The sequence below is a fragment of the Neoarius graeffei genome, chromosome 3 (genome assembly GCF_027579695.1).
Source record: "Neoarius graeffei isolate fNeoGra1 chromosome 3, fNeoGra1.pri, whole genome shotgun sequence".
In the NCBI taxonomy this organism is placed as follows: Eukaryota; Metazoa; Chordata; class Actinopteri; order Siluriformes; family Ariidae; genus Neoarius; species Neoarius graeffei.
The window spans coordinates 96134390-96206478 of record NC_083571.1 but is presented as its reverse complement, the minus strand read 5'-3'; positions in this window follow the sequence as shown (position 1 = coordinate 96206478).

Sequence of the window (72089 nt, the reverse complement as noted above, 5' to 3'; positions counted from 1 at the left end):
AGGAGGAAGCGCTGAGCCGCACTGAGGTTTATTTACACATTTCAACTTATTTACCACCTTCAGGCGCTTATACTCAGTGAGAACATGAACATCACAGCCAGGTGTGTTTATCTGCTGGAGAAGGTGTTCGCTTGCCATCCTTCCACTTGCAAGTGGTGAGTGACTTGCGCATGCCCGATATGCACTGGGATCATGTGACGTGCCGTCTAATTAGTCATGTGATTAGCATATCCGTGTATTGGCGTTGCTGTGTGCACGCGAATCGTGTATTGGCGTTGCTGTGTGCACGCGAATCGTTTTAAAAACGTTAATCTGATGATCCACTGATACGGTCTAATGTAAACACCACCTGAAAAACACCATCGAATCAATTAGTTTTGATAATCCAACAGCTCTATGGTATAAAAACGAACAATATGTGTAGATAGCACTCCTAACGTGGGGTATCTTTTAGCCAGAGACAATGAAGTATCACATATAAACAAAGAGTAATTATTTTACATATTCAGATAATTTCTTATCATTAATTCAGTAACAGGTTTTTTTAAAGCAATAAAATAGTGGATGAGGTAAATTCAAGCATGGACGCCAGTACTGGACATACAGGAACAGAGAAGAACAGGAAGTGTGGGATATCAGGAAATACCATAAGGTTATATGGTAGTACGAGTTCACACGCTTACTGTATGTCTGGTAAAAGCAGGATTATGTATTATAATACTGCCTTTTTAACTGAATTGAAATATTTGCTCTTATTCTGCCTGTCAGCATAAAAATTCTCACTCATACTCAGCAGTGTAACCAACCATTTTAAAATGGAATTGATTTTAAATTGCTTTCATGACAGCTCATCAGCTAAAATAATATGGAAAGTATAACAGTGGTGGTGATATGCAGAACACTCTACAATGATGGACCATTCGGATGAGGTGATATGACGATGAGTCCATATCTTGTGACTGTGAGTTGGCCTAGCGGTTAGTGTGTCCGACTCTTGACCGGCAGATTGTGAGTTCTGGTCATGTCATACCAAAGACCATCATAAAAATGGTACCTACTGCCATCTGGCAAGGCACGCTGCAATACAGATGCAAGTAGGGAAGTCAAATGGGCCTTTTCCACTACCCTTTTTCAGCTCACTTCAGCCCAACACAGCTCGCGTTTCAACTACCTCAGAGCAGCACGACTGAGCTCACTTCAGCCTTACTCAGCACCCAAAACTCGCACGGTTTTGCAGTGGGGCTGAAGTGAGCTTAACCTAGCCGAGTGGGGCTAGGGGCGTGAGGAGACACTCCCCTGTGCACTGATTGGTGAGGAGGAGTGTCCTCACATGCCCACACATGCCCCGCGAGCATGCTGGGATCTGTAAACACCGTAAACCCGGAAGAAGAAGAATTACGACAAAGAAGAAGAAGAAGATCAGAAAACTAGAAAATGGAAGACCAACCCAAGCGAGGAAAGGCCAACCAGTTTATTGTTTACTATCCGGGTCGTGAGACTACTGCTTAAAAGGTCACTGATGTCACTGTTTGTGCCGCCTAACGACATCACGTGACGTCCACCCACTTTCGCTAACTCCACCCAATGTGTCCACCCACTTCCAGCCAGCACGGTTCAGCGTGGTTGTAGTCGAAATGCAACCCCAACAGCCCCACTCAGCTCGACTCAGCCCAACTCAGCACCGCATGGCTCAGCCCAACTCAGCCGTGTTGGTAGTGGAAAAGCCCCAAAACTCTCGTGGTTACCAGAGGACTAGCCCCCCACCGTAACCCTAGCTTTATAGGTGAGAGGCTGAGGGCTCTCGAAACGGAGATTGGCGCTGCACCCATGCACCCCAAATAGCTGGTTAGTACTGGGACAGGAGACTGCCTAGGAAGACCAGATCCTGATGTGACTTTTTGACCATCTCTTGTGGTTTTCATGACTGGAAATCAAAATTTTCTGAGGTCATGAGATGTGACGCAGTGTTGACATCTCTAAATGGGAGAACACATAGGAACACTTGACAAAAGGAACATGACTGATGCTATATGTAGTCTTAGTAGGTGGTGTTTCCTTAGTGATTTACCAACAAATCAAGGGGAAAGTGTTGTTCTTCCCGGTGGTTTGGTATTGCTGGGGGAAAGAAATAAAAATAAAAAAAATAAAACATCTAAATGCCAGCTGGTCTCAGTCATTTGCTAGCTTTCATGCACTGCCTGTAGGCCAAGGTGCCTAGCAACAGTCCACTTAAATAAAATCTCATCTCATCTCATTATCTCTAGCCGCTTTATCCTGTTCTACAGGGTCGCAGGCAAGCTGGAGCCTATCCCAGCTGACTACGGGCGAAAGGCGGGATACACCCTGGACAAGTCGCCAGGTCATCACAGGGCTGACACATAGACACAGACAACCATTCACACCCACATTCACACCTACGGTCAATTTAGAGTCACCAGTTAACCTAACCTGCATGTCTTTGGACTGTGGGGGAAACCGGAGCACCCGGAGGAAACCCACACGGACACGGGGAGAACATGCAAACTCCACATAGAAAGGCCCTCGCCGGCCCCGGGGCTCGAACCCAGGACCTTCTTGCTGTGAGGCGACAGCGCTAACCACTACACCACCGTGCCGCCCTTAAATAAAATAAATTAAAATAATAATAATGTTCATCTTCCCATGTCAAAACCACAAATGCAGGTTTCCACAGTTTTACTACCTTGTCCTGAACTCACAATGCTCACTTAAGCAACATACAGTAAGCTAATAGAACTGTCAGTTCTCCTGATATCACTTACCCCAGACCAGCTGCCCGCTTTCACAGTAGTGCTCCTGTTATCCAATACAAATTAAACTGCACTGTTTCTTTTGAAGACAGTGAGGCTGGTCAAGAGAAGATAGCACTGTAGCACGAGTTGATTAATCTCTAAAGCAAGGCTTCACCACTAATGGAGATTTTTTTTATCTCTTTAGCTTCAAAGACTGAACAAAAAAGCCTGGAGTATGCTTCCTGATTAATGTGTCTGTCATGTAACCACAGTGACACAGAAAGCTCTGCAGGCATTTGTTGTAAAAAAAAAAAAGTTGAGATGAGGCTCACACTGTCATTAGTCACTAATCAAAAAGGCATATGGTTTAATATCATTGTAATCTGTAGGAAATAATGAACATCTCATAGATAGAATAAGTCCTGTTAAGGCCCTGGTCACACTACAGCTCGCGATGGGTTTGCAAATACTTGGCAATGGAAAAATTGTTAGCATCGCCACCAGTCGTGCGATGCACAGTGAATGTTCTCCAAGCTTCATGAGTTGTTTTATTGGTGTGTCTCCACCTTGTGAGTGGCCAAAAACATTGCGAAAAATTTTAATGCATGCACTGAAATTTGGTGGCGATGTTTTTGTCGGCAAACTAAGCTGTGAATACTCACAGATGGGTTTGGGAATACTTCCTGAAGCTCGGGGAACCTTCGCCAAGCATCTTGAGATGTATTTATCTCAAATCCATATCCCCGATGCTTGTGGGGGCCTTGGCGACACAGTGGCGAGGCACAGCCTAACCTTCACCAAGACTTGAAAAGTGCATTTACATTCGGCAATCCTTCGCTGAGATTCGTAATTGGTTGGGTGAAGAGTTCATGAATATTCGCCAAATGTTTGGCAACAGTTAAGTGACACATTTGTGATTATCGGGCGGCACGGTGGTGTAGTGGTTAGCACTGTCGCCTCACAATAAGATGGTCCGGGTTCGAGCCCCATGGCCGGCGAGGGCCTTTCTGTGCAGAGTTTGCATGTTCTCCCCGTGTCTGCATGGGTTTCCTCCGGGTGCTCCGGTTTCCCCCACAGTCCAAAGACATGCAGGTTAGGTTAACTGGTGACTCTAAATTGACCGTAGGTGTGAATGTGAGTGTGAATGGTTGTCTGTGTCTATGTGTCAGCCCTGTGATGACCTGGCGACTTGTCCAGGGTGTACCCCGCCTTTCGCCCGTAGTCAGCTGGGATAGGCTCCAGCTTGCCTGCAACCTTGTAGAAGGATAAAGCGGCTAGAGATAATGAGATGAGATGAGATTTGTGATTATCGCTGATTGGTTGGTGCTGATATTACACATTGTTCAAATCTATTGAGCAAGGCATTGGCGATCATTGTCCTGCCAGGCACCGATACGTACAAAACCCTCAAGCATGCCTCCTAGGAAAAATGCCAGGTTTCCTCAAAAGAAAAGGGCAAGCTAAAGTTTGCCTGCTGTGTGGCCACAACTTTTATCTCGCCTGTACAAAGTACACATCGCCATGCATCGCCACGAAAACCCATCGCAAAGCACTGTGACTGTAGCCTTAAATAACTTCTGACCCTTGATCCACATGTAATGTTACAGATTCTTTTCAAGGTGACTGCATTGCCTATTGCGTGCCCTAATTGCTTATCAAGTATTGGGTAAACTCTGACTAATTAGAGAGTCAGCAGTCCCATTCAATAATCTTTCTCTTCATTAACCTTGTGCTCACCTCTATGACTGCTGTTAGCTTGGCTGATAGATGGTAATATGGAGACTGCATTTTCCCTGCTTGCTGAGGTCTGCTTGATGTGACAGCTTTGACAAATGGTGCAATGTGGCTTGATCCACAGAGAATGTGGTACAGCACTGCAAAGCTCAAACAAGTTTACTGCAAGCACAATATTGTGCTAGTGCACACCATTAAATTGCAAATTTCTCAAAGGGTAGCACAAGACAAACATGACAACAACTTCTTGCTTACATTACATGTAGCATTCACACATTTACTCATGTTCTCAAATTGTGCTAGAGATGAGGTGAGTCTGAGCTAAGATACTATTTGTTATTCAAGCTTATTAGTTGAATATTAACCTGACACCTTTGAATATTTTTTTTTTATATATATTAAAGGCTTAAAAAATTGCTTTCACATAAGCATATTGTTGTGACAATCCGGGTTGAGGAAATTGGTTATATAATGCGGCACGGTGGTGTAAGTGGTTAGCACGGTCACATCACAGCAAGAAGGTTCTGGGTTCGCGGCCAGCGGGGGCCTTTCTGTGTGGAGTTTGCATGTTCTCCCTGTGTCTGTGTGGGTTTCCTCCGGGTGCTCCGGTTTCCCCCACAGTCCAAAGACATGTGGTTAGGTTAATATGGGACGGCCTTGGGCTGAGGTGCCCTTGAGCGAGGCACCTAACTCCCAACTGCTCCCCGGGCGCTGTTAGCATGGCTGCCCACTGCTCTAGGTATGTGTGTGTATTGCTCATGTGTGTGTTCACTGTTTCAGATGGGTTAAATGCAGAAAGGAATTTCACAAGTGTGTGATGAATAAAGTTGTGCTTTCTTTCTTTCTTATATTCATATGGTCAGAGGTGGACAGTAACAAAGTACATTTACTCAAGTACTGTACTTAAGTACACTTTTTGAGCATCTGTACTTTACTTGAGTATTTTTTTTAAACTTATGACTTTAACTTCACTACATTTGAAAGACAAATATCGTACTTTTCACTCCACTACATTTCTATCAAGGTCCTCATTACTCATTAATATGAAGCAGCTTTGAAAGTGAATGTTTTTTTCTTTTCTTTTCGAAAACATGATTGTTTTTTTTCGCAGGTGACACTGAGACAGCCGATCAGTAATCACTAGGGTGATGTCACGTCCATAGACTGGATAAAATCAAGTTCAGTGATTTCTCAGCAGCATTATTTAAACACGATCAGTTGATGGTAGAATGGAAGGAGGCGGTTCTTCCGGGGAATGCACACACCTATGGCCCATATATCCACATATCTACTTTTTAAGTTCATGCTATAGTGCATACAATTTTAGAGATATAGCCTACATGAGCATATGCATTCTTCTTGGTGTTCTCACAAACAGGTGAAATAAATCAGTTTAAATTTGGCCTATGGACATAGCCTGGCCTATTCTCAGCCATTACAAAATCTGTTGTCTGACCATAATTTAAGTGATCTGTATACCACTATGCTACTAGATAACAAAATACCTGTTTGTTTTATTTCATGTGAGATGTTGATAAATGTGAGCTTCAACAAAATGATAAGAGCACCTCTCTGAGTGTCACGTTTACGTAAAAAAAAAGGTGTGCAAGCACGAGCATGGTCGCGCGCAAAAGTGTCCCGGTTTCAGACTCGGGAAATCTGGTCACCCTAACTAACATGAATAACATTAACTTATCTGAAGTCTTTTCAGAAACATGTTTTAGCATAGTCTTGCAAAATAATATGATTTTGAGTTTGAAAAGAGTTTGCTAGCATGTCAGGTGGAGCTTCACTGACTAGCTTAACGTTAAACCACCATGATGGCACAGCATGTGTTCATTTTGTGAATTCACATTTCTGTCTTTGGTAACAGCATTAGACTGTAGATAAAATGTCCAGTTCAGATGTGGAGGAGCTGAGACTTTGTACTGTTTTTCTCAGAGTCTCAACATCACTAAATGTTGACATTGTATTACGACCCCCTCTCTCGTTATCCAATGGTTCCAGATTTTGAAGTGTTTGCACCTGTGTGGCTATATTCATACGTATTTTATCAATCTTTCCTTTGAAAAAAGATGCAAAGTCGTTGCATGTATTAACTGAGAGAAATTCAGAAGGCATTTGTTTTGATGGGTTTGTTAGCTTTTCAACTGTAGAAAATAGCACACGGGCATTGTTGATATTCCTATTAATAATGTCAGCAAAAAAAAAGACTGTCTTGCTTTAGAAATTTCTAAGTTGTATTTACATAACATCCCTTTGTAGATTTGATAATGAATCTGGAGTTTAGATTTACGCCATTTTCTTTCAGACTTTCTACATTCCCTCTTTAACATTTTAACTGTTGGATTTAGTTTCCAGGGTGCTTTTCCTTTGTCTATGACTCTTTTGGTTTTAAAAGGAGCAATAGCATCCATAATATGATTCATTCTTGAATTAAAAATTTCCATTAGATCATCTGTACAATCTGAAGATTGACATGGGAGTTCTGAGAGTGCCTACTCAAAAAGAGCTGCTGTGCCATTGGTAATTACCCTCTTTTTTACAGTCACAGACTTGTTTTGAAAGTGAGGGGAAATGGAAACATCAAAGAAAACACAGAAATGATCAGATATACCCAGGTCCATGACACTAGTAGATACATTAAGACCCTTAGTGATGACAAGGTCGAGGGTGTGGCCATGGGAGTGTGTTGGCCCTTGTACATGTTGTGTAAGGTTGAAGGCATCAATCAGTGTAAGAAATTCATTTGCATACGTGTTATCTGGATTATCAACATGGAAATTAAAATCCCCAGAAATAATAAGATTGTCAAACTCTAAACAAATATTTGACAACAGTTCCCCAAACTCCTCTAGGAACAGTGGTGCAGAAAGTCTTGGTGGTCTGTAAATAGTCAACACTAATATGTTAGAAGAACATTTTAGGATTGCACTTAGGTATTCAAAAGATGTAAAATCACTAAGAGTTGTCTGTTTGTACTGAAAACATGCCTTGTATATATTTGCTATTCCTCCTCCCCGTTTATTGGCTCTTCCAACACTCATGAAATCAAAGACTGGGGGAGTTGCTTCAATAAGAGTAATAGAGCTACTTGATCGTTCAAGCCAAGTTTCAGTAAGAAGCATAAAATCCAGTTTGTATGTACCGATGAAGTCATTAATTAAAAAAGGCTTATTAAGTGATCTTACATTCTGAAGAGCTAGTTTTACAGTGAATGTGGGGATAATTTCCACAGAAGCGTTCTGTGGTTGTTTTGGAACTGGAAGGAGATTTGACGAGTTTACCCCATTGATAGGATGAATAAGAACACCTCTCCTTCTTGTTAGCACAGGAATAGAAAAGTACGTCGTGGGTCCCAGCTTATTTTCAAAACTACCATCTGGACCCAGATTATATCAGTTCGTTCCAACATGAAGGTCTTCACTGCTGCTGGTGAACTGTAGCTGTGCACATGGTCCTTGAGTCTTATCTGTAGTCACAGGGGGAGGTGGTGCCCTCTGTTTCTTGGGTGCTGTGGCAGTTGGATATATCATTAGAGATTTTGGGGTACACAAGGCCTGACCATGAGACAGCTCTGTGTATGGTACTTGATTTGAGTGTCCTCTTGGGCTTGCCAAAGACACTCGGCTTAAAGATAGTCTCTCCATTTTCTCAGGAAAACGCAGTCTGGGGGGTGAAGGAGATACAGAGGGGCTTGGGGTTACATCCACTGCTGTTGTTGGTGATTGCCTATTGCCAGTCTCAGGAGGTTGTGGTGATGCTTGTTTATCTGATTGTCTTTCTAAAAAAGCAAGTACTTCAGTACTTTAACTTCAGTAAAAATTTGATTGGACCACTTTCACTTGTATCGGAGTAACATTTGACCAGTGGGATCTGTACTTTGACTTAAGTAATGAAGTTGGGTACTTTGTCCATCTCTGCATATGGTAGACAACTCTGAGAAAACATCCAGGGTACGCAAATAAATATAGTTGCTTGTTCTTCGCTCCCTCAGATTATTTCCCTTCAACGACATGAATTTCTTTTTAAAGATTTTTTTTGGGCTTTTTGCACCTTTATTGGATAGGACAGTGTAGAGACAGGAAATGAGCAGGAGAGAGATCGGGAAATGATCTCGGGCTGGAACCGAACCCAGGTCCCCGGATTTATGGTATGGCACCTGAGCCACGACGCCCCCCCATGACATGGAGCTCAAAAAGTAGCTTATATTGACATGAATTATTTTCAACAATAAACTATAAATGTATCATTTGATAAAACTCAGTAAATGTAATACACGTTTTATACTATATTTTGTCGTCGATATTATTTACTCTGAGGCGGCACGGTGGTGTAGTGGTTAGCGCTGTCGCCTCACAGCAAGAAGGTCCTGGGTTCGAGCCCAGTGGCCGGCGAGGGCCTTTCTGTGTGGAGTTTGCATGTTCTCCCCATGTCTGCGTGGGTTTCCTCCGGGTGCTCCGGTTTCCCCCACAGTCCAAAGACATGCAGGTTAGGTTAATTGGTGGCTCTAAATTGACGGTAGATGTGAGTGTGAATGGTTGTTTGTCTCTGTGTCAGCCCTGCGATAACCTGGCGACTTGTCCAGGGTGTACCCCACCTCTCGCCCATAGTCAGTTGTGATAGGCTCCAGCTTGCCCATGACCCTGTAGAACAGGTTAAGTGGCTACAGATAATGGATAGATGGATGGATGGATTATTTACTCTGTTCACTGTATTTGTTTGTTCCAGTACTTTATATTCAGTATTGTATTACAGTGGAGGTTTGATATTATAGGTGGCATATGAAAAGCTCCCATGAAGCATTGAGGGATTTGAGGAGAGAAGAATGTGTCTGAAAATCTGCAAAAGAAACTGAAATGCTTTATTTTGGGTAATTTCCCTCATTTTCTCGCCAACAAACCAGCTCTCTCAATCACATGCCAGCTACCAACAAAGGTGAAAGCTAACATGTGCTTAATCTGAGACAAGCGAAGCCAGACAATCACATCTTTTGTGAACTGTTGCCCATGTTGCACCACAGGGAAGTGTAACACACTCAGAGGAAATCACTATCTGCCCTCTTCCATATACATGGAAGTGTAGGCTAATACCTGATTCCTCTGAGACATGTGAATCCAGCCAACTAAACCTATTTAAACTGCTGCTCTTGTAGCTTACATGATGAATATTGCAACAAGTAGGCTCATATTCGAGGATGTATTGGTTAATTAATATTTCCTTTTCATTAAAAAAATGATGTTGCTGTTGAGGCGGCACGGTGGTGTAGTGGTTAGCGCTGTCGCCTCACAGCAAGAAGGTCCTGGGTTCGAGCCCCGGGGCCGGCGAGGGCCTTTCTGTGCGGAGTTTGCATGTTCTCCCCGTGTCCGCGTGGGTTTCCTCCGGGTGCTCCGGTTTCCCCCACAGTCCAAAGACATGCAGGTTAGGTTAACTGGTGACTCTAAATTGACCGTAGGTGTGAATGTGAGTGTGAATGGTTGTCTGTGTCTATGTGTCAGCCCTGTGATGACCTGGCGACTTGTCCAGGGTGTACCCCGCCTTTCGCCCGTAGTCAGCTGGGATAGGCTCCAGCTTGCCTGCGACCCTGTAGAAGGATAAAGCGGCTAGAGATAATGAGATGAGATGAGATGTTGCTGTTGAAAAATATTAAAACATTTGCTACATTTGTGCTTGTATTTTATTGCATTAATATTTAATATTTATAATGATCCATTTTATACAGGGATATTCAATGGGTCACAGGCCTTTTGCTAAATAAAAAGACAAAAGATCGCCTTGCTTGGAGTGTGCATTTTCCACTGAAAATTCTCTAATGGTACTAATTTATATGAATAGCTTTCCTGTTATTACTCAGCCTGATTAACTCCACACACTACCCCATCATCTCCAACCCACCTGCCTCCAGCTTCGCCTCCTGCCCCCATGCAGACCCTCCATCTGCAGGTGTGTTTCTGCTCACAGCTGTCAGCGCCCATGACTAAAGATGAATAGGGCTGCTCTCTCTCTCTGTTATTGCAGTAAAAGATATAAGGGAAGCCTTCCTGTCTTGTTCCCTCTCTCTCGCTCTTTGTCTCGCGCTTGGTGTGACAGCCACCCACACACAAGGCTACTGTGTCACTATGCACACATGACTCACAGAGCACCCCTTCATCTGTCAGTGCAGTACACTTATCATAAAAGACATTCCACACTAAAAAAAATCGAGGCAAATAGAAACTCCACAGGTTACAGCAGGACACCGCATATTTTTCAACTTGATTCTTGTTTGGGGTTGGGACATCTCTTTATAGGCTTGACTAAAACAGAAACATGCTCTACCATTATATACTATATACACTCATCGTACACTTTAATAGGAACACCTGTACATCTGCTCATTTATGCAGTTATATGGTCAGCCTATTATGTGGCAACAGCGCAAAGCATAAACTCATGCAGATACAGGTCATGAGCTTCAGTTAATGTTCACAAACATCAGGACAGGGGAAAAAATGTGATCTCTGTATGACATTAATCGTGCCATGGTTGTTGGTGCCAGATGGGCTGGTTTGAGAAACTACTGATCTCCTAGGATTTTCACACACAACAGCCTTTATCCATCCAGAGTGTATTCCTGCCTCATGGCCAGTGTTCCAGTCATAGGCTGACCAGGATAAAGCAATTACTGAGGATGAATGAATTCCTTACAAATTTTCATGTATATACGGTACAACCCCGATTCCAAAAAAGTTGGGACAAAGTACAAATTGTAAATAAAAATGGAATGCAATAATTTACAAATCTCAAAAACTGATATTGTATTCACAATAGAACATAGACAACATATCAAATGTCGAAAGTGAGACATTTTGAAATTTCATGACAGCAACACATCTCAAAAAAGTTGGGACAGGGGCAATAAGAGGCTGGAAAAGTTAAAGGTACAAAAAAGGAACAGCTGGAGGACCAAATTGCAACTCATTAGGTCAATTGGCAATAGGTCATTAACATGACTGGGTATAAAAAGAGCATCTTGGAGTGGCAGCGGCTCTCAGAAGTAAAGATGGGAAGAGGATCACCAATCCCCCTAATTCTGCGCCGACAAATAGTGGAGCAATATCAGAAAGGAGTTCGACAGTGTAAAATTGCAAAGAGTTTGAACATATCATCATCTGCAGTGCATAATATCATCAAAAGATTCAGAGAATCTGGAAGAATCTCTGTGCGTAAGGGTCAAGGTCGGAAAACCATACTGGGTGCCCGTGATCTTCGGGCCCTTAGATGGCACTGCATCACATACAGGCATGCTTCTGTATTGGAAATCACAAAATGGGCTCAGGAATATTTCAAGAGAACATTATCTGTGAACACAATTTACCGTGCCATCCGCCGTTACCAGCTAAAACTCTATAGTTCAAAGAAGAAGCCGTATCTAAACATGATCCAGAAGCGCAGACGTCTTCTCTGGGCCAAGGCTCATTTAAAATGGACTGTGGCAAAATGGAAAACTGTCCTGTGGTCAGACGAATCAAAATTTGAAGTTCTTTATGGAAATCAGGGACGCCGTGTCATTCGGACTAAAGAGGAGAAGGACGACCCAAGTTGTTATCAGCGCTCAGTTCAGAAGCCTGCATCTCTGATGGTATGGGGTTGCATTAGTGTGTGTGGCATGGGCAGCTTACACATCTGGAAAGACACCATCAATGCTGAAAGGTATATCCAGGTTCTAGAGCAACATATGCTCCCATCCAGACGACGTCTCTTTCAGGGAAGACCTTGCATTTTCCAACATGACAATGCCAAACCACATACTGCATCAATTACAGCATCATGGCTGCGTAGAAGAAGGGTCTGGGTACTGAACTGGCCAGCCTGCAGTCCAGATCTTTCACCCATAGAAAACATTTGGCGCATCATAAAACGGAAGATACGACAAAAAAGACCCAAGACAGTTGAGCAACTAGAATCCTACATTAGACAAGAATGGGTTAACATTCCTATCCCTAAACTTGAGCAACTTGTCTCCTCAGTCCCCAGACATTTACAGACTGTTGTAAAGAGAAAAGGGGATGTCTCACAGTGGGAAACATGGCCTTGTCCCAACTTTTTTGAGATGTGTTGTTGTCATGAAATTTAAAATCACCTAATTTTTCTCTTTAAATGATACATTTTCTCAGTTTAAACATTTGATATGTCATCTATGTTCTATTCTGAATAAAATATGGAATTTTGAAACTTCCACATCATTGCATTCCGTTTTAATTTATAATTTGTACTTTGTCCCAACTTTTTTGGAATCGGGGTTGTGTGTATATATATATATAAAAACAGTTCATCTCATCATCTCTAGCCACTTTATCCTTCTACAGGGTCGCAGGCAAGCTGGAGCCTATCCCAGCTGACTACGGGCGAAAGGCGGGGTACACCCTAGACAAGTCGCCAGGTCATCACAGGGCTGACACATAGACACAGACAACCATTCACACTCACACCTACAGTCAATTTAGAGTCACCAGTTAACCTAGCCTGCATGTCTTTGGACTGTGGGGGAAACCGGAGCACCCAGAGGAAACCCACGCGGACACGGGGAGAACATGCAAACTCCACACAGAAAGGCCCTCGCTGGCCCCGGGGCTCGAACCCAGGACCTTCTTGCTGTGAGGCAACAGCACTAACCACTACACCACCGTGCCGCCCTATATAACAGTTATTCCACGAAATCAAGTTGTACATGAGCCGAAAGCCATGTACGATGAGATTGAGTGGAATAACTCTTTTATTCTATCCACATTCACTGGATTTTGAGAAACAGAACATTTTTATTTTTATTTTTTGCAAATTCGATAAATAAAAACTTTTTATACAAAACATCCGACAAAATCATTTCCGCTTAGAATGTAAACAAACCAGCGAAATGACAGTCACAATTTGTGAAAAATGCAATAATAAGCAGAATTCTTGAAAAATAAAAAAAGATATGTTCTTACCATCAAATACTTGTATTCCATATTTTGTATTTTTGGGGGGTTTGTTTTCGAGTAGAGTTTTTATTTCGTCCTCAGCTGGTTCAGCAACACACTTCGCCACTTTGTTTTTCTCTACTCATGGTATATGAGCTGATAGCCGAGTAATAGAGTAGCCAATCAGAGCATGCAATTACTCATATCCAGTGACTGTGGATAGAGTATACAAGAGTATGTATATTGGCATTTCTGTTTAAAAGTCATCACATTATTCAAGAACCTCCACAAATAATACACACAATGTTTACACACACACTCACTGAGATTCATGCTATCCTTTTGAATGCAGTCTATATATAACACACAAAAGCAGGCCACAGGAGGAGGTTCATGCATGATTGTGGTTGTCATTCCCATTCATCTCTCTAACGGAGGGGAGTCTACATGACAGCCAGCAGATCCTCCACTTAGTGACAGCTCTGACCTTCTTCGATTAGACATCTATATTTCCTCTCACTCTCGTAGGGCAGTCCCTGGGTATAATGCCAGTGTTGACAGTGAAGTATGACAGTTGAGAGTGTTCGACCTTGGGCAACCATTTACAGCCAGATTCGTACACACTTGGAGCTGCTGACGTGCAGATGACCTTGCTATCAGATTTCAGACCTCCAGCATTTTCAATCTGAATTGGAGAGGAGATCTCTTTTCCCAGGCCAGGAACTCTGTTTTAGTGTCCTGCTCTGCCATTTTTAAGCTCTGCACCATCACAAAACTAATTCATGTTTTTTATATTATGTCCAAAACATCTATTGGTCTGCTCACTGGTATCTAAAGGCTGTTTCCTAAGACTCAGGTAAAGAAGAGTGCTTTTCGCCGGGCACTGCTTTCAAGCTAAGGGGGAAGCAATATCACACCTACTACTGTGGGGCCTGAGCAACTGCATGGTTAGGTCAAGGAGGCTCACATTCCTGACGATTCTGTCAAAGGAATGTGAGTGATTTTGCAAAGCCACTGTTCTACTGTTGCACACACCAACACTATTGTATGTACAGTAACGAGGTAAGGAGATTTGGTGTGGCTAATCATCCTTTCTTGCAGCTGAATTACGAAAGACACAGCTCAAAATGGCTGAATCAAAGGCATATAAAGGCACCGGTGGCAGCCACCATATGACTCGTGTCTGACCATGGAACACAGCTCAGATATTCACAACTATGGCAATTTTAGAGTAGCCAGTTAAACTAACTGCATGTCTTTGAACTGTGGGAGAAACCAGGCCACCTGGAGGAAACCCATGGAGACATGGGGAGAACATGCAAACTCCACACAGAAAGGCCCCCGTCGGCCACTGGGCTCGAACCCAGAACCTTTTTGCTGTGAGGTGATAGTGCACACTGCACCAAATTTATATTTACAGTACATTTATGGCATTTGGCAGATGCCCTTATATGGAGTGACTTACTTAAGTGCGTTGAGGTCTCTATTAATAAATATGTCCTGTACTGGCTCACTACATCATGGACTAAGAATACCACCAGTCTAAAAGCCTCTGTTGGGGAGTTAATATAGTAAGAAAAGCATGAAGACAACACAAGGATTGATTGATTGATTGATTGATTGATTGGTTTTTAAATGAAATTGTTAATTTAAGTACTTCAGGAAGAGGTAGGTCTTTAGACGTCATTCAAAGACTGCCAGTGACTCAGTTGTTTGGACATCTAGAGGAAGTTCATTCCACCACCTCATTGCCAAAACAGAGAAGAGTCTTGATGCATGCCTTCCTTGTACCTTGAGAGATGGTGGGACCAGTCGAGCAGTGCTAAAAGATCAGAGGGAGTGTAGTGCAGTCCGAAGTATGATAAGTGCTTTGAGGTAAGTGGGTGCTGGTCCATTTTTGGCTTTGTAGGCAAGCATCAGTGTTTTAAATCTGATGTGGGCAGCTACAGGAACTCAGTGGAGGAAGTGTAGCAATGGAGTAGTGTGGATGAACTTGTAGTACATCACATATTAATGTTTTACAGTTAATATTAGCACTGTCTATGAGTCTTTTATCTATCGGGTTAACAGATTTACCCTCCAACTTCACCTGCTTTATAATAAGTCACTCGTTTACAGTCCTATTAGGATCTGAAAGTATTTTAAAAGCTCCACAAAGATTTAAGTTTCCTTATTTAATTGCTATTTTCTATCATTTTGTTTTTAAACTATAAGAAACTCCAGGTATTCAAAAACTCGTCTGGCAGTGTCTATGGAAAATCTTATTAGCTGCAGCACTTGGAGACATTTTAACTTCATTTTAGTGACAGTTCATGACAAGAAGTTGTAATTTTTATATTCAGTACAAATACTATACTGGTATAATAACATAGCTTGGATAACACAACAAAAGTAATGATCAGGCACACAAATCATACATTGTTAAATGTATTGAGCCTAATGTTTGTATGATTATTCTGAATATTCATAACCTTTGGCTCTTAAAACTCAAATCGACAAAATAAAAACCTTCGTTGAAAGGAATGAATCTGCAACAGCATGGCAAACAATCAATGCAATCCATGGTAGAAAACGTCCAGGTAAGTCAAAACTAAAAGCAGACAGTGAGGAGGAAAGACTCTGGATGTGGAAAGGTCATTTTAAGAACGTCTTAGGGAAGCCTCCAGAGATTGTAGACATTCCAATCCAACGAATTCTTGAACATCAACTCAATATTAAACTTGAGAATTTCGGTGAAGAAGAACTAGATCCAGTTCTTAGATCCCTAAAAAACAGAAAAGCTGCTGGTCTGGATGAAATACCCCCAGGAGTTTGGAAAACGAGAAAATTTGATGACATCCTCCTTAAGCTCTGCAACAAAATTTACCATCAGAATCGCATCGAAAGATGGACAAAAGGATGCATTCTCCCTTTCCCCAAGAAAGGTGACCTTGGTACAACAAAAAATTATCGAGGAATAACACTAACAGCAGGGCGGCACGGTGGTGTAGTGGTTAGCGCTGTCACCTCACAGCAAGAAGGTCCTGGGTTCGAGCCCCGGGGCCGGCGAGGGCCTTTCTGTGTGGAGTTTGCATGTTCTCCCCGTGTCCGCGTGGGTTTCCTCCGGGTGCTCCGGTTTCCCCCACAGTCCAAAGACATGCAGGTTAGGTTAACTGGTGACTCTAAATTGACCATGAGTGTGAATGGTTGTCTGTGTCTATGTGTCAGCCCTGTGATGACCTGGCGACTTGTCCAGGGTGTACCCCGCCTCTCGCCTGTAGTCAGCTGGGATAGGCTCCAGCTTGCCTGCGACCCTGTAGAAGGATAAAGCGGCTAGAGATGATGAGATGAGAACACTAACAGCAATAGCAGCCAAGGTATATAACGCAATGCTCCTGAACCACATTAGACCTGAGGTGGAGAAGATACGTAGACGAAATCAAAACGGTTTTTGTAAAAACAGATCTACAACATCTCAAATTCTGACTGTCCATCGAATACTTAAAGGGGTGAGAGCTAGAAATCTAAAAGCAGTTCTGCCATTTGCTGATTTCTCCAAAGTATTCGACTCAATACACGGAGGCAAGACGGAACAGATCCTACTGGCGTATGACTTACCAAATGAAACATCTATCCATCCACCCATCTGTTATCTGTAACTGCTTATCCTGTACAGGGTTGCAGGCAAGCTGGAGCCTATTCCAGCTGACTATGGGCGAGAGGCAGGGTACACCCTGGACAAGTCGCCAGGTCATCGCAGGGCTGACACATAGAGACAAACAACCATTCACACCTATGGTCAATTTAGAGCCACCAATTAGCCCAACCTGCATTACTTTGGACTGTGGGGGAAATGGGAGCACCCAGAGGAAACCCACGCAGACACGGGGAGAACATGCAAACTCCACACAGAAAGGCCCTCATCGGCCACTGGGCTCGAACCCAGAACCTTCTTGCTGTGAGGCGACAGTGCTAACCACAACACCACCATGCCACCCCCAAATGAAACAGTGAATGCTATTATGATGCTCTACAAAGATACTCAAGCAATGGCCAGATCTCTAGATGGAGATACTGAATTTTTTGATATCATAGCTGGAGTTTTACAAGGAGACACTCTTCCACCTCACATCTTTATTGTCTGCTTAGATTATGTTCTCCACACGCCAATAGATATCATAAAAGAAAATGGACTGACGCTGACATCAGCAAGAAGTAAGTGATATCCTGCTGAGAAAATCACTGATGCTGATTATGCCAACAACCTAGTGTTGCTTGCAGATATCAAATCTCAAGCTGAATTGCTTCTCCACAGCCTCGAACATGCAGCAAGAGGTATTGGTCTTCATGTCAACTCAGATAAGACTGAATTCATGTGCTTCAATCAAAGTGGAACGATAAAATCAGCTTCAGGTTACCCTCTAAAACGTGTTGAAGAATTCACCTATTTGGGAAGTAAAATCTCCAGCACTGAGAGTGATGTAGTTACACGCATTGGTAAAGCATGGGGTGCAATTGACTATTTGTCAATAGTCTGGAAGTCAAATTTTCCTGCTGATATGAAGAGAAATTTCTCTCAAGCAATTGTAATATCTGTTCTGCTTTATGGCTGTACCGCATGGACTCTGACATCGAAACTTGAAAAGAAACTAGATGGAACATATACCAGGATACTAAGATCTGCACTGGATATATCCTGGAGGCAACATCTAACCAATAAACAACTCTATGGGCGCCTACCACCCATCTCTGATGTCATTCATGAAAGAAGAACGTGCTTTGCAGGCCGCTGCTGGAGGGCTAAGAATTAAATCATTAGTGATGTCCTACTGTGGGATCCTAAACATGGCCGAGCAAACACTGGAAGACCTCCCAAAATGTATGTTCAGCAGCTATGCGATGACCTTGGATGCTATCCTTCAGAATGCCTGGGATGATAAACGACCGGAACGGATGGAGAGATCGAGTTATGGAAATCCGTGCAACTAGCTCGACCCGATGATGTTTGGCTCCTATATTGAGACACCCTTCCTCATTTTTGAGGACATAGTCTTTGTAAAATATGTAGTGGTAGTCAAAATCACTTGAGACCGGACATCTGACATCTCTAGAGAGATATTCTGGTTCAAATAACTGGTGTCACATTTGGGATCCTTCAACTATATACTATTGGTGCAGAATGGTAAATACCTGATTACCTGCAGAGCACAAATTTTTCTCTTTGGACTCTGCGTGGTCTCTCTTTTTCCCCCAAAGTGAGATGAAGAATGTATGAGTATGCATATGTGTATGTGTGTGTTAGCAAAGATGAAATGTGAAGAGTGACATAAAATAAACGTTTGAGTTTTGCACTCAGAGGGGGGACATTTATCTCGCTCAAATGCTCTCTGGGACAGTAGATCGAAGTCAGCCAAGCTTCTGTGAAACTTATTTGGCCTTTTTCCCTTTTTTTCTCCATTTTTACCTCCTGCCTCTTTGCATTGAGTTGCACTTACTGCTTGTGCTCTCCCAGAGAGGTGACAGCTATGATGCAGAGACTCTAATTACAGAGTCCTCTCACTCTCTACTTGAACCACATGTGGTCCTCTCACAGGGGCCTGTCAGTACAATAAGACTAGACTGAGATAATGGTGGATGCTCTGAATGACAGCCAAGACAAACCACTGCAGAGAAGGCCATTCTCCAGGCAAACCTATTCAATTTAGCTCATTATGATTGGACTCTAGGCTCAGGGAAAGTTCAAGAGTATGCCTTCATTTACCAACCTAGTGAAAATAAGCAAAGAAATAAATATTGACTTGGTAAATCATCACTGGTGTAGTCATGATAACATAATAGTGGGGTGTTGTTACATTAGTTTTTGGCTCTGTGTCAATAGTCAGAGCGTATCGATTTAATGAGTGCAGTGCTAAGTGCAATGCAGTAAACAGTACAAGCAAGTTTCTCTCGAGATAATCAACATGGCACACGAAACCACATACTCAAAGATTCATATTAGGAAAAACAATGCTCTTCGAGAGAGAATGAAGCTGTTTATCAGATCTAAAGCACAGCAGCAGACAAGAGAAACCTGGCCTCAGGTAAATAGAAAACCACCATGATCTCCACAGACCTAATCAATTCAGCACCACTCCTCTCCCCTCTCCTCTCGTCCCCATTAAACTGTAGCTGGCTCACACACTCAATTAAGGAGATTATCATCAGGTAAGAGTGGAGGTTGTGGGGTTGATGCTCAACTCACCAGCCAACTCCCCAACAGATCATCTGCAAAGGGAGAGCCAACAGCCTCTGTTACCATGTGGCATTTTGAAAACAATACGACCAGCCTTTCTCACAAATATGCAGGACTGGTTCTGGGTAACACCACAGCGGCAAAAATATAAATAAATAAATAAATAACAAGCTTCTTCCAGAATACACAGCAGGGCAAAAATAAAGATGTCAGACAAGATACATGGCCACTCTGAAGGCATTTTAAGAAAGGCTGTTCCACAACTAAGTCAAACTACTGAAAAGTGACCTCACTGGGAAAGATGGATGCCATGAGGGAAATCTCTGCCAAACACAAGATATATATGCTCTATATTTTACACTTGCCATAATACTAGGTGGGCTCAGCATCCAGTTTATTAAAAGGCTAGAGCGTCTCTGAAGTGTGGCACACAAATCAACTGTCAGGCAGGACAAAAATGACCTATGTAAACTGCACTGTTTATATCCACAACAAATCCCAAGACTTCGACTGAAGCCTCAGGAGCCACTCCTTCACTTCACTGCCCTAGCACTGATTTAGTCTAAGGTCTAAAAACACACACACAAAATATATATTTTTCTCCCAGGTATTCAGAGCTGCCCACCTCAAACTGCCCTTTAAATTGACAAATCAGTCTGTAACCCATTTAAATTAGATTTATTTATTTTGCATCAGCATGGAAACCACAGCCTATTCTATAAAGTGCACTAGTTTGAGAGTTGAAATTTTATAAAATCCCACCATGCATTGCGACATAGCCCGACAATGCACTCTGTACTGTGTTTGGAATTACCATTTCAGACTCAGGGCAAGAACTTACTCTCTAATAGCTTGGCTAAAAACAACCCAATTTGGGTTAATTTGAAAAATTAATTGGGGTTACATATTCTCCCGGTGCCTGTGTGGGTTTCCTCTGGACATGCAGATTAGGTCAACTGGCTACACTGTCAGAAACAGGGGTACAGCAGGAGTCCATTTCTGTGCCCCAAGGTACAATCTACACTAATGTACCCCCTAGGGCTCATTATTGGACCTCAAGGCAACTGTGCATACCTTTTTAGGGCCAAAAAGGTACATACCGTATATGGTCCCAAGTAATATATTGGTTCAGGTTCTGTTTGCATCTCGCAGGTTGGAGACCGCTTGCTGCCAGCTGTCTCTGTTTCTGCTTCTTCTCACAAGCCCTTCAATATTGGTATCAAGCCATTCTTTTATGTCATCAAACCAAACTCTCCTCTGTCTACCTCTTGCTCTCTTTCCTGACACTTTTTTCGCCATCAGCACATCTGCCAGTAGGCCTTCAGCCCTTATCAAATGCCCGCAGTACCGGCTTTTCCTTTTCATGACTTTTTGTTCTGGAGAGGTTTTTGCTTGATTACAACCCCGACAGCCTCACCATGATGACCCCTGCCATTGCTGGACATGACCCCGCGAGCATTAATGCTTACGGACCCGTTTATGTTGTTCTGTTGCATCACTATCTCTGTCTGGCATTATAGCGGTTTTCTTGGAGCATAAGTTGCATGGTAGGGGCTCCACTCCCTTTCCATGGGGAATGCCGATGGGTGTTGTACACTTCATATACCTGAAGGACTTCCCTGCCCTCGCGGTTCCTCACTTGAGGCAAGTGGTCCCTGTTGTTCTTCTGGTTGCACCTGAGTTCCACCAGGCACCTGGAGTACATCGCCGAAAGAGTTACTATGTATTGCCCAGTACCCTGACTGCTCCATCCACTGTACCGCTGCCCACAGCTTCCCATGCCATGAAAGCATGGTATGGATGCAGTTTAATGTCTTATCCAGGACGGAAGTAGTATATAAATGGTACAAGTAAGTACCTTAGAAGGTACTGCCCCAGTGACAGGCCAATGTACCCCTAAAGGTACAATACTGTACTTCATTTCCTGAGAGTGTACTCTGTATTGCCCATAGGTGTGAATATGAGTGTGAATGGTTGTTTGTCTCTGTGTTAGCCCAGTGACTGACTGACAGCCTGACCAGGGCGTACCCCACCTCTCACCCAAAGTCAGCTGGGATTGGCTCCAGTTCACCCATGATCACGGATAGGTAATGGATGAATGAATGGATGAATTTTGATGAAACAGACCTGTTCATTTTCAGCATTCTGGGTTGCCCATGATCAACTCAATTTGAGTCACATCAGCTCAGCTCCTTGATCCAACTAGCTAAACTTAGCAACTGATCAAAAACATCAGTTGCTTCTTTGACCTGGGGGGAGGGGGATCATGCATACTCCTTCACCTACCAGCTGCAGGATTGAGCCCTGAGCACTTAAGCCTTGGCTCACACAGTGATCCAATCATTCACAGACAGTCTGAAGCACTATAATACAGCATTTTACACAATGATAGGAAAGATTTCAATGCAAAACACAAGCTCTAAATGAGGTAGGGGATAGGCAGAGGAGGGAGAAACAGAGCTTAAAGGAGATACGCAGAACCATGGCCTCGCTTTTTGTTTATAAATGCCCTGAGACCTCAAGAATGGTATAGGAATAGTTTTAAGCGTTAACAATAAATCTAATATAGTAATTTTTATAATTAAAAAATGGTTCATATAGGTAGTGGTCTGAGTGAATGACCTTGGCATCTGTGACGTCACAGCAGGAAGGCTATTGGTCTCATCGACATTTTCACTATACTAAAACACAGAGCTAACTGCAACTTCGATCCTCCGTTTTGAGCTAATTTATCGCCATGCCACGTAGATGTGTAGCTGGTGGGTGCAGCAACACAACAGAAGGTGGATTTATGTTGCATTCATGGCCCAAGAATGTTCAAACTGCAAAGATTTGGACGCGTTTTGCAAGAAATTCACAGGCACATTTTACTGATGACTTGTACGAAACCTCTGATCTGTTGAGGAGCATTGGCGATAAGCCCGTATTGAAAGAGGGTGCAGTACCAACAATTAAAGGAAAAGAAAACTACAAGAAAAGGAAAGTAAGTTCAGTTGCACCAGTTCTCCCGGAGTGTGAGCTGAGTAGTAATGGCGGAGTACTCAGTATGGAGCAAATGGAGAATGAGTGGACCAGTCATTAGATTTCTCCACTGGATATGCCTTTTTTTTCTGCTGGATATGCTTGCCTCAGCAGCAATATCTCGCCCTTACATGGAAGAAGTGAATGAATGAAGAACTGAATGAAGAACTGAAAGTCAGATTGTTTCAAAACAATCGGCCACAAGATCGGCTTTCAAGAAGCGAGAACACAGATGGGTAAGATGCGACTCTCATTTGGTTACAACAACACTCATTGTTTACCTGCATTTAGATGAATACATGTAACTTGTATTGTGTATTTAAGTTACCAGTATAAGATTATTTAATTTGCGTCAGAATGTGATTGTCTCAGTTCATCTAATTATTTAATTAGCTTTTTATGTTTTATCAATGAAAATGCATGCATGTTGCATAAGTTATAACGCCTATCCTGTTTTAATGAGAGTCACATGAGACTGTTGGTTCAATTCCATCCAATTCTCTAGACGGCTTTGTTCTCTGGCTTTATTTCGTAAGGTGGGGACCTCCGTGGCCGACATGTTACTATTGGATTCACTTTCCGATGGTTCGAACTGATACGGTTCTATGTGTATAGCAGTAGCATGTACACACACTCCAATTTCAGGACTATTACAGTCAGATGTATTACTATCTGAGGAATCTGAAGAATCTCCAATAAATCCGAATGAAGAGGCCATTGCAACCACTCTGGCCTGCTGAGTCTGGCTTTGGTCTATAGCACCGGTTCCTGCTGTGACGTCACGCACTCAGGGCTGGCTGGCTGGCTCAGTGAGGCAGCTCGAATGCCAACTTTGCGGTTGATTTTAACTCTCAAAAAAAAAATTTTATTCCCATTTATGCAGCATACAAGAGTCAGGGATGGAGATACTATCCACTCAGAAATGTATTTAAAAATAAAGGTTCTGCGTATCTCCTTTAAGGTGTTACATCATGTATTTATCTGAACATTACAGCTTAAAATAAAACAGTGACATTCCAATTTCCTTTAGCATTAGTCATCTGCTGTTGAAAACCAGTGGTGGTCTTATAGGTTAAACCTCATATCATTTGGTTCACTTTACCTTCACTTGTGTTATCCAGTATAGAAATGATGTATTTGTTCAGAGAAGCAGAGGGAAAGGTAGAACATACAGACTGTATCCTCAGTCTTGCACACTGATTCTTATCACTCATTTACATGCACAGTCCATTCCATAACATTTTAGCTACAATACTATTTGAATCAGAAGTGATGGGGAATATTTCTAGTGCTGCCTTCATGTGCATTTGGAAATATGGTCAATATAAATCTATGACCTCATCATTGCACATAAACATCACTTTGTCACTACAAGTGGGAGCTTCAGAAATCATTTTGATACCCGACATTCCAACTTGCCCTTTATCTTCTCATCATGGTGGAAGAAATGATGTTTTTACTCATAAAAGATAGAAAATTCTTCATTCCTCTACATAGATCAGTGGTCATCGACCTGTTGATCATTATTGAAAAATCCATGTACTGACAATGAGTGCCATTCAAATCTAGCCAACAAATTTGATTGGCTAGATTTGAATGCTATTACATATTTAATCAGTGGTGTGCAACTTATGGGCGAGGAGTAACCCAAGAAAAACATGACTTCTGGTTAATTACAATTATGAAATTAGGTCACCTTTACAGATCAGAACTGTTTCTGGCTGCATCACATCCACTTCAACCTGCTATGAAGCTGTGAATGTTAACCCCATGTGTGCATAATCAATAAGCAAACTCTGTTCTAGAAACTACTGCCAAGCAATAAAAAAGGCAAAAATAGATCATTTCGATGCCTAATGGGAAAACCAATTTTCTTTTACAGTGGTGAAAGAAAAGACTATGTGCTTGATATGTCAGCAAGGCTTCAGCATTGTCAAAAAGGGGCAATCAGGATTGCCACTTACACATCCAAAATTCACAGACTCATTCCCATACAACAGTTAAAAATGGCTTTAAAAGCACAGCAGTCACTTTTCACAAAACCCACTAGCTAAAGCTGCTACCGAGGCTTCCTTCAGTGTTAATTATCTCCTGACTAAGCACAAAAGCCCCTTCACTGATGGTGAATTTTTAAAAGAAGTGATGACTGTCATTGCTGATGCATTATTCATAGACTTTAAAAACAAAGAAGACACAAAAACAGCAATTAACAGTGTGCTACTTGGTCCTGCAATGCTAATTAAAAGAGTGGAGTTGTTATCTGAAGACATGTCTGATCAGATTCTCAAAGATTTACAAATTTTTTCCAAGTGGCACACATGTCTGACACCTGAACAACTGCATTACTGTATGTCGGTCCTGGGATCGAGATGCTGACCTCTTCTGCTCTTCGGACCTGCCTGATCCATCCTGGTGTCCTGTGTCTGGTTGGAGTCTCATCGCATCGCTCCTGTGGAGGGCGGCCCCATGTGGACAGTTGGGGGTCGCACCTGGAGGACGCTCTGGACTCTTGCAGTGGTGCTTTTGTGGCTGGGGACTGCAGTTGACTTGCTGACTTTGGGACTGCGGTTGTCATGAATGGTTTTGCGCTCGGGTTTCCGTCGGGACTGCGGTTGTCGTGAATGGTTTTGAGCTCGGGTTTCCATCGGTGGGGGGGTTTATAGCATCAACGAAGCTGACTTTATGTTAGGACTGTTAATGTTATAGTCATGTTGTCTGTTGTTGCCCAGATGAGGATGGGTTCCCTTTTGAATCTGGTTCCTCTTGAGGTTTCTTCCTCATGTCATCTGAGGGAGTTTTTCCTTGCCACCATCACCACAGGCTTGCTCATTGGGGATAGATTAGGGATAAAATTAGCTCATATTTTAAGTCGTTCGAATTCTGTAAAGCTGCTTTGCGACAATGTTTATTGTTAAAAGCGCTATACAAATAAACTTGACTTGACTTGACATTCGGCTAACAGTCTCAACCTGTACTTCAAATTACTAGGCACTGACTGAGAGAGTTCAGGCACAGCCATCACACTGACTAAATGAGTCAAAATGTTAACACTGTGGCCTTTATAATTTGAACTGTACACTTGAACTGCACGTCATATTAACATGTTTCTATTCCGATTGCTGCCTACAGTATGATATTTGAACTGTATTACTGTGTCACTGTGATTATTGAATCCTGTACTGGTAGAGGAACTGCTTTACTGTTAGTAAAATAAAAAGCCATTACTTTGGGTGGGTTTTTTGTTTCTTTTGGCAACATTAGCGTGGTCGATCTAGGTTCAAATGTTAACTCGAAAAGGTTAAAAAACATTGCTCTAAATTAACCTTGTTTTCAGTAGTCACCTGTTAGGTCATAGACACTTGCAGCTCTAATCATTTTTACAACAGGGGAAAATGTAGGAAAGCCCAGATAGCTCAGGCAAATGCTAAGTTGCATGCATTTATTTACCTGAGTGGCAGGACCAACCAATATTATAGTCGGGATTACAGTTGTGGTGTGATTGCTCCAGACTGGAACTAAATTCAGGCATAGGTATAGTCATAGATGTAGTTATAGGTATAGGTAGGGGAGAGCGGGGTAAGATGAGCCAGGGGGTAAGATGAGCCACCCCCTGTTTCTAAGAAACAGTAAACAAATGTGACCATGTGACCACATTCAAAGGGGGCCGGGACCATTTACTTACACTTGTGGAGAGGAGCACCACATGTCAAATTAGGTGAGGGAGATATTTATAAAAATGTGTTTTTGTGCTTTCTAAGTCAATTCCATGTTTGTCCACAGTGAAGATGATTTAGAGAAGACAAAAGTAGAATAATATTTAGACACATTAGGGTTAAGTTAGTGGCTTTCTAAGCTATGATATGAATGCTAATAAAAATAATTTTGATTAGCCTAATCCCCTTTATTAGCATTTTTCTACAAAATGGTGGCCATGGGGTAAGATGAGCCATTAGATGTGGGGCAAGTTGAGCCACTGGCTCAACTTACCCCATTGGTGGCTGAGCTTACCCAATATGGATGACACTTAAGTTTTCACATTTACTGGTCATATATGACAACAACATATATATATATATATATATATATATATATATATATATATATATATATATATATATATATATGACATCAGATGAGGAAGACCAGTTGTTAGATGTGGGGGATTATGTTGTGGCAAAATACACGGGGAAGAAGAAAGTGCATTTCTTCATTGGCCAGATAATCAAATTGGATGTCTTCGAAATAGAGGCAAGATTTCTCAAAAGAAGCCGGTCATGCCATGGCTCTGCAAGAAAGCCAACCTTTGTCTTCAAAGAGAAAGATGAGGCTGTCCTGTCAAGACAGGATATTGTGAAAAAATTGCCCCGCCCCTTTACTGTTGGGGGGACAGCACGGAGGGAGAGGCAAATGGTGTTCCCTTGCCATTTGAACGCTTGGAACATTGAATAATGATGAAATGATTGAATGATTGATGGAATGATTGCTGCATGTTTTAGCAATGTTTTAACCTACTGAAAGAAATAAGGTTTTTTTGGCACTGTTCTACTGTTTTAGTAATTTCTATAATATAGTATATCTCTCATTCCCTCTCTAACCATCCCTCTTTCTATCTATCTACGCATATCTCTCTCTCTATCCATCTATCTATCCCTCCCTATCTATCCCTATCTATCCCTCGTTCTATCACCTCTCTCTTCATCTCCCCTTCTCTATGCAACGGCCCTATCCCCCACTTGATTGACTTGACTTGATTCACTGATTGCATTTCTAATAATAAAAGTTGTTTACTTTGTTAACCTAACATGTTTTGTGTTGGCTCAATTTACCCCACACAGTGGCTCATCTTACCCCATGCATGGGGTAAGTTGAGCCACTTGACATTTTTTTTCAAGAGGTAATATCACTCTAACCATAAGAGCTTATCAATTATGTTTTGCTCAGATAGTAACAGTACACTTTGAAATTTGGTATGGTGTGTAGACTGGAAGCAAAAATGGCTTTAACATGTAGTTATGATGAAAAATGTAAAAAGTGGCTCATCTTACCCCACTCTCCCCTATAGTTATAGTTATCGGTGTTTAGGGCCCGGTCCTACAATACCGATAAGTATAACTACAACTATAACAATAACTATAAATAAATCTGTCCCCTGCAGTTTATGTGGTTGGTGGTCACACCAGACCGATAACGATACCAGGCCTGGGTTTATCGGTATCGCTGAGATTGCTTCTGGAGTGATTTTTCCAGGCCTGGACCTGATCCGATAAAACATCTGACCAATCAGGTAATTGTTTACCGGTACATGTGACATTGTCTAAGCATGGGCTATTTTTCCTGGCCATCTTTGTACATCCTTGTTACATCATGAAGTCACAGAATACGGATTCATGAAAAATAAAAAATATATAATACAAAACATCCATTATCTGTAGTCGCTTATCCTGTGCAGGGTCACAGGCAAGCTGGAGACCATCCACTATGAATTGAGATAAAAGTTGCTCATTCATGCTTCTGTGTGAGAAGGTGAACATGTCTCATCTCATTATCTCGAGCTGCTTTATACTGTTCTACAGAGTCACAGGCAAGCTGGAGCCTATCCCAGCTGACTACGGGCGAAAGGCGGGGTACACCCTGGACAAGTCACCAGGTCATCACAGGGCTGACACATAGACACAGACAACCATTCACACTCACATTCACACCTACGGTCAATTTAGAGCCACCAATTAGCCTAACCTGCATGTCTTTGGACTGCGGGGGAAACCGGAGCACCCGGAGGAAACCCACGCAGACACGGGGAGAACATGCAAACTCCGCACAGAAAGGCCCCTGTCAGCCACTGGGCTCAAACCCAGGACCTTCTTGCTGTGAGGTGACAGTACACCACCATGCCCCCATAATACAAAATATGGATCTTTTATTCACGGATATATGATTTTCTGTGAAATATCAATAGTAAATTAATAAAATAAACATATAAATGCAGGTAAGATATTTTAATTATGAACTTCGGCAGTCCAAACATTTAATTGTTTTAGACTTCTTAATTTTTATCTGTGATGCATAATCCATATAAAATCGGTAACCAATCTGTAATTTGGTACTGAAACGTCCGTGACCAGTCCATAAATTATTAGCATCTGTGATGCATCCATATTAAAATCCATAACCACTCTGTCTTTTGTATTCTTTTATTTCCGTAGTCTGTAACCTATCCGTATTTTGTCAACCACCGGAGTATGTGCATGGGTTGTTTTGAAGTCCAAGCTGTACAGTATGACCTGGAATAATGTGCTACTACTTGGAAAAAATTTCCATGACTATTCCTAAGTGTGCTGGACCACAGAGACTCTGTAATTATTGCTGCATTCAAATGGAGCTGTGTTAACCATATTTTCACAATTTCATATTAACAGTTCACTCATGTGATATTCCACCACATCAGAAGTAACAAAAATTCTGAGAGAAAAACGTACAGGTTTCTCATTTAGATGAAACTCATGGACGGTCATTGAGAGAACAATTCTCATGTAACTTTAGTCAAATTGAGTATTTTCTGTGGAAAATTATGAATTTCCTGGGTTTGTGCTGCGATCTGTTAGCCTCAGTAATAACGAAGTTTGCGCTCAGCCTCCCTAGAAACTGTGTTCTCAAGATTATAAATACTTTAATAATAAGACTATTACATGTTCACCTTGGGTGGCACGGTGGTGTAGTGGTTAGCGCTGTCGCCTCACAGCAAGAAGGTCCGGGTTTGAGCCCCCTGGCCGGCGAGGGCCTTTCTGTGCAGAGTTTGCATGTTCTCCCCGTGTCCGCATGGGTTTCCTCTGGGTGCTCCGGTTTCCCCCCACAGTCCAAAGACATGCAGGTTAGGTTAACTGGTGACTCTAAATTGACCGTAGGTGTGAATGTGAGTGTAAATGGTTGTCTGTGTCTATGTGTCAGCCCTGTGATGACCTGGTGACTTGTCCAGGGTGTACCCCGCCTTTCGCCCGTAGTCAGCTGGGATAGGCTCCAGCTTGCCTGTGACTCTGTAGAACAGTATAAAGCAGCTCGAGATAATGAGATGAGACATGTTCACCTTCTCACACAGAAGCATGAATGAGCAACTTTTATCTCAATTCATAGTGTAACATCATAAGTGGGAAATAAAACTATCTGACAAGCATATGAAGGCAGAGTTATGTTTCACACACCAGCATGTCTACATGATTTTGAGAATGTAGTTTGTTCCTCTTGAGTGATCTCCATTAAAAAAAAAGGGATGTGTGAACATATGTTTTGCACAGCTTTTTGAGACGGCTATGCTAATATCGAATTTAGTAACTCTAAGATGATCTAGAGATAGCCTATGGCTAGGCAAAACACCATGCATCTCTCACTGAGTAGTCGGACATGATGACTGAATCAGTGTAGCTAGCTTACGTCATCCATCTTTATTATTTATCATGACACATTGCAGCAGATGCTCCCTTAAATCACAGTATGTTACCACATATGATGCTTCAGCTCTGACATACTGACATGCCCAAACCCTCTTTCTCTCTCTTTAAGGGCCTTTCACATTAAAGGGCCTGACTCACCTTTCCTAAAATGCACTTTGTTGTTTTTGTTTTGAAATCATATGACTGCTACACCACTAGCTTTCTGTGCAGCAACACGTCTGCAAATTTACTAGTAGTGATTCCATTGAAATCCATCTCGAACTTTGTCTTCATCTGCATGTCATATGTGGACGTTTTGAGTAAAATATGCCTAATATTATCTTTACTCTGCAGCCGCCTGTGAAACGGCCGAGGCCGGTTCTAGTCCATTACGATGGAATAACCAGACGGAGACAAAATGAATCGGTTGAAATAATTTTAATTATTCTATCTACATTCACTGGATATGAGCAATCGCGCACTCTGATTGGCTACTCTACTACTCATATATCGTGAGTAGAAAAAAAACAACATGGTGGAGTGTGTTGCTGAACAAACTGAGGACAAAATAAAACCTCTACTCGAAAACAAAAACCCACAAAAAATAAAAAAAGCAACAAAATATGGAATAAAAGTGTTTGATGGTAAGAATGCTCTGTTTCTCAAAATCCGGTGAATGTGGATAGAATAAAACAGTTATTCCACTCAATCTTCTTGTACATGGCTTATAGCTGATTCGGCGCTACGCGCCTCATCAGCTATCAGCTCATGTACGACTCGATTTCGTGGAATATGAATTTATTTCGAATGCTGCCTGATTGGTGTGGATTGTTTTCCAAACAGTGGAATGGATGCGAATATTCATAGCAATTTGCTACTTGGTGCAGAGGCTTCTGGGAAAGGTGAGCCGGCCCCTTTAAGTACAAGCTTACTTTACCCGACCATAGGTTTTTTTGTTTGTTTGTTTGTTTTTATCTAAACTAAACTCAAGATAAAATCTTTAAAATGATGCATATTTCTGGGAAATGACTCACTTCTTTTGCTGAACTCATTTAATTATCAAAGCAATCTGATATAGTGGGCTGGCAGGAGAAAATGGTCATTGGGCCAATTGGCCAAACAATTACATCAGCTAACAATATCAGCAAAGCATACAGCTCTCCAGGACACCACATGATTATAAATCAATGAGCTGCTAAACTAATATAAGAAACTAGATGACGCAAGCGTGCTAGATCTTAGCTGTGTTACAACATAACTGCCGGTCATTCAAGCAAAGATCTAAGCGAATTTGTATCCAGACAGCTGAACAGCATGCAGCAGTGTTATTAGCAGAATGGACTCGGCTCTGGTTGGTTGTGATTGCACTTCACCCTACTCCCTCTGTGAGATCTGTGTTCTTCCTGCTTGATTGCTTTGTCATGCGCTCTCCCACTCCTTGCTGATACATTAATCTTTCATTTGGTCTGTGAAGTAACAGGCATTGATTATGAACAGGCTTAATTCTGCTTGGTGTCTCACTGAAAATGATTATGAAATTCATTTTGTTTTTCTTTGCTGATAATGTAGGTTACAAGTCATTTTCTAAAGAGTCAATATTGATCCGTGATACCTTATAAGGCTGATAGTACCAGATGGCCTCGGCTAATAATATATCCTGTATTTAATGTCTGATATCATCTAACTGTATCCAAACACACACAGAGATCAGCTATGTTTTTGAACTGATATTGACTTCATGGTTATTTTATCTATAATGGGAATATTTGGTCATTTTTCTCATGCAACAAATATAGCTGCATGAAATATGAAAACAACACGGGCAGTGTTCATGACACCCACAAAGGAGCTTCATGACAATTAACAGAAACATTCAGAAACCAGTTTAAAGGCCTTGAGGTTAAACATACAGAGAGAAATTAAAGACGTGAGCCAGACCCTTTTATGTGCGATGCAAGGACAGAACACCAAATATCCATAGCTGAAATGTCAGTTGCCAGAGACATTTTGTCCTGACTAGTTGTCCGATATGTTATTTAAATTACATTAGCTACCACATTTTAATCTAGTTAGGTTTTGGGGCAACCAAAGCATAGCACTGGGCAAGACACTAGAGTTCTCCTTTTCCCATTGAGCTAAATAATAAGCAATTATTGGATGAGGGTGTGCAAAATATTGTGATTTGTTAGTGGCGAGCAAGCAATTAATTATTTGCCAAAGCTGAAGGCAGAGGCAAATAATTGCTTGCGAGACACAAATAAATCATATTTTGTGAAACCCGAGTCCAATAATTGTTTTATCATTCAAATTATTTTTTTTAAATACTGATTATAAAGTGGGAGGCACAGTGGTGTAGTGGTCAGCACTGTTGCCTCACAGCAAGAAGGTTCTGGGTTCAAGACTAGTGGCTGACGAGGGCCTTTCTGTGTGGAGTTTGCGTGTTCTCCTCGTGTCTGTGTGGGTTTCCTCCAGTTTCCCCCACAGTCCAAAGACGTGCAGGTTAGGTTAATTGGTGGCTCGAAATTGGCCTTAGGTGTGAATGAGAGTGTGAATGGTTGTTTGTTTTTATGTGTCAGCCCTATGATGATCTGGCGACTTATCCAGGGTGTACCCTGCCTCTCGCCCATAGTCAATTGGGATAGGCTCCAGCTTGCCTGCTGCACAGGATAAGCGGCTACAGATAATTGATGGATAATTATAAAGTTTGCGCAATGAGTCAAACGATAACAAAGAAATTGAGCCATGGTGACAAAAGTGCACAGTAACTGCGCATGAGCAGACCATTATTTGTTGGCAGTTATTTGCAGTTCACTCAGCCAATCAAAATGATGTAAAAATAATTTGAATGATAATAAATTATACTTGTCTACCCCAGTGTTGTATGGGATCAACGTTCATGCTACAACCGACTGTCAAAAAAAGCCCAACAGCGTCTGTACTTCCTCCGCAAACTGAGGAGAGCAAGAGCCCCGGCCCCCATCATGCACACATTCTACAGAGGCACCATCGAGAACATCCTGACCAGCTGTATCACCATGTGGTATGGCGCCTGCACCGTGTCCTGCTGCAAGACTCTGCAGCGCATCGTGAGAGCAGCTGAGACGATCATTGGTGTCTCTCTCCCTTCTCTTATGGAAATTTATAACTCCCGCCTTACCTGCAAAGCCATCAGGATTGCAGGTGACCCCACCCACCCATCTCACAGCCTCTTCAGCCTGCTGCCGTCGGGGAGGAGACTGCGGAGTCTCCGGGCCAAAACCAGCAGGCTCAAGGACAGTTTCTTTCACCAGGCGGTCAGGAGGCTCAATTCCCTCCCCCCTCTGCCCCTCCTCCCCCCTCTGCCCCCTGCCACAGATTCTGCCCGCACACCCCCCTGCCCCCCCTTCAGCATCTGACATCATGTCACCCTCACAGTCCCCCCCCCAACACACACACACACACACACACACACACACACACACACTTTCAACATTCATTTGCACACTGAACTCAGGGACTGCACATTTCACTTTACCTCGCTCATTTGCACTATTCCGCGCTACCTCACCTTAACAGCTATTAGTTTATTGTTTATACTGGTTATTTCATGTTTACCTGCTATACCTCAAGTGCCCTTGACTGTTTATTTTATGTCCTTTTGCTCAATTTATATTTAGATTAGATTAGATTAGATTCACTTTATTCATCCCACATCGGGGAAATTCACATGTTACAGTAGCAAGAAAATGTCAAACAGATAACAAATAAAACTGAAATAAAAATTAGACAAACAAAGGATTAAATACAGAGGGCTATTTGCATTATCTACTGTGAAAAAGTATAGAAAAATTGCCTTATTGAGAGGCTCGGAAAAATTGCACATTACAGGTAGACTCTGTATATATACACACATATATACATAAATAATATTTATATATATATATATATATATATATAAATATAAGTATGCATAAAAATAGTTTAGGGCCTATATTATTATTGCACATAATAATTGCATCGATGAGAGATGGTAGAGGTAGTAGTGGTGAAGTAGTGCAAATTAAACGACAAACAGGTTATTGGTGCTACGTTACAATATATATACACTATACAGTATATATGTGTGTGTGTATATGCGTGTGTGTGTGTGTATATACGAGTGTTTAGTCTATGTCTATTTCTTATCTAGTGTTTATACTGTTTATATTGTTTATTTCAATTATTCTATTTTTTATTTATTGCATTGCCTGTTTGCACCGTGGGTCAGAGAGGACTGAAATTTCATCTGTGCTGTATGTCGAGCATGTATAGCATATTTGACAATAAAGTTGACTTGACTTGACTTGAAGTTCAGCAGATAATGCAGAGCATCTATGTAACTTAAGAACAACAACAACTTTATTTATCACATGTACACTTAAGCACACAGTGAAATCCCTCTCTGCATTTAAACCATCTGAAGCACTTAACACACACCTACACATGCACGTGAGTAATGAGTATACACACATACCCAGAGCAGTGGGCAGCTATGCTATAGTGCCCAGGGAGCAGTTGGGGGGTAGGTGCCTTGCTCAAGGGCACTTTAGCCCAAGGCTGCCCCATGTTAACCTAACCGCATGTCTTTGAACTGTGGGGGAAACCGGAGCACCTGGGGGAAACCGGAGTACCTGGAGGAAACCCACACAGACACGGGGAGAACATGCAAACTCCACACAGAAAGGTCCCCATCAGCTGCTGGGCTCGAACCGAGAACCCTCTTGTTCTGAGGTGACAGTGCGAACCACTATACCACCGTGCTGCCCATTGTGAACCTGGCAGTCATCAAAGATTAGAAGCTTTGTCTGTATCTCCCAAGCTATCGGCAGCTTGATTTTTATTTCTGATGCATATGCCCACCTTTAGCTCTTCTTACCCTGAGGTCTCTCAGCTACTCGATTAGTCTAGCTGTCAGTCACTCCCCCTGGACCATCTGAACCCAAACTCAGTTCTCCACCCAGCATAACCTCACACACAACCTCACACAAACATACATGTGCAACTCATACATGTGCAAATCCTTAAAAGAAAGATCAACCCTCAACATTTTGCAGATCAATATTTATAATTAATACATGATAATCAATAACATTCAAGATTTATTTAGTAATGGAATTCTTTCATGGACATGCTGCTCAATTTTCACTTTGATTCACAATTTCCTACCGTACATTACCCATGATGCTATTTGGCTGATAGTGGTACCAGTGGGATTGTTGCATCTCTACCTAAAAGGACTGGTCTAGAGATTGTTGAGGTAAAAATAACAAGAAGACAGAGTCATCTATATCTCCTTCCCTACATAGCAACTATATACCAAGTTTCAAGACATTATTTGTCACATTTTTCAAGTTCTTCAGCAGGAACCCAACCCTACCTCTTTACACTGACCTCAGCAGCCTATGGCATAAGCCTGCCGGACCTTTGGTTCAGGTTAGCTAAAAATTAAAATTTCTCACATTTCTTAGTATCAAAAGGCGCATATACATTATTTAATCAACACATATACCAACTTTCAAGACCACACCACACATAGTTTTCAAGTTCTGCTCTGGAAACAAAACCTACCCCTAAGACTAAACTGAGAGACTAAGTCTGAAATTGTTTCCATGGAAACATGAAAAATTAAAATTTCTCAAATTTCTTAGTATGAAAAGGCACATCTACTTCACCTTGTTAACATGGATACCAAGTTTCAAATCCATATCATGAATAGTTTTGGATATATGCTCTGGAAACGAACATTGCTCTTAGAACCTAAGTCAAAATCTATTTTTTATGTAAAAAATTTGAAAAATACTTTTTTTTTTCAAAAATCCAAAATAGCAAAAGGCACCAATTCACATGTTGCTTGATTTATATACAAAGTTTCATGAAGATATCTTCAGTAGTTTTAAGGATATAGCGCGGAAACGAAAACGTGACCCGACGGACAGCCGGATGGATAGACGAACCCGTTTCTATATCCCCCGCCAAACTTCATTTGGGTGGGGAATAAAAACTTATCTGAGACACACTTTTGTTGAATGCTTTCATGAATTGTTCAGTTGCTTTTTACTGCATTGTGCCAGTGTTTGAATATTAGATATAAGTATATAAGGACAGCATGTGCACACATAGGGCTGTATTCAGGTTGAGTTACGTGTGCGAGGAGTTAATACTGATCTTGCACACATTGGTATACGTGTCCATTTTTACACATGGGTGTAATACTCAAGCACAATAATAGCTGGCAATTTATTGTAACTATGATATGTCACCCTGAAATTCATATTTTGGGCATGTAAATGAAGGATGTAACTACAACCCCGATTCCAAAAAAGTTGTGACAAAGTACAAATTGTAAATAAAAATGGAATGCAATGATGTGGAAGTTTCAAAATTCCATATTTTATTCAGAATAGAACATAGATGACATATCAAATGTTTAAACTGAGAAAATGTATCATTTAAAGAGAAAAATTAGGTGATTTTAAATTTCATGACAACAACACATCTCAAAAAAGTTGGGACAAGGCCATGTTTACCACTGTGAGACATCCCCTTTTCTCTTTACAACAGTCTGTAAACGTCTGGGGACTGAGGAGACAAGTTGCTCAAGTTTAGGGATAGGAATGTTAACCCATTCTTGTCTAATGTAGGATTCTAGTTGCTCAACTGTCTTAAGACTTTTTTGTTGTATCTTCCGTTTTATGATGCGCCAAATGTTTTCTGTGGGTGAAAGATCTGGACTGCAGGCTGGCCAGTTCAGTACCCGGACCCTTCTTCTACGCAGCCATGATGCTGTAATTGATGCAGTATGTGGTTTGGCATTGTCATGTTGGAAAATGCAAGGTCTTCCCTGAAAGAGATGTCATCTGGATGGGAGCATATGTTGCTCTAGAACCTGGATATACCTTTCAGCATTGATGGTGTCTTTCCAGATGTGTAAGCTGCCCATGCCACATGCACTAATGAAACCCCATACCATCAGAGATGCAGGCTTCTGAACTGAGCGCTGATAACAACTTGGGTCGTCCTTCTCCTCTTTAGTCCGAATGACACAGTGTCCCTGATTTCCATAAAGAACTTCAAATTTTGATTCGTCTGACCACAGAACAGTTTTCCACTTTGCCACAGTCCATTTTAAATGAGCCTTGGCCCAGAGAAGACGTCTGCGCTTCTGGATCATGTTTAGATATGGCATCTTCTTTGAACTATAGAGTTTTAGCTGGCAACGGCGGATGGGACAGTGAATTGTGTTCACAGATAATGTTCTCTGGAAATATTCCTGAGCCCATTTTGTGATTTCCAATACAGAAGCATGCCTGTTTGTGATGCAGTGCCGTCTAAGGGCCCGAAGATCACGGGCACCCAGTATGGTTTTCCGGCCTTGACCCTTATGCACAGAGATTCTTCCAGATTCTCTGAATCTTTTGATGATGATATGCACTGTAGATGATGATAGGTTCAAACTCTTTGCAATTTTACACTGTCGAACTCCTTTCTGATATTGCTCCACTATTTGTCGGCGCAGAATTAGGGGGATTGGTGATCCTCTTCCCATCTTTACTTCTGAGAGCCGCTGCCACTCCAAGATGCTCTTTTTATACCCAGTCATGTTAATGACCTATTGCCAATTGACCTAATGAGTTGCAATTTGGTCCTCCAGCTGTTCCTTTTTTGTACCTTTAACTTTTCCAGCCTCTTATTGCCCCTGTCCCAACTTTTTTGAGATGTGTTGCTGTCATGAAATTTCAAATGAGCCAATATTTGGCATGAAATTTCAAAATGTCTCACTTTCGACATTTGATATGTTGTCTATGTTCTATTGTGAATACAATATCAGTTTTTGAGATTTGTAAATTATTGCATTCCGTTTTTATTTACAATTTGTACTTTGTCCCAACTTTTTTGGAATCGGGGTTGTAAATATGAATGAAGTATTGATAATTATTATACATACAGGACACTTTTTCAATGGAATAAAAACATGTATTCTATTCCCTTCTAATGGGTTTCATTCATTTGGTTTGATAGCATGCAATATTGTTATCATATTGCCTATCCTATGTGTATTACATCACTCTACCAAATGGAGAATGAGCGTTGAATATGGTTTATGATTTTGCATGGTTGTCAAGACAATATGACGTTGCATATCGGAGATGTAAAACTTCCATGCTAGCGAGCGACTGTGACAATTTTTAAATAAACATGGTGGCCAGGTTTGCTTTTTTAAATACAGAAGATTGTGAGAGAATTTTGAAACAGAAAGATGCATTGAACACCCGAAAGGAATGTGTATGTATAATAATAATAATAATAATAATAATAATAATAATATTGGCTGGTTTTTTGCGTGGTATATCAGATATATTCCATTCAGCTAGCATGATATTGAACTTGTCTTCGACTCGTTTAGTATCATGCTAGCTGAATGGAATATATCTGATATACCACGAAAAAGCCAGCCAATATTATTTAATGAACAAATGATGTGGTATAAACAGATAAGGACACTAATAGAAGGTGCTCTTCTTTGTGAGGGGTAGTAGGGGTGTCTATCCTGAGTGGTTTGCTTCAGTAGTCCACTCTAAACACTCACTGCCTTTCTGAGCTCCAGAGTAAAATCATATGTCTGCCATATTCCTACAAATTGCTCCATAGTTGATGATGATGATGATGATAGACTTATAAAGCGCCATTTCCATTCACACAGTCCACATACTGTGCACAGGGCAACATCCCTGCTGGGTCTCTTTAATTAATTATTTGAAAAAAAAACTCATACATGTATTGCACAAACTTTGGTCATTCTTAAATGAATATTCATCATTATTGAAGGAAAATCTTGCTGTAAAATTACGCAGGATTTGTGAATCATAAAATTTTGTCTCGTAAGCTTCAGAGTAGATTCTGACAACATATCCAGCAATCTTTTCTGATCTTTCTGGAATAAAACAAACCCAAAACTAAGTAGTTTTAGTTAAGGGGCGGCCTTGGGCTGAGGTGCCCTTGAGCAAGGCACCTAACCCCAAACTGCTCCCTGGGCACTGTAGTACAGCTGCCCACTGCTCTGGGTATGTGTGTGTGCGCTCATTGCAGTGTTTTAGTCGAGTCATTAAACCTCGAGTGCGAGTCCAGTCTCATATCCCCAGTGTTCAAGTCCGAGTCAAGTCCAAGTCATTAAAGAAAATTTCGAGTCAAGTCCACTATTGATCTGAATCAAGTCCAACACTCCAACCGCACTATTTGACGGTGACTGTTTTAGCACCATTAACATTAGTTTGTTCCTGAACGTGACGTATGAACAGGTGAATGTGCGTTCTCTTTATCAGGGAGTGTGAAGTATTCTGTCAGAAATGGTTGGGAGACGGATGTAAGTGCAGAAGATGTGTTTATTAATACAAGTGAAGACAGGTAAACAATCCAGAATGGCAGGCAAAATCATAAAACAGTGAAACAAGTAATAGGTCGAGCGAGGCACAAAAAGACTATCGTAGACTCGGCAGAATCAAAGATGAGAAACAGGAACTCAAACAAGGAAATAAGGCTCAGTAATGTGTCAGCAACGCAACTCAATACTTTGCAAAGTAAGTGCGTTTTCACAATTTTTATATGGGCGCGCTGATTGCGCCTTAATCCTGTGCAGGTGCGAATCATTTACGGTGCGTCCGCGAGAGTCCACTTGGTGCATGCGCTGTCCGGAGCGCACCTGAGAGTTTATCTGATGCACACGCCGAGTCATGCAGGTGTGACACCCTTGCATAAAATTTATATAAAAATTAATGTAAATATAAATATCTTATGCCAAATTATTATGACATGTTACAAAAATCTCATCTCATTATCTCTAGCCGCTTTATCCTGTTCTACAGGAGCCTATCCCAGCTGACTACAGGTGAAAGGCGGGGTACACCCTGGACAAGTTGCCAGGTCATCACAGGGCTGACACATAGACACAGACAACCATTCACACTCACTTTAGAGTCACCAGTTAACCTAGCCTGCATGTCTTTGGGGGAAACCGGAGCACCCAGAGGAAACCCACGTGGACAACATGCAAACTCCACACAGAAAGTCCCTCTCCAGCCACGGGGCTCAAACCCGGACCTTCTTGCTGTGAGGCGACAGTGCTAACCACTACACCACCGTGCTGCCTGTTACAAAAATAAAGAAGAAATCCAAGTCCTCATCTCCAATTTACGAGTCCGAATGCAGTTAATGCACGAGTCCAAGGCCAAGTCCAAGTCATCAGTGCTCAAGTCCAAGTCGAGTCATGAGTCCTTAAAATTAAGGCATGAGTTGGACTCGAGTACTACAAGCCTGGTTCACTGCTTCAGATGGGTTAAATGCAGAGGACAAATTTCACTGTGCTTGAGTGTGCGTGTGACAAATAAAGGATCCTTCTTCTAGAAAGCTTGCCAGAAAGTTCTACATGGAATCTAATTGAGGTTGATTAAAGTTATATTCTACAAATTGTTATTTGTTGTTACAGGTTGTGCATTTTCCAGCAGCCCTATTTTTTTCTTCAGTGTTTACCAGTGTTTCTGCAGGCAAAAAATAAATAAAGCACAGACCATCTCAGCTTCAACTTCACACACTTTGGCATTTCATGATTTAGTGATTTAGAATCTTGTGGTCACATCAAAGTGATCAAGTACTATTTTATAATCTGAAAAATAATAAGTGTGGAAGCCATATCGTCATATTGTATTCTGGTACTATACTATTAATAGTTGTTTATTTGAATGCTTGCTCTATTCTCATTGATATTGAATTGCATTAGCTTTTCTTTTTATTTCTTTCTTTTCCATTGTCCCTAGTTGGCAGAATCAGTTTTGCTGATAAAAGTGTATCACTAAAATCACAATGCAGTATTATTCAGCATGGTGACAGATTATTCCTGGTGCCTGTATGTCTCCTGTGATTCTGGCCATACAGGGGATGTAGGAACAAAAGAAGACAGACAGAGGGTAGGTGGACGCTCTTGTCTTGGAGGGAGTTGATCTGATTAGAGTGACAGTCAGTCCCAATGGAGCCAGGGGCTTTATGGGAGACACACGTGGGAGATTTGATGTCCCTACTGCAGGCCAGATGGAGCAGCAGATCCATCAGCACTGGGCTGGACAAGGTCGGTCTATTTCTCCTTGGGGAAAGGAAGCATTGTCAGTTGTGGAGAGGGAGCAGGAAGGAAGAAGGAGACTGACCACACTTTATCCCAGATTTGTACAGCAGAACATAGGATGTGTGTGTACATACAATATACAGGATATCCTCCATAAGAGTTAAACACTCAACCACTGCAACATGCATGCAGTTATTTCTTTGCAAATGTAATCAAGTGGTACATTTGAATTAGCTGGAAAGCCATGTGTTTTAGACATTGATATAGCGTGTGTAAATTGCTGTAACAGCAAGTGGAAGTCATTTAACAGCTTCGTCTGAAATAGGATTTACTTCTTCCTGATCCACCCATTGCCACAGTCCTGTTTATGCCGCATGAGTTTCTTATAGTGTTTGATATTTTGCCAAATTGATCAAGCTCATTATGTTAGACAGGTTTGCGTGCATTTTTATGTAAACATGTTTATGTAAATGGGTGAAGCCATGGCCTAATGGTTAGAGAAGACGCTTTGGGATCAAAAGGTTGTTGGTTTGAGTCCCTGGACCAACAGGAATGGCTGAAGTGCCCTTGAGCAAGGCACCTAACCCCCAACTGCTCTCTAGGCTGATCTGGGTATTTTGTATGTCGTTCTGGATAAGAGCATCTGCTAAATGCCATTAATGTAATGTAAAAAAAAAAAAAAAATCAAATTATCAGATTAAACAGCTCCCTCTGTGGTATTAAACAGATGGAAATAAAAAAAATGCTCTTGGTTGTTCTACTCCTCTTGACATACAGTTTATTACTGGCACTCCCAATCCAATGACTTATTACGCGAGGTGGAGGAGGAGGAACATCAACAGTTCCTTCTGAAGTGAATAAGTGTGCATCGGAAATGGAGCCCAACAAAAAAGTCCCTGGAGCAGACAGCATTTACTTTCATGTGTGGCGAACAGACATGACACTCACAAGACAAAGAAGGCTTACCCTGATAAACATGAGCGTGTACTGGACCTGGTGTGCTGTATGACATGTTACTGCATCTGGTGTAAAATGACCTTTACCCATTCATTAAGGTTCAGTAAATGCTTTGCTATAGTTATAAATACTTATTACCTCCGCCAAGGAGGTTATGTTTTCGGTAGCGTTGCTTTGTTTGTTGGTTTGTCTGTTAGCAACATTACGGAAAAAGTTATGAACGGATTGTTCTGAAATTTTTTCCAGAGGTGTGACTGGGCACAAGTAACAATCCATTAAATTTTGCCGGTGATCCGGATCACCTTCTGGATCCCGGATTTTTTTAAAGGATTCTTGGAGGAGGTCTGCGCTCTCCGAGTGCTTTTCTAGTTTAGTTTTATTTTATGAAATACAACCAACTAAATTCATTAGAAGAAGGTGTGATTGGTCAGGATTCCTTCAGTAATGGGGTTAAAACTAGTCCAGTGCACACTGCTGTGTGGCGAGATGTGGAGTTATGTGTGGAGTCACTACTGTACATTATACTATGATTTATACTATAATATAAACCTTTTACCCTTGGATTTTACACAAACATCAAATTCCCAGAGACATTTACACACTCATAAACTGGATCAGATTCCAGTCAGAGACAGCTTTTGAGTTAGGCCAAGATAAGAAATGTTAGTAGGTGCTAAGTGAGGTGCCTGATTTAGGTCCAATTTGGAGGCTGGGGTTTTATGACAGTTTCAGCTACCATTGTAGATTAAATCTCTGCTGTGATCGTTACGGCTGTGGTGTTTGCTTCTGCTTGTGTTTTTCCCCCAGGTACCATTATCCCTTTTTCTACCAGTGAGATGATTGGTTGAGCACATCAGTACTCAATTGATCCTTATCAGGGCCTGGTGGATAAAAGATGAGCAGGAGTACACACACGGCACCAGTGGGCCAATCATGCCCCTTTTCCACCAAATCAGTTCCAGGGCTGGTTTGGGGCCAGTGCTTAGTTTGGAACCGGGTTTTCTATTTCCACTGACAAAGAACTGGCTCTGGGGCCAGAAAAACCGGTTCCAGGCTAGCACCAGCTCTTTGCTGGCCAGAGGAAAGAACCGCTTATGTCAGCGGGGGGGCGGAGTTGTTAAGACCAACAACAATAGCAAGACCGCCAAAGCCAACATAACACCGGCTAACGTTAGCTCATAACAAAGGCTAACATAACCATCTCACATTCAGTGTAAGTAAGAGTCAAAACGTTATTAGGTTATTACCTGTCTCCTAGAACGTAATCGCCGTCCACTCAAAACCTGTCGATCAACACAAACATATTGGATCTGCCGTTTTCTGATCCCAATGAAACACCGTAAAGCCAGAAGCAGCAGCTGCACAAACGCGAAGTCATCCATTATTGTTGTTGTTGCTGCTTCTTCTTCTCCGTGTTGTTATTGCTTCAATGTTCGTGCCAAGGTTTATGCAAACGCAGTGACGTAACTGATGTATACAGTGACGTAATGATGTGGCTCCCCTTAGCACCCCGAGCTATGGAAAAGCAAACTGGTTCTCAGCTGGCTCGCAAGTTGAACAAGTTGTGAACCAGCACCAGCCCTGGAACTGATTTGGTGGAAAAGGGGTATCAGTAGTATTTAGTCTGTGTGTGTTGTGCAGCATTTGAGTGGTGTACCGGAGTTGGTAGTTAATTCCTCATAATAGGGAGGGTGTTTGGGCAGCACGGTGGTGGAGTGGTTAGCACTGTTGCCTCATAGCAAGAAGGTTTCAGATTCAAACCTCACAGCCTTTCTGTGTGGAGTTTGCATGTTCTCCCAGTGTCTTTGTGGGTTTCCTCTAGATGCTCTGGTTTCCCCTACAGTTCAAAGAAATACAGATTAGGTAAAATACCCAGCCACTGGGATTGGACAAGCCAGTGCATACTTAGTGCCGGTCCCAAGCCTGGATAGACTGGGGAGGGTTGCGTCTGGTGTAAAAACATATGCCAAATCAAATATGCGGAGCAGATCTGCTGTGGTGACCCCTAACAGGAGTATCTGATAGAAGAATAGGGAGGGTGTTTACCTGCGATGGTGTTTGCATGTGCAGCACGGTGGTGTAGTGGTTAGCACTGTCACCTCACAGCAAGAAGGTTCTGGGTTCGAGCCCAGTGGCCGATGGGGGCCTTTCTGTGTGGAGTTTGCATGTTCTCCCAGTATCTGTGTGGGTTTCCTCTGGGTGTGCTGGCTTCCTCCAAAGGCAGGCAGGTTAGGCTAAATGGTGGCTCTAATTTGACCGTAGATGTGAATGGTTGTTTGTTTCTATGTGTCAGCCTGGTAATGATCTGGTGACTTGTCCAGGGTGTACCCTGCTTTTTGCCTGTAGTCAGCTGGGATAGACTCCAGCTTGCCCACAACCCTGCACAGGATAAGCGGTTATGGATAATGGATGGGTTGGTGTTTGCATGCTTTCACAGTGAATTTCTTGTGGAGATGTTTGTGTAGTCTGTTTTCTTAGTGATTGGATTTCAGAACTTTTATTCTGAAAATAAATGTCTGTTTTACTCATATACTTCTGCTTCCTCTCCTCCTTATTCAATCAGGGCTAATTTTTACTATGTTGCTATCTTAATCCCCTGGATTTATTCTTTGGGGTCGTAATAGTGACAAATGATTACATTTACATATATTGGTGAAATGCAACAGTTACATGGTTTGAAAGTAAAGTGATGGTTTAGGATGATACTGTATGCAATACCTGCCAGTGTGTATTCCTGGTTAAAAAGATGCTCAGTGAGGCAGTAACCTTCAAAGGTTGAATGTCCTATGAGAGTGACTAAAATATGAAACACAACTAACATACTGGGGGGAAATGCTGCTATTCCCTAAAAACACATCTGCCATAAATTTAATAAAGGGAACCCATAGTCACTTAGGGCCTCTGATATTTGTACTTGAGTGTGGTTTGGTAGCTCTATGGTCTCCTTTAGCTAGCATTGAGCTATTTTACTATAGTCACATCAACAATAATCTGTGAAAGATACAATAATGATAACAGATAAATGATCAATTCCCACTGTGCATGCTTTAAGTAATCTTGGAGTGTAATATTGATTTTTCCACCAGAACAAAAACAATATAAAGTAAAGGAAAGAGGAATATCACAGTTACTGTAAGTAATTACACACACACACACACACACACACACACACACACACACACACACACACACACAGTGTCTTGCAAAAGTATTCATCCCCTTGGTATTTGTCTTGTTTTGTTGCATTACAAGATGGAATTAAAATTGATTTTTGGAGGGTTAGCACCATTTGATTTACACAACATGCCGACAACTTTAAAGGTGCAAATTGTTGTTTTATTGTAACACAAACAATAAGATGAAAAAACAGAAATCTGGAGTGTGCATAGGTATTCACCCCCTTTCATATGAAACCCCTAAATAAGAGCTGGTCCAACCAATTCACTTCATAAGTCACATAATTAGTTGATTAAGATGCACCTGTGTGCAATCAACGTGTCACATGATCTGTCACATGATGTCTGTATAAATCAACCTGTTCTGGAAGGACCCTGACTCTGCAACACGACTAAGCAAGCGACATGAGAACCAAGGAGCCTCCAAACAGGTCAGAGACAAAGTTGTGGAGAAGTATAGATCAGGGTTGGGTTATAAAAAATATCCCAAACTTTGAATATCCCAGGGAGCGCCATTAAATCCATTATAGCAAAATGGAAAGAATTTGACACCAATACAAACCTGACAAGAGAAGGCCCCGCCCACCAAAACTCACAGACCGGGCAAGGAGGGCATTAATCAGAGATGCAACAAAGACACCAATGGTAACGCTGAAGGAGCTGCAAAGATCCACAGTGCAGATGGGAGTATCTGTCCATAGGACCACTTTAAGCCATACACTCCACAAAGGGGGGCTATATGGAAGAGTGGCCAGAAAAAAAGTCATTGCTTAAGAAAACACATTTGGAGTTTGGCCAACAGCATGTGACAGACTCCCCAAACACATGGAAGAAGATTATCTGGTCAAATGAGACTAAAATTGATCCCTTTGGCCATCATGGAAAACGGATGTGTGGCACAAACCCAACACCCTGAGAACACCATTCCTACAGTGAAGCATGGTGGTGGCAGCATCATACTGTGGGGATATTTTTCATATGAATGGACAGGAAAGCTGGTCAGGACTGAAGGAAAGATGGATGGCACTAAATACAGGGCAATTCTGGAGGAAAACCTGTTTGAAATCAGCCAGAGGTTTGAGACTGGGACGAAGGTTCCTGTTCCAGCAGGACAATGACCCTAAACATACTACTAAAGCTACACTGTAGTGGTTTAAAGGGAAACATTTAAATGTCTTGGAATGGCCTAGTCAAAGCCCAGACCTCAGTCCAATTGAGAATCTGTGGCATAACTTAAAGATTTCTGTACACTAATGCGACCCATCTAACTTGGAGTTGGAGCAGTTTTGCCTTGAGGAATGGGCAAAAATCCCAGTGGCTAGATGTGCTAAGTTAATAGAGATATACCCCCAAGAGACTTGCAGCTGTAATTGCAGCAAAAGCTGGCTCTACAAAGTGTTGACTTGGGGGTGGGGGGTGAATACCTATGCATACTCCAGATTTCTGTTTTTTCATCTTAATTATAGTTTGTGTCACAATAAAACAACAATTTTCACCTTGAAAGTTGTAGGCGTGTTGTATAAATCAAATGGAGCTAAACCCCAAAAATCCATTTTAATTCCAGCTTGTAATGGGACAAAACAGGACAAACACCAAGGAGGATGAATACTTTTGCAAGACACTATATATACCATATATATACATATATGGGTGGCACGGTGGTGTAGTGGTTAGCGCTGTCACCTCACAGCAAGAAGGTCTGGGTTCGAGCCCTGTGGCCGGCGAGGGCCTTTCTGTGTGGAGTTTGCATGTTCTCCCTGTGTCTGGATGGGTTTCCTCCAGGTGCTCCGGTTTCCCCCACAGTCCAAAGACATGCAGGTTAGGTTAACTGGTGACTCTAAATTGACTGTAGGTGTGAGTGTGAATGGTTGTCTGTGTTTATGTGTCAGCCCTGTGATGACCTGGCGACTTGTCCAGGGTGTACCCTGCCTTTCGCCCGTAGTCAGCTGGGATAGGCTCCAGCTTGCCTGCGACCCTGTAGAACAGGATAAAGCGGCTAGAGATAATGAGATTATATATTATATATATATATATATATATATATATATATATACACACAGGATGTAAGGCAGAAATACACCCTAAATCATACAGAGTAACTCAGAGTAGCTGATTCACCCACTGGCATGATTTTGGAGGGTGGAAGGAAATTGGTGAAGTCAGGAGAACAAGCACAAAGCCTCCAAATAAAAGTCCACGAACCAGGGACCCTGGACCACTGTGCCACCCAAAATGTCTTTTTATCAAGTGAAAATATAATGCAAATAGTCAACTTTAATGTTTCACACTGTGGTATTCTTCTTCCCACAGCCAGCAAGGGCACCACTGATGACATTTTAACAGTCCATCATTGGTGTGTCGAAGACATTTAAACTTGGCAGGGCCCATCCCTCTCCAAGCTTGATCAATTTATAATAGCCAGTTAGTCTAACTGCATGTCTTTGGACTGTGGGGGAAACCAGAGCACCCAGAGGAAACCCACACAGACACTGGGAGAACATGCAAACTCCACATTGAAAGGCCCCTCGTAGGCCATGAGGTTCAAACCAGTAACCTTCATGCTGTGAGGCGACAGTGCTAACCACTGCACCACCGTGACGCCCAACAGTAGTTCTTATCATCACGTGAAAATATATTGCAAATAGTCAACTTTAATATTTCACATTATGATAATAATATTATAACACAAATTTAAGATTATTAAAACTTCTTCTGAACATTCTTCTGATCCCAAGCTTGAAATTGTCTTCTGTCAGTTGCTAGAAAAACTAGAAATATTAGATAAGTTTGTCTATATTCAAAATCTTTACTTTTGTAGTGTATGCTGAATGAAAAAAACCCAGCAAACTTTGTCTACTATTTCCATACCATACAGTCTATATAATAGGCAGATACAATGAAGAAATGTTTAGGTCTATGTATTTCATTGGTGCTAGGAGGAGAAAAAAAATGAAAGTAACTTTGTGGTCCGAAGGAAGTTCCCAATGACCCCCACCAACAGTGAAAACAAACATGCAACCCAAGCTGAATAAACAGCACCATGTCACCAGCAAGAGAAGACACCAGTCAGCACCTTGCAGGATATGTGCATCACTGTGTGAGGCCTCTGTTCCTTACTTCCTGGCCCTATGAAAGGATCTAAAAGGAGTAGAGGACAGAGGTTGATGGGAGATTGTGCCAGCGGGCAGCAGGATTAGTGGGTGGAGCTGTAGGGAACTGCTGGCATTAGTTACAGCTTCTCTCCAGGCCCTGTGCCCGAAAGCAACCCCATATTGCTGCCTGGCTGTGGCTCGGCAGCAGAAGGCAGCATGCAAACACACTCGGCACTCCACTCAAAGAAGACAGATGTCTTCATTATCATGAGGAATAATAATGAAGGATATGGATTATGATCTGGCAGATGCATAGGGAAAATACAGACGGATATTAAGAGGGAAACCCTGAGAAACATACAGTCGTTTGTCAGTGTTGCTATGCTTTAGGCTATTTAGCGCTTCATGGCTGACCACTGCAGACAAACACTGAAGGCAGTTGCTTGGAGGAATGGACACCTTACTTTTCTCTTAAAGAGTTAGAGCATTAAAAAAAATGCTCTGAAATTGACACCCAAATTGATAAAATAACATTGTAAAGACTGTGCCATATACAGAATATTTTAAATAAATCAGCACCGAATGAAAAATATAACCATTTCTGGTGCTTGAATGTGATCATCAAGTCACTGAAAGTAATTCATGAATCATGTTTATATCATTAAACCTATAAAAATAAAAAAAAAAGGAAACATTATTTTCTCAATGAAAATTACACCCATCACTCAGGAAAGGAAGGTGTGACAGGAGATTACAGGAAATGCAAGCAACAATTTATAGCAAACGCACATGATTGTGTTGATGTAATAAACATGTTCCCTTGCTACTTTTTGATTTGTTCTGATATCATTTACCCAGCACCTGATTCGCTGTCTCCCTGGTGACAGAGCAATAGAACCTTTTGTGGAGAGAAGCACAAACAAATCAAACTGCCACCTGACAGCTCACCACCTGCGATGAAAATGGCTTTCTGTTCTCCTCTCAAACCTGTACACAGCCTTGTCTGTCTGTGGCAGTGAATTCCCAGTCTCCGCTGTCTGAGCTGCAATGACACCGCTGCAGGGGAGAGACCATCTGCTACTGATGTCCTCCAGCAGCCCCAATTAATCGTCCACTGCCAATACACACCTTCACTGACAGTAGAGGAAATCTGGAAACCACTGACCCTAATAGCGACACAGTTCAGCACAATTACTGATGTCAGTCAGTCGGCCACTGTGATTCCCATGAGCTACTCACAGCATTAATGAGTCCTATCAGCTACCTGAAGGCTCGCTCTGACTAAAGACTAAAATGACCTCCCTGACTCTGCATACTCATATTACAGATATAAAACCACTTTATCACGATGATAAACTTATCAGCTTATAAATAATGATCCTACATTTCCACCAGTTTGAGACTGAACTTCTTGTACAATCGAATGTGGGAGTTGCTAAATACGGTGTGTAAAATATATTAATGACTTCACTGCTTGGTTTAGGAACATTATTTAACAACCTAAATTAAATCCTTCACCATCTTTATCACTTTAGACCAGGGGTTCATAAATGTTTTGCACTCAGTGACCTATTCAACTGAAATAAACTCCCCAGACTCTTACATAGGCCTTTGCATGGGTCTATTTTTGAAACATAGTCCAGCTGTTCAAATATTCGTTTCATCGTTTTAAATGTGTGTAATAATACTGTATGTTGGCTATTCTTTATTCTTTGGAGCTTTAATTCTAAAACTTTCTACCAACAAACTATATTAGGTCCAAGTTGTTGTTATATTATAGACCTACTTCTTTTTGAGTTACTGAGGTTTGGATTAAACCCATTCAATTCAACTAACCAATCAGGCAGGTTAGTCATCATAATAACTCAATCATAAATATAAAAGCTTTTATAATGACGGGTTGTGATTTCCACCACATGCGGTTCGTTTCAGTTTCCAGTAAAACAGTTGTAAAGACAGCCCTGTGATGACCTGGCGACTTGTCCAGGGTGTACCCCGCCTTTCGCCCGTAGTCAGCTGGGATAGGCTCCAGCTTGCCTGCGACCCTGTAGAACAGGATAAAGCGGCTAGAGATAATGAGATGAGATGAGTTGTAAAGACAGCCCTGTGATGACCTGGCGACTTGTCCAGGGTGTACCCTGCCTTTCGCCCGTAGTCAGCTGGGATAGGCTCCAGCTTGCCTGCGACCCTGTAGAACAGGATAAAGCGGCTAGAGATAATGAGATGAGATGAGATGTAAAGACTATTCACAATTGAGGTTTCCCCCAAGTCTTCACTTCTAATGCTGCTTTTGTTTATTTGTTTGTTTATTTGTTTTAATGGCAGTCATTCCGTATACTAATTCACTCACTTCATTAAGATGAGATTATGGCTATTATGACCTTCCATCTTGGAAAAATTGTTTGTCTCTTATAATTACCAGTTAATCAACATTTTCTGGAAGCCTAGACATGTTAAGATATAATTTCTGCCCCTTATGTATGTTTGAAAATATAACAGCAGCAGTTTCCACAGTTGAAACTAACATTTACTTAACTAAAAAAATTCACATTAGTAAGGATTTTATCATAAATAAAGTATAACTAGCATTTCTATTTATATACAGTATATTGAAAGATTCCAAAGTATCTTAGCTCAAAAACATGATATTTACATGTTAAATGGTTATCTCCCCTTGGATAGCTGTTTACACCAAGTCAAACTGGTATTATATGTGACATCTGTTTTTTGTTACGTAACGGCTCCACAGCTGGGAAAATAAGGCACGGAACCCATATGATAAGCTACACAATAAGGTCAAACGTTTGTGGACACCTGATCATCACACCCATATGATTGTGCTTCAAACTGTTCCCACAATTTTACTGAATGTCTTTGTATGCTTTGTATTCCCTTCAGTGGAATACAAGTGGAACTAAAGAGCCTAAACCCGTTCCAGCATGACAATGCCCCTGTGCATAAAGCAAGTTTATAAAGACATGGTTTTCCAAGGCTGGTGTGGAAGAACTCGAGTGTCCTGCACAGAACTTTGACCTCAACCCCACTGAACACCTTGGGGATAAACTGAAACACCGAATGCACCCCAACCCTCCTCACCCCTCACCCAACATCAGTACCTGACCTCACTAATGCTTTTGTGGCTGAATCAACAAATCCTCACCTGCATGCTCCAAAATCTAGTAGAAAGCCTTCCCAGATGATTGGAGATCATTATAACAGTAAAGAAGGATGCAAATGCAGGTATTCAAAAGCTTTATTAAAAAGCTTGCAATAAATCTAATATGCTGAGCAAAAATCAGGAACAGGAAATAGTCAGGCAATCAGCAATCAATATAAAACAAGGTAAGGCAAAAAAACCCAAAAACAAACAGAACAAGAATCAAAATAGCAACATAACATAATACAGACTAGTAATAAAGACACAGAACATATGTTATTTCATTAGTGATATCAGTGAGGACGTCCTTATGTAGTGTGTTGGTGATTAAATCCAGGTGCAGGTGATCAATATGATGGTGACTATATGACAGAGGTCATGGTTGTTGGGTGTTGTGGTTCACAATAGTCATGTTTGTAGGCCACATTGCCTTCTGGGAAGTGTAGTTTGATGCCAAGTCTGGTGTTCATGTGACATATACGGATGTGATGGTCAGATGTCCATAAACTTTTGGCTATATAGTCTAGCTAGTAATCTAACTTAGTTATTACTAGTGATGAAAAAAAACAGCTTTTTGTATTCGGCTTGTACTTGTAAGTAACTACATTCCTGAGAACTGACCAATATAAATTAAGACTCTACTGAAACCCCACTCATGTCAATTGTAAAAAATGAGAAGTTTACTAGCAGTTACCTTGATGACACACAGCAAGCTGGCTTAGTGGTCAGCATGTCCACCTCTTGACCAGGAGCTCATGAGTTCTACTTGCGGTCAGGTCATACCAAAGACCATCATAAACATCGTACCTACTACCGTTTGTTGAGGCACACTGCAATACAGATGTGAGTAGGGAGTCAAACTCTCATGGTTACCAGAGGATTAGGGCCCCACTGTAACCCTAGCTATGTAATTGTTGGGTTTCACGTGACGTCACATCCGCCTCATTAGTTATTCAAAACTTTAGCTGGTGGTCTACCAAAGCTCAGTTGACAAAGCATTTGTATGGAGAAGGTGCATTGCTTGCATGAAAAATGCCTTACGCTTGCGTTGTTTTAGATTGTTTGAATTGATCAAACCGTGAAACTGATAAAAGTTTCTTCAGGGTTCCCCATGAACTAATAAAAAAGGGTAAATTAACACAGGTTTTCACAAAAAGATGCCAAGAAAGGTGGCTTTTGAACCTCAAACTGAAATCGAAGGGAACCGAGTTGAAGCATGCTCTAGTTTGCAGTGATGACTTGGTGAAAGGTTTGTATCTCCCTCTCAACTATGTTGTTAGTGTTTTCCAAGTACTTTTCTTGCTATTTGTCATTATTTTATGGTACTTTTTTTAGTCACGAAGCACTAAAGTCCCCAGTTGTTTCTTTGTTTACTCCTCACTCCTCACAAAGTCTACATGCATGAAGGTCACGACAAACTTTTTACCCAGCCATACAGTTACAATGCGCCGTGATCACTTCTCTGTCTTGTTTACAGTAACTAATGGCCCTTTTCCACTACCCTTTTTCAGCTCACTTCAGCTCACTTCAGCCTGACACGGCTCGCGTTTCAACTACCTCAGAGCAGCACAACTCAGCTCGCTTCAGCCCTGCTCAGCCCCCAAAACTCGCACGGTTTTGGAGTAGGGCTGAAGCGAGCCAAACCGAGCCGAGTGGGGCTAGGGGCATGAGGAGACACTCCCCTGTGCACTGATTGGTGAGGAGGAGTGTCCTCACATGCCCACACACACCCCGCGAGCACGCTGGGATCTGTAAACCTGGAAGAAGAATAATTACGAATTACGAGAATTTCTGAAGCCTTATGTGCCTCGCCTCATCTATACGCTCTTGCCAGTATCTGTTGGCGTTGTCAGTGACAACAAGCCACAGCACCAAGACCAGCAACACTAACGACTCCATGTCCTCCATGTTTATTGTTTACTATCCGGGTCGTGAGACTACCGCTTAAAAGGTCACTGATGTCACTGTTTGCGCCGCCTAACGACATCACGTGACGTCCACCCACTTTCGCTAACTCCACCCAATGTGTCCACCCACTTCCAGCCAGCACGATTCAGCGCGGTTGTAGTCGAAATGCAACTCCAACAGCCACACTCAGCTCAACTCAGCCCAACTCAGCACGGCACGACTCAGCCCAACTCAGCCGCGTTGGTAGTGGAAAAGTGGCATAAGATCCAGGTCTTTAAAGGGGTTTCTGATGATCTTTGTGAATGATTTACCTGAAAGATAAGAGCCAACACAAGTGAGAATCAAGCGAACTGTTGTTTGTTTACACTTCAACTTGCAGCGTTTGTTGTAAAGACGCGAATGAAAAGCTTTAAAAAACATACTTACACGGGCAAAAACAATCCAGGATTCATTTGGCAGCGACTTGATACCGAGGTCCTTTACCCAGCCACATACAAAAAAGTTGTAAGCCTCCATACTCTTCCATGCTTTCATCTGTTTTGCGGTGTAGAAGGACGTCTGCAACACCAGATAATTCGAGATGTCGAGGAACTCGACTGAAGGGTAGTTTTCGAGATCATATGACAAATCCTTCTTTCCCAGACTGTAGGGGTCGATTCCATTGCACATAGCAATCTTCTGAATGTATCTAAAGTGAGCAGTGGCTTCTAGATTACGAGCATACTCTGATAAGTTATCACTAGTTGTTTGCACTACGGCAGCCATTTAGACCACCAACTATTTCACTTCCGGTAAAACCGCTAAGAAAAGTCACGTGACTGAAACCCAGCAATAGGTGAGAGGCTGAGGGCTAGAGAAACATAGATCGGTGCTGCCTAACATGCCTTAAGGGCCTGGTTAGTACTTGGATGGGAGGCTGCCTGGGAAGACCAGGTCCTGGTATGGGAGAGAGACCTTGATGGCTAGTTAACATAGCAAATATTAGTGATGGACATTTTGAGTGTTATGTCTGTGTGTATTTTGACAGGTTTGGGTACTGCAAAATGAAAAACAAACAAAAAACAATCTGATAATGTGAATAGAGTCTGATACTGTATTTAGCTGCGACAAATATGAGCTAGTTAATTAGCTAACTAGCTATTTGGGACCACAGGAGAACAGGGAGGCATTTCAAAATTACCTGTTCTTCATGGATCCTGGCATTTTTAATTAAGGTAAAAGTGTCCCATTATATCCCATGTCCATTTTTAGTACTTTCTTGGGAATTTAAAAGAAAAGAAAAAATTAATTCATTCATTTTATCTAGATTATTTTTTATAAAAATGTTCACGTTCAGTCATTTATCCACTGGCTAGCCATCATAGTACTTATTAATTAAATATACATTTCGCTTGTTTCCAAGGACATAGCAAGGAAATTAATAGCTCAGAGAAGAATCTCATAATTAGCATGATGTAATATAAAAGCACTATGAATAACTTGAGGTGTTATCATTAAATGAAAGGACACCATTCCCAAACTCTAACATCATGGTTCCATGACTTCAAACCATTTTGGTACTGGAACCAAACTGATTTTGCTCGCCGGGATCTATGGGCAGAGTGACAATGAAAAAATGCTAATATGAGCAAGTGTTCTCATTCTCTCTCATATTCTGTGCTTGTACTGCACAATACTGGTGAGCCAGATGGTGGCTGAAAATACTGTTCTGAAGTGCTGGAACCACAAGGGACTCTGTTTCTGACACGGACAGTTCCATAAGTTCCTGTGAAAACAAAAACGCAGTTGCTTCCTCATTTTTCCTCACATTTCCAACCCAATTGGACGAATGTGGAAAAACTAAAGTGTAAAAGGAAATAAGAACAGAACAAAAGTCAGTTAACTACAACACAAGATCATAGGATCTACATGGGAGAAAAAAAAAAACAGAGGCTGTTAGCACTGGAGTGAAAAAAGAAACGTGTCCTATTCACAGTAATGTAGTTGTTCCAAATATAATAACTAATGTTAGTTTACTTGCTAACCAGTTTGGCCTGGACTGTTAGCTTGCTAGCCAATTTGGCTCGAGTTTATTGACACAATATAATAGTCTGAGTAATGTTAGCTTATCTTGCAAGCAAATTAGGCTGTTGTTTTTAATTACACAATATACTGTAATAGTTAGCAAACTTGCTAGCTACTAACATCACATAACAGTCACTGGTGGGGTTAACATTAGCACGCTAACTAGTAAGTTAGCATTTCACTGCTGTTTCACTGTGGCTCCTCGGACCTGCTTGATCCATCCTGGTGCCCTGTGTCTGGTTGGAGTCTCATCGCATCACTCCTGTAGAGGACGGCCCCATGAGGACAGTTGAAAGTCACACCTGGAGGACGCTCTGGACTCTTTTGAAATCTTTTGGTGGAGAGGGTGGAGACCTCGACTGGCTATCGTAGCCTGCAGGGAATTGGCCATCAGACTTTCTGTCGCATGTCCCAGACCCGGTGAAATGTAACTGAATTGTCTTGGCCAGCCCTAAGGGTCCCATCTGCATCTCATTATTGCTGAGGAGTGTGCTCCCATCACCCAATCAAGCATCCAGCCAGAGCAGGTCATGATATATTTTTTACCATATTAACATGCCATTTTGTGTGTTATGCCTGATGTAAAGACTCTCGTCTCTGCGAGCCTACCACACAGATTTAATACTTGTCATTTTTAGGGCATACCTAACAATGTGTTTTCTTTCTCTCTCTCTTCCCCCCCCCCCAGTCTGTCCCTCTGAGTTACATGTTGGTCCTGGGATTGAGATGCTGGCCTCTTCTGCCCCTCGGACCTGCTTGATCCATCCTGGTGCCCTGTGTCTGGTCGGAGTTTTATTGCACCGCTCCTGTGAAGGACGGCCCCATGAGGACAGTTGAGGGTTATACCTGGAGGATGCTCTGGACTCTTACAGTAATGCTTTTATGGCTGAGGACTACAGTTGTCTTGCTAACTTTAGGACTGCAGTTATCATGAACAGTTTTGCACTCAAGTTTCCATCAATGAAGAGTTATAACATCAACGAAACTGTCCTCATGTTAAAACTGTTAATATTATAGTCAGGCTGTCTGTTGTTGCCCAAATGAGGATGGGTTCCCTTTGGAGTCTGGTTCCTCTCGAGGTTTCTTCCTCATGTTGTCTGAGGGAGTTTTTCCTTGCCACCGTCGCCACAGGCTTGCTCATTGGGGATAGATTAGGGATAAAATTAGCTCATATTTTAAGTCGTTCGAATTCTGTAAAGCTGCTTTGCGACAATGTTTATTGTTAAAAGCGCTATACAAATAAACTTGACTTGACTTGGCTAGCTCAGCTGAAGTATTACATGATGTAAATATAAATTGTATTTCACTAAACAGTATGAAGGAAGGAAATGCAGGTGATATTAAATCATTTGTGTGTGTGTGTATGTGTGTGTGAGATCAATTTAACTTGTTTTTTTTTTCCCCATGTGTGTATATGTGCACAATACGACCGTCACATACACCACGGGAAAATGTCAGACTTAACAACTTGCGACATTTATCAAGGCAAATAAAAGAAATAATTCTTCAGCTGCACACCTACAGCACTATATTGTACTCGTATATGTGAAATGTTTTTTAAAGAAAAAAAAAAGATTGGCATTTGTGAGCATTTTCTCACCTCAGTATGAATCACAGCCTCAGAGCTATTCTCCTGAAGTCACCCCGCTATATTTCTAGCCAAATAAAATCCATCCAGTAAATGCCACCGAGCAGTGGAGCTTCTGAATCACATAAAATGAGGCACAACAAACTTTTTCAGGATCCTCACCCAGGTGCAATAACATTTCACATTGCTTTTGAATACATGTATGGAGACTTACAAGCACACCTGGAATATCCCCCGCAATCAAAATGCTTTAATACTAGCTTTTAGTGTTCCTAATTACTCCGAGGTATACAGACCTACCCTGAGATCAACAAACACCCACTCAGCCTCTGGCATGCAGTTACACGCAGAAGCAAAATGAAAGTAACTATGTGCGCACATTACAGTGTTCACAATGTCTGTTCATAATGTCAGTTGGAATGAGATGAAACCAAGCTCTAAACACAAATGTGTCTTTGATGCTTAAAAATATATACAGTACTGTGCAAAAGTCTCAGGCACATGTAAAGAAATGCTGTAAACTAAAAATAGCTTCAAATATAATGAAATGAAATGTTTCTAAATTAAAAAATATATATATAAACAGCAGTAAGTCATAATAAAGGAAACAAAGTCAATATTTGGTGTAAGACGGCCCTTTGCTTTAAAAAAAAAAAGTAGTCTCAGGTACAATAAGTGCAGTTTTATAAGGAAATGGGCTGTAGGTTTTACTGAGCATCTTACAGAACCAGCCACAGTTCTTCTGGACACTGACTGTCACACTTGTTTCTTAATTTTGCACCAAAACTCAGCAGCCTTCATTATGTTTTCTTTTTTAATCTGAAAAGTGGTCTCTTATGTAATACGCTGCTCAGATACAAACTTTTTTTTCTGTAACATTTAATTTTGTGCTGGAAAACGAACGTTTGGAACTCTAAAATGTTTTTGTACTGACTTAATTAACTGTACAGAGATAATGTAGACGTCATAAAATAGAAATCTATAACAAAGTTTGTATGAAAAAAATTAGGGTGCCTAAGAAGTTTGCACAGTATATAACAATTATTCCACAAAATCGAGTCATACATAAGCTGATAACCGACGAGGCGCGTAGCGGCTATAAGCCATGTACGACAAGATTGAGTGGGATAATTGTTTTATTCTATCCACAGTCACTGGATTTTCAGAAACAGAGCATTTTTATTTTTATTTTTTTGCAAACTCGATAACTAAAAACTTTATGCAAAACGCCCAACAAAATAATTTCCGCTTCAGCGAACTTCTTAAAAACCTATCGATGGCTGCACAAATTGACTTGTGTTGTTGTTGTTTTTTTGTAGAAAGTGTCATCTTGCTCACAATTTGTGAAAAATGCGATAATAATTCTTGAAAAATAAAAAAGATACATTCTTACCATCAAATACTTTTATTTCATATTTTGTTGCTTTTTGGGGTTTTCTTTTCGAGTAGAGTTTTTATTTCATCCTCGGTTGGTTCAGCAACACGCTCTGCCATTTTGTTTTTCTCTACTCATGGTATATGAGCTGATAGCCTAGTAGTAGAGTAGCCAATCAGAGTGCACTATATACAGTGGTGCTTGAAAGTTTGTGAACCCTTTAGAATTTTCTATATTTCTGCATAAATATGACCTAAAACATCATCAGATGTTTTAAAAGTAGATAAAGAGAACCCAGTTAAACAAATGAGACAAAAATATTATACTTGGTCATTTATTTATTGAGGAAAATGATCCAATATTACATATCTGTGAGTGGCAAAAGTATGTGAACCTCTAGGATTAGCAGTTAATTTGAAGGTGAAATTCGAGTCAGGTGTTTTCAATCAATGGGATGACAATTAGGTGTGAGTGGGCACCCTGTTTTATTTAAAGAACAGGGATCTATCAAAGTCTGATCTTCACAACATATGTTTGTGGAAGTGTATCATGGCACGAACAAAGGAGATTTCTGAGGACCTCAGAAAAAGCGTTGTTGATGCTCATCAGGCTGGAAGAGGTTGCAAAGCCATCTCTAAAGAGTTTGGACTCCACCAATCCACAGTCAGACAGATTGTGTACGAATAGAGAAAATTCAAGACCATTGTTCCCCCCAGGAGTGGTCGACCAACAAAGATCACTCCAAGAGCAAAGCATGTAATAGTTGGTGAGTTCACAAAGGACCCCAGGGTAACTTCTAAGCAACTGAAGGCCTCGCTCACATTGGCTAATGTTAATGTTCAGGAGTCCACCATCAGGAGAACACTGAACAACAATGGTGTGCATGGCAGGGTTGCAAGGAGAAAGCCACTGCTCTCCAAAAACAACATTGTTGCTCGTCTGCAGTTTGCTAAAGATCATGTGGACAAGCCAGAAGGCTATTGGAAAAATGTTTTGTGGATGGATGAGACCAAAATAGAACATTTTGGTTTAAATGAGAAGCGTTATGTTTGGAGAAAGGAAAACACTGCATTCCAGCATAAGAACCTTATCCCATCTGTGAAACATGATGGTAGCATCATGGTTTGGGCCTGTTTTGCTGCATCTGGGCCAGGACGGCTTGCCGTCATTGATGGAGCAATGAATTCTGAATTATACCAGCGAATTCTAAAGGAAAATGTCAGGACATCTGTCCATGAACTGAATCTCAAGAGAAGGTGGGTCATGCAGCAAGACAATGACCCTAAGCACACAAGTAGTTCTACCAAAGAATGGTTAAAGAAGAATAATGTGCAGGACTGATCAACAGTTACCGGAAACGTTCACTTGCAGTTGTTGCTGCACAAGGGGGTCACACCAGATACTGAAAGCAAAGGTTCACATACTTTTGCCACTCACAGATATGTAATATTGGATCATTTTTCTCAATAAATAAATGACCAAGTATAATATTTTTGTCTCATTTGTTTAACTGGGTTCTCTTTATCTACTTTTAGGACGTGTATGAAAATCTGATGATGTTTTAGGTCATACTGATGCAGAAATATAGAAAATTCTAAAGGGTTCACAAACTTTCAAGCACCACTGTATATATTGTAGCAGTTCGTGTGGGTGGAGCACAGAAAGACGGCAGGCCAGAATTAAGATCCACAAACTCTTTATTTTAGCTTTTCAGCTTTAAACTATTCACGCACGCGCACACACACACACCAGTCATCTGGTTGGGGAGAGAGCTTCCTTCCTCTGCTCTCTCCTCATATAGGGTGCGGTCACTGGGGAAGACACACAAACACAGATTAACCAACATCAGGTGCAGTGATTCTGCCACTTACCTTCCCTGACTCCACCCTCCAGTCACAGACCGATGCTTGACCACGCCCCCCGCCACACACACACACACACATATATATATATATATATATATATATATATATATATATAGGGGCGGCACGGTGGTGTAGTGGTTAGCGCTGTCGCCTCACAGCAAGAAGGTCCGGGCTCGAGCCCCGTGGCCGGCGAGGGCCTTTCTGTGCGGAGTTTGCATGTTCTCCCCGTATCCACGTGGGTTTCCTCTGGGTGCTCCGGTTTCCCCCACAGTCCAAAGACATGCAGGTTAGGTTAACTGGTGACTCTAAATTGACCGTAGGTGTGAATGTGAGTGTGAATGGTTGTCTGTGTCTATGTGTCAGCCCTGTGATGACCTGGCGACTTGTCCAAGGTGTACCCCGCCTTTCGCCCGTAGTCAGCTGGGATAGGCTCCAGCTTGCCTGCGACCCTGTAGAACAGGATAAAGCGGCTAGAGATAATGAGATGAGATGAATTGTTGAGTGACAAATTAAGTGTCTAATCTATTATAGTTTATTTCATACTTTCAAATAATTAGTTTGTGTTCTGACAGCTGTCTCAGTAATTATGCAGCCACTGGGTTACTACAAAAGACTTTTCTCATCTGTAGTCTACACCACAGAATAATGCTATCTTTAAAGTGAACGTAATCTGCATTTCATTAACTTACAACTTCTCGTCATTATTTAGTAATTGTAAATATTTGGAGTTTCATTGGTCTTTTACTGTCATATTACCCTGGGATGATGATAGCATGCTTTCTAAAATCCTATATAGAGTTTAAATAAATGTCCACAGAGTGTGAGGTCTCATGAATAATCGACCATGACTGATGAATATTGATAAGCACATTAACAGGATATATGTGTAAGCCAGATGGTTCGATAGAATCAGATGAACATGGTATAAGATCTTCATCAAGAATAAAATACACTCTTTGCAGGCCTTTTTTTTTCATCTCATCTCATCTCATTATCTCTAGCCGCTTTATCCTGTTCTACAGGGTCGCTGGCAAACTGGAGCCTATCCCAGCTGACTATGGGAGAAAGCCTTTTTTTTTCATTCGAAATTAAAATTAAGGATCAGTTGTACATTTCTAAGACCATACAGTGGAGTCCAAAAGTCTGAGATAATATTGAAAATCTGGGAATTTTTTTTTTCATTTAAAATTGGAAATAAACAAACAGAAGGTTTTTGAATTCTGAAATGTATAAAACAAAAACAGTAAATGTTCACTATCCTGAATATTTAATATTTAAAATTCTGCACTATTTCTAGGCCATTCTTTAAATGTAAGCAAGTGTGTGATATTGGTCATGTTAACTGCTTTGTACAAAAGGTCAGATTGTTCCCATGCCTAATCTCATCTACTGAAGCATGTGTTCAGACGACACTCCAGTGGATTAGATCTAAAACGGGCCATAAGGTTTTGCACAAACTTGCGGAGTCCATGCCAGCTTGAGGGCACACTGTCATTAAAGCTTAAATAAATAAATAAATAAATAAGGGGGGGGGGGGGTGTTTGGTGTACCAAATACTAAGAAATTCTGAAATTCATAAGTATTTCAAAGATTCTACTTTTCACTCAAGTTGAGGTGTTATATAATGTAATTTGTAATGAATTTTCATTTCATTATTAATTTAGAAAAGAATGCAAAAAAAACATTTTCACTAGTGCTCCTAGACCTTTGGACCCTGCTGTATAGTACATTATCTGCACACATGGCTAAAGATAGATTCAGAACAGTCAAGACACTTGATGTTAGAAAGAGTATGAAATGTAATTGAATTATAAACAAATACAGTAGGATGGTAATATCACCATAATATAGTTATTAAATACATGTTATCAATTATCTCTATTTATCTGGTTTCAGGCAAGGGGACTTCTGAGCATATTGTAAATCCAGATCTCCCTCTCTTTCTGATTCTGTCCATCTGTCTTGTCCAGCCCTCTCCAAGCCCCCTACTCCCTCCTCCCTGATGTGTGCTCCTTTGATTAAGCAGCATGTCTCTCCACCTGCACTTCATAAAGGCAACTGATCTGATTTTTATTACCCAGCTTCATGTCAACAGAGAGCCCAAAGTCAAAGTTCAAGCAAGGCCATGACCTCTTCTTGTTGCTTGGACGGTTTAGACAGAGTATGATGGGCCCCACATGGTGTTGCCATGGAGCCAAATGATGGAGATCAAGACAGCCAGACACTGAGCAAGGCCACCAAATGCCCAGAAGCTTTGAGGAGGGAATAGGAGCTTCGTTGTAGCTTGTCCTCCTCCACAGGATCAAGTGACAAAGAAACTAGCGTGGAGCCACCTGCCTCAGGGGGTGTTCCTGTCCAGACCCCTTAATCCATTAATGAATTCAATTAGAGCAGTGACAGCCTCTGGCGTAGAAGGCTGAGTGATGTCCAATAATGACAGGACTTTTTGTCCTGAAAGACAAGAAAACAATCAGCAACTCCCACACACTGTCCACAAGCAACCTGCAGGAGACCACAAGGTCAAGGGCTGGACAAAGACTGTAAACATGGCAAGGCTTAGTGTGAAAACTACATAGGTTTCATCCTCTTAAACAAAATATAATAAAAGGACTAGGAGCTAACTCATTTTGTGTACATTCCACAACATTAAACATGATTCTACAACCCCGATTCCAAAAAAGTTGGGGCAAAGTACAAATTGTAAATAAAAACGGAATGCAATAATTTACAAATCTCAAAAACTGATATTGTATTCACAATAGAACATAGACAACATATCAAATGTCGAAAATGAGACATTTTGAAATTTCATGCCAAATATTGGCTCATTTGAAATTTCATGACAGCAACACATCTCAAAAAAGTTGGGACAGGGGCAATAAGAGGCTGGAAAAGTTAAAGGTACAAAAAAGGAACAGCTGGAGGACCAAATTGCAACTCATTAGGTCAATTGGCAATAGGTCATTAACATGACTGGGTATAAAAAGAGCATCTTGGAGTGGCAGCGGCTCTCAGAAGTAAAGATGGGAAGAGGATCACCAATCCCCCCTAATTCTGCGCCGACAAATAGTGGAGCAATATCAGAAAGGACTTTGACAGTGTAAAATTGCAGAGAGTTTGAACATATCATCATCTACAGTGCATAATATCATCAAAAGATTCAGAGAATCTGGAAGAATCTCTGTGCGTAAGGGTCAAGGCCGGAAAACCATACTGGGTGCCCGTGATCTTCGGGCCCTTAGACGGCACTGCATCACATACAGGCATGCTTCTGTATTGGAAATCACAAAATGGGCTCAGGAATATTTCCAGAGAACATTATCTGTGAACACAGTTCACCGTGCCATCCGCCGTTGCCAGCTAAACTCTATAGTTCAAAGAAGAAGCCGTATCTAAACATGATCCAGAAGCGCAGACGTCTTCTCTGGGCCAAGGCTCATTTAAAATGGACTGTGGCAAAGTGGAAAACTGTTCTGTGGTCAGACGAATCAAAATTTGAAGTTCTTTATGGAAATCAGGGACGCCGTGTCATTCGGACTAAAGAGGAGAAGGACGACCCAAGTTGTTATCAGCGCTCAGTTCAGAAGCCTGCATCTCTGATGGTATGGGGTTGCATTAGTGTGTGTGGCATGGGCAGCTTACACATCTGGAAAGCCACCATCAATGCTGAAAGGTATATCCAGGTTCTAGAGCAACATATGCTCCCATCTAGACGATGTCTCTTTCAGGGAAGACCTTGCATTTTCCAACATGATAATGCCAAACCACATACTGCATCAATTACAGCATCATGGCTGTGTAGAAGAAGGGTCCGGGTACTGAACTGGCCAGCCTGCAGTCCAGATCTTTCACCCATAGAAAACATTTGGTGCATCATAAAACAGAAGATACAACAAAAAAAGACCTAAGACAGTTGAGCAACTAGAATCCTACATTAGACAAGAATGGGTTAACATTCCTATCCCTAAACTTGAGCAACTTGTCTCTTCAGTCCCCAGACGTTTACAGACTGTTGTAAAGAGAAAAGGGGATGTCTCACAGTGGTAAACATGGCCTTGTCCCAACTTTTTTGAGATGTGTTGTTATCATGAAATTTAAAATCACCTAATTTTTCTCTTTAAATGATACATTTTCTCAGTTTAAACATTTGATATGTCATATGTTCTATTCTGAATAAAATATGGAATTTTGAAACTTCCACATCATTGCATTCTGTTTTTATTTACAATTTGTACTTTGTCCCAACTTTTTTGAAATCAGGGTTGTAAATTAATAATATTTTACCGCGAGTTGGCCTAGTGATTAGCGTGTCCGCCTCTCGATCAGGAGATCGTGAGTTCTACTCACGGTCGGGTCATACCAAAGACCATCATAAAAATGGTACCTCCTGCCGTCTGGCAAAGCATGCTGCAATACAGATGTGAGTGGGGAGTCAAACTCTCGCGGTTACCAGAGGACTAGCCCCCCACTGTAACCCTAGCTATGTAACAGGCGAGAGGCAGAGGGCTACGGAGATCGGTGCTGCCACATGGCGTGGGAAGGGACTTGACTTTTGATAAATTAATAATATAGATATTTAGGCACTGTTTAAAACCAGAGCTCCTGATGAGTGTATAAGCAAAATATTTGCAAGGGCTCAAAATCAACCTGAATAGAATAATAATATTATCGCATATGAACCATCAAATTGTGTCATGTAGTGTATTTCACATCAATAAACTGCTGCATTGTCTTGTGACAGTGATACCAATAATGAGATACACGTCACACTTATGAATGCATATTGATTCCTTTCTTTGACACTTTATGCCATGAGCCAGAAACAACACCACGGCATTTATTACAGTGTGACTCTGCTGGGTGCCTGGTAGACAGCAGTGAACCAGCGCTTTCACTTTACATCATTACTATATAGTTATGACTGAATATTATCAGACATAAGAACTAATCAATATTGATCTGCGATAAAGTAAGGAAAGATGCTCATAACTGCTATTGAGCTACACAATAATTATGTTTACACGAATGTGAAGAGTAAGAAATCATTCCAGTAAAAAAAAAAACAAAGCATACCATGCAAAAGATACATTGCCTGTTAAAAAAAAAATCTGGAAAATATGTTAGTAAATAATCCCATATCTCGTCTCGTCTCGTCTCGTCTCGTCTTCTTCCGCTTATCCAGGACCGGGTCGCGGAGGCAGCAGTCTAAGCATGGAAGCCCAAACTTCCCTTTCCCCAGACACCTCGGCCAGCTCCTCGGGAAGAACACCGAGGCGTTCCCAGGCCAACCGAGAGACATAGTCCCTCCAGCGTGTCCTGGGTCTTCCCCGGGGCCTCCTCCCGGGGGGACATGCCTGGAACACCTCCCCAGGGAGGCGTCCAGGAGGCATCCGAAAAAGATGCCCGAGCCACCTCAGCTGGTTCCTCTCGATGTGGAGGAGCAGCGGCTCTACTCCGAGCTCCTCCCGAGTGACTGTGCTTCTCACCCTATCTCTAAGGGAGCGCCCAGCCACCCTGCGAAGGAAACTCATTTCAGCCGCTTGTATCCGCGATCTTGTTCTTTCTGTCATTACCCAAAGCTCATGACCATAGGTGAGAGTCGGAACGTAGATCGACCGGTAAATTGAGAGCTTCGCCTTTTGGCTCAGCTCCTTCTTCACCACGACGGACCGGTAAAGCGACCGCATCACTGCGGAGGCTGCACCGATCCGCCTGTCGATCTCACGCTCCATCCTTCCCTCACTCGTGAACAAGATCCCGAGATACTTAAACTCCTCCACTTGAGGCAGGACTTCTCCACCAACCTGGAGAGGGCAAGCCACCCTTTTCCGGTCGAGAACCATGGCCTCGGACTTGGAGGTGCTGATTCTCATCCCAGCCGCTTCACACTCGACTGCAAACCGCCCCAGTGCATGCTGAAGGTCCTGGTTTGAAGAAGCCAACAGGACAACATCATCCGCAAAAAGCAGAGATGAAATCCTGTGGTTCCCAAACAGGATTCCTTCCGGCCCCTGGCTGCGCCTAGAAATTCTGTCCATAAAAATTATGAACAGAACCGGTGACAAAGGGCAGCCCTGCCAGAGTCCAACATGCACTGGGAACAGGTCTGACTTACTGCCGGCAATGCGAACCAGACTCCTGCTCCGTTCGTACAGGGACCGGACAGCCCTTAGCAAAGAGCCCCGAACCCCATACTCCCGAAGCACCCCCCACAGAATACCACGGGGGACACGGTCGAATGCCTTCTCCAGATCCACAAAGCACATGTGGACTGGTTGGGCAAACTCCCATGAACCCTCGAGCACCCTATGAAGGGTATAGAGCTGGTCCAGTGTTCCGCGACCAGGACGAAAACCGCATTGTTCCTCCTGGATCCGAGGTTCGACTATTGGTCGAATTCTCCTCTCCAGTACCCTGGAGTAAACTTTCCCTGGGAGGCTGAGAAGTGTGATTCCCCTATAATTGGAGCACACTCTCCGGTCCCCTTTCTTAAAAAGAGGGACCACCACCCCAGTCTGCCACTCCAGAGGCACTGTCCCCGACCGCCACGCGATGTTGCAGAGGCGTGTCAACCAAGACAGCCCCACAACATCCAGAGACTTGAGATACTCAGGGCGGATCTCATCCACCCCCGGTGCCTTGCCACCGAGGAGCTTGCAAACCACCTCAGTGACTTCGGCTTGGGTAATGGACGAGTCCACCTCTGAGTCATCAGCCTCAGTCTCCTCAGTGGAAGACATGACGGTGGGATTGAGGAGATCCTCAAAGTATTCCTTCCACCGCCCGACAATGTCCCCAGTCGAGGTCAACAGCTCCCCACCCGCACTGTAAACAGTGTTGGCAGAGTACTGCTTCCCCCTCCTGAGGCGCCGGACGGTTTGCCAGAATTTCTTCGAGGCCGACCGATAGTCCTTCTCCATGGCCTCCCCGAACTCCTCCCAGTTCCGAGTTTTTGCCTCCGCAACTGCCCGAGCTGCAGCACGCCTGGCCTGCCGATACCCGTCGGCTGCCTCAGGAGTCCCAGAGGTCAACATGGCCCGATAGGACTCCTTCTTCAGCTTGACGGCATCCCTTACTTCCGGTGTCCACCACCGGGTTCGGGGATTGCCGCCACGACAGGCACCGGAGACCTTGCGGCCACAGCTCCGAACAGCTGCATCCACAATGGAGGTAGAGAACATGGTCCACTCAGACTCAATGTCCCCCGCCTCCCTCGGAAGCTGGGAAAAGCTCTCCCGGAGGTGGGAGTTAAAGACCTCCCCAACAGAGTGCTCGGCCAGACGTTCCCAGCAGACCCTCACCATACGTTTGGGCCTGCCAGGTCTGTCCAGCTTCCTCCTTCGCCAGCGGATCCAACTCACCACCAGGTGGTGATCAGTTGACAACTCAGCCCCTCTCTTCACCCGAGTGTCCAAGACATAGGGTCGGAGATCAGATGACACGACTACAAAGTCGATCATCGATCTCCGACCTAAGGTGTCCTGGTGCCACGTGCACTTATGGACACCCCTATGCTCGAACATGGTGTTCGTTATGGACAAACTGTGACTAGCACAGAAGTCCAATAACAAAACACCACTCGGGTTCAGATCGGGGAGGCCGTTCCTCCCAACCACGCCCCTCCAGGTGTCACTGTCATCGCCCACGTGAGCATTGAAGTCCCCCAGTAGCACAATGGAGTCCCCAGTCTGAGCACCCCTCAGTACCTCTCCCAGGGACTCCAAGAAGGCCGGATACTCTATACTGCTATTTGGCCCGTAGGCACAAACAACAGCAAGAGCCCTCTCCCCAATCCGAAGGCGCAGAGAGGCGACCCTCTCATTCACTGGGGTAAACTCCAACACATGGCGGCTGAGCTGGGGAGCTATAAGGAAGCCCACACCAGCCCGCCGCCGCTCACCATGGGCGACTCCAGAGAAGTGGAAAGTCCAGCCCCTCTCGAGGAGCTGGGTTCCAGAGCCCAAGCTGTGCGTGGAGGTGAGCCCGACTATCTCTAGCCGGTACCTCTCAACCTCCCGCACAAGCTCAGGCTCCTTCCCCCCCAGCGAAGTGACATTCCATGTCCCAACAGCCAGCCGCTGTGTCCGGGGATCAGGTCGTCGAGGCCCCTGCCTTCGACTGCCACCCAATCCACACTGCACCAAACCCCTACTGCTACCTCTGTGGGTGGTGAACCCACAGGAGGTCGGGCCCACGTCACCTCTTCGGGCTGAGCCCGGCCGGGCCCCATGGGCAAAGGCCCGGCCACCAAGCGCTCGCATACGAGCCCCAACCCCGGGCCTGGCTCCAGGGTGGGGCCCCGGCTGCGTCCTACCGGGCGATGTCACGGTCCTGGATTTTTTCTCCATAGGGGTTTTTTTGGTGAACTGCTCTTGGTCTGGCCTGTCACCTAGGACCTGTCTGCCTTGGGAAACCCTAACAGGGGCATAATGCCCCCGACAACATAGCTCCTAGGATCATTCAAGCACACAAACCCCTCCACCACAATAAGGTGGCAGTTCTAGGAAGGGTAATCCCATATTAAAAAAAAAAAAAAAAGTTTTTTTTTTTTTTTATTTCTTTTTAATATGGGATTTTTTTTTTCTAATCCCATATTAAAAAGAAATTTAAAAATAAGTGCTGGATAAAAACCCATCTATCTTGTGGAAATAAAGATATAAATTTTGTTGTCCGGTGGTCAAGTGTTTATGAGATACGTTGTCTTGCACTTACCATCAGGTTCCCTGCAGTGGTTCATCGTTCGTACATATGTACGGTACATGCATCATATGGTCACAAAAGCCATCAAAAATCAGGTTGATGCATTGCCATATTCTCTTAAGTATGGAGCTCTGCAAAAATGAACGATATATAAGACATTGTGAGTGTTGGGGAAAAAAACACTTTGGGTCATAATGCTATTGGAAAATAATCAACACTTCACATTGGGCTTCACATAGTTCACACCACACAGCTGTTGATTATTTTCCTAACAGCATGCCCCATCGTGCTTTACTCCTTACATACTGTATACAGTTCATTGTATTGTACAAATATTTCAGGAAGAAAAAACAGCAAAGAATGCAAATGGAGAAATCATTAATGCTAGGTCCTTTGCTGGTGAGCTGTTTCTCTGTGAAAGGAAAAGTCAAGTCAAGTTTATTTGTATAGCACTTTTAACAACAGACATTGTTGCAAAGCAGCTTTACAGAAAATTAAAGGCTTTAAACATGAGCTAATTTTATCCCTAATTTATCCTTAATTTATCCCCAATGAGCAAGCCTGAGGCGACAGTGGCAAGGAAAAACTCCCTCAGATGACATGAGGAAGAAACCTTGAGAGGAACCAGACTCAAAAGGGAACCCATCCTCATTTGGGTGATAACAGATAGCGTGATTATAAATAACTCGCTTCTATAATAGTGTCCTATATAGTCACAAAGTATAACTGTGAAACCAGGAAAATCATTATAGTTTTAACATGAAGTCTGTTTTGTTGACGTTATCAACTGTTCATTGATGGAAACTTGAGTGCAAAACTGTTCATGACAACTGCGGTCCTAGAGTTAGCAAGTTAACTGTAGTCCTCAGCTATAAAAGCATTACTGTAAGTGTCCAGAGCGTCTGCCAAGTGCGACTTTCAACTGTCCATTTGGGGCCGTCCTCCACAGGAGCGATGCGATGAGACTCCAGCCAGACGTAGGGCATCAGGATGGATCAGGCAGGTCTGAGGAGCAGAAGAGATCAGCATCTTACTGGTGTCTCAGGATCGACATGTGGGGAGATGACAGCATCTATACATCCCAGTTTACCAAAACACTCAATGCCTGAGGACCCTCCAGATCTACTCATCTCATCTCATCTCATTATCTCTAGCCGCTTTATCCTTCTACAGGGTCGCAGGCAAGCTGGAGCCTATCCCAGCTGACTATGGGCGAAAGGCGGGGTACACCCTGGACAAGTCGCCAGGTCATCACAGGGCTAACACATAGACACAGACAACCATTCACACTCACATTCACACCTACGGTCAATTTAGAGTCACCAGTTAACCTAACCTGCATGTCTTTGGACTGTGGGGGAAACCGGAGCACCCGGAGCCAGATCTACTCCTTTACCTAATAAAATTAACAAAAGGCTTGACTAAACAGATATGTTTTCAGTCTTGACTTAAACACTGAGACTGTGTCTGATTCCTGAACACTACTTGGAAGGCTGTTCCATAACTGTGGGGCTTTGTAAGAAAAGGCTCTGCCCCCTGATGTAGCCTTCACTATATGAGGTACCAGCAGATAGCCTGCACCTTTTGATCAAAGTAGATGTGGCGGGTCATAAAGGACCGGAAGTTCGCTCAGGTACTGTGGCATGAGATCATTCAGTGCTTTCAAGGTCAATAGTAGTATTTTATAAATCAAGACAAAATTTACTTGGGAGCCAATGCAAATGTGGATAAGACAGGGGTGATGTGGTCATATCTTCTAGTTCTAGTAAGGAGAAGTCCTTCATTCTGATGGTATGAATGTGCTCATCAAAACAATCAGCCAGTCTCCTCCTGGCTTCTCAGAAGTATGACTGATCTTGTTGAGGAAAAACAATAAATAGATCCTGTATTGATGCATGAGGAGTGATTGACAAAACTGATTCTTTAGGGCTTGTGATTTTAGTAGCTGTGTTAATAAATTTATAAGTGGAACATCTTGAGCAGTTGAATGTGTAAGTATCACAGTTATTAGCATTCAATTCACTCCTGAAAAGCATGTCTTTTCTAATGCTTTTGTTGATGTTATTATCATATCTGTAGGAGATGTGAGTGGAGATTCTTTAAAAAGGGACACAGTCACAAGATCATCCTGGATCATCCTACAACTTTACACCTTTTGAGGTTTTTCATTATTTTAATGCCACTGTACGATGATAGAGCAGCACAGTGGTGTAGTGGTTCACACTGTCGCCTCACAGCAAGAAGGTCTGGGTTCGAGCCCAGCAGCCGGTGAGGGCCTTTCTGTATGGAGTTTGCATGTTCTCCCCGTGTCCGTGTGGGTTTCCTCTGGGTGCTCTGGTTTCCCCCACAGTCCAAAGACATGCAGGTTAGGTTAACTGGTGGCTGTAAATTGACTGTAGGTGAGAATGTGAGTGTGAATGGTTGTTTGTCTCTGTGTCAGCCCTGCAATGACCTGGCGACTTGTCCAGGGTGTACCCCGCCTTTCGCCCATAGTCAACTGGGATAGGCTCCAGCTTACCTGCAACCCTGTAGAACAGGATAAGTGGCTACAGATAATGGATGGATGGATGTACAATGATAAGTGAGGACCAATTTCTCTCTCTCTTAGCAGTGGACAGCATTTCAAGCATTCGCTCAATAGTGATAATACTTTGCATCATCTATGGCAGGGGTCATCAAACTATGGCCCGCGGGCCAACTCCGGCCCGCTGGCCCCCAGCCCCTCTGCCCCCCACTACTTGAACCAGCCCTATGAGGCAATCCCCAAAAGTGGTCATGGCCTATTTTTTTAAATTGCTTTTTGGCAAATAATAACATGTCTGCATCTTGTATTTTGTTGATTTTATCAATTAAAATTGATATTTAGTTATAAAATGAACTATTCATATTTTCTGAATTTTCGTCATATGCTCGCAATCAAGCAGTGACAGGCAGCGCACGTGCAGAGAACTGTCACTGTTCAGGACAGCAAAATGGCTAGCGGTCAGCGAAAAGCTGACA